The 60,948-nt window shown below is 41.9% G+C and overlaps 1 protein-coding gene across 6 annotated transcripts; it reads right to left on the bottom strand.

The window, feature by feature from the left end:
• Nucleotides 1-599: 599 nt before the first annotated feature.
• arhgef9a (Cdc42 guanine nucleotide exchange factor (GEF) 9a) lies at nucleotides 600-45,316 on the bottom strand. 6 transcript variants are annotated; one of them, XM_085420589.1, is made up of 16 exons: nucleotides 45,010-45,316; nucleotides 41,993-43,674; nucleotides 39,655-39,993; nucleotides 38,735-38,861; nucleotides 38,538-38,647; nucleotides 18,825-19,004; nucleotides 17,817-17,906; nucleotides 16,616-16,816; nucleotides 14,444-14,623; nucleotides 13,968-14,200; nucleotides 12,710-12,839; nucleotides 10,776-10,907; nucleotides 8,638-8,881; nucleotides 6,188-6,256; nucleotides 2,818-2,885; nucleotides 1,756-1,898 (listed from the first exon to the last, which is right to left on the bottom strand). In XM_085420589.1, exons 2-16 carry the CDS (start codon nucleotides 43,598-43,600, stop codon nucleotides 1,893-1,895), a joined length of 3,717 nt encoding a protein of 1,238 aa, XP_085276715.1. In that variant the 5' UTR covers nucleotides 43,601-43,674; nucleotides 45,010-45,316; the 3' UTR covers nucleotides 1,756-1,892. The 6 variants fall into 6 exon arrangements, with proteins under 6 accessions (XP_085276695.1, XP_085276703.1, XP_085276727.1 ...); XM_085420569.1 differs by lacking the exon at nucleotides 2,818-2,885 and having other exon boundaries at nucleotides 600-1,898; XM_085420577.1 differs by lacking the exon at nucleotides 2,818-2,885 and having other exon boundaries at nucleotides 600-1,898; nucleotides 38,538-38,644.
• Between the last annotated feature and the right edge of the window lie 15,632 nt (nucleotides 45,317-60,948).

Below are 60,948 nucleotides of genomic sequence, written 5' to 3'. Positions count from 1 at the left end.
GGATCTCTCGCAGACCACGGCTTCACACACGTTTTTGTTGATTAAACAAAACCAATCTGATCACGCCACAGTCCTTTGGAAATCACTTAAGCAGAGCTGGAGCTAACTGCCAGATCTGGGGGGAGTGGGGCAACGTGAGGAGGGGTGAGGCAGAAAGCAGAGGTTTGGAGCTGGAGTCTATAGAGATGTATGAATGTGTCAGAGGAAACCTGCATGCTACAGATTAAATTCGCCTTTCTACCTCCGTATACGGTATCGACTTGCGCTGCTGCGGTGGACTTTTTTGTTTCCCCAGTTAGTTTTGGTCCACTTCACAAATCATTATCACTTTTTTAGACACCCCCCACCCCCTTGGGCTTCTTACTTATTGGTCACACTGACGTGTTGATATTTGTATCGCTCATACTCAAAACGGGAGTACGTGCTGTGCTTTTTTACAGTGGGAGTGACACAAAATAATCAACCGAAGTCTTTTCTTTGACAGCTGACATGTTATTCTTTTGGCCAATGCATCACAACTTCACTTTTACCGCTCGTTTTCTGGAGGTAGGCTGTGCTTTTTTCTCTCTTTTCCACCCAGGTGCCAGCACAGTGCTACAGGGGTGGTCTCTAGGGAGGGCGGGATGGGAGAGGGGCTGTGGCACAAGGCAGGCGGACCGTTGCCGGCCTATCTCCTGCTCCCAGCTGCTTCATCTAAGCTCACTGCCAAATCCAGCGCGCGCACACACCCCCTCAGCGCGATCGGACATGAATACCCTGTCACGAGTGGTTGGTGAACGGATGTAAATATACTATTGATGTTCCGCCTATTGATTTGTTCCCTGACCCATCATCACATCACGGCCAATGGCAGGTTTACAAAAGAGTGAAACTCTTCCTCTGAGAGCCACTGACTCACAGAGGCAGAGCAGGTGGATGGAGAGATAGAGAGGACGAGTGGGATGTGGAGAAGGAAGGGAACACCTAATGTCAGACTGTGAAAAGAAAGAGAGAGGAGGGGGCTATTATATGCAAGCTGCTACAGAGAAGAGAATGAAGCTCTGAGTGCGAGGAGGAGGTCCAGACGCAGACATCAGCAGCGCAGAGATGGCTGGATGGGTGCATGATCAGTGGCAGGATGGAGCTAACTCAGAGGTGAGGTTGACAGCCGAGCTTGGCAAGTCCTTCACAGGCCGCGGCGATTGGCTGAGGTCGTCGTCTCGCATTCAGAAGAATGCATCAAACAATCTCTCATAGCAGCACAGCAAGATCTCAGCTTTTTTTGTAGTTTTTTGTTTTGGTCACAATCATACTACTGGGAATGACTTGGCTTGGCCTCGTGTTTCTATCCAGAAGATGGATTGAAAATGATCTCATGTAACAATCTCGATGACTTCAGGACATTCAGATGGCGTGATTATCCAGAAAGGGGGGAAGAGTTTGTGACAGTTGACTCAGCCGGAGAAGCATGATAACTAAGAATGTTACTAACATATATGAACTGTAAAGTTGTGTTTATTTTTTTATATGTTTTTTCTTTGTTTTAAATCCAAGTCTTCAGTCCTCTCGCGGCTTCCAATCACACTCTATATTAACATTGGTCCTTAACTTCAAAGTCTCGTGTTTGTGTGTTGTTGTTTTTTTTTTTTTCTTCATCATGGGGGGGGGGAGGGGGGACATGATCATCCAGTGTTTAGTGCTTCTAAGAAAAATAGCTGGTCCATCGGAAGAGTCTGTGTATCTCTATTTCTTAAATGGAGCTAATCTACTAAAATTCTGCCAGAAAGGAGCCTGGCCTCTTTTGGATTGACTGAATTCAAAAACCTCTCCTTGTGCCATGTCCTCCGTTACCTCATACTGCCCCACACTGAGGGGGTCCTGTGGGGGCGGGTATGAAGGGGGCGTGCACCTGTTTACACCTGGGAAGGCAGGCGCCAAAAAAACAAAACAAAAAAAAGAGCAAGAAGGTTTTGTGGGGGAGGGAGAGGGGACAAGGAGGCAGTGCAGGGCACAAAGCAAAAGAGAAAAAAAGAAGAAGGAGGGAGGCAGATAGCAAAGAGGAAACGTTATCAGTACTGCATCTGGAACAGGCACAACAACACAACATCAAGTCATGCTTCCACAAAAACAGGCACATAGACATACAAAATGGGTCTTCACTGTTAACATTCCTGCATATTAATCCCGAAAATATGATGAATATATGATGAAAGCTGAATTGGGAGATTCAGCTCTAGCAATGACACAAGGGAGACTAAGGATGCTATTCAATCAAACTCTGTGGCGGGCAAACAAGAGAAGCAGCAGATTACAACTGATACGCCGATGAAATCGAGCATTTGGACAAAGGGGCGCTGTTCCACCATGTTTGTTAACAGCACGTTTGTTTGAATAGCACCCTCGACACTTGAGAACACAAGAGTGGCGAAAATAGAGCCAACAGAAAGCTGTTAATATGCATTTAACTACAGTCTACAATGTCGTCGAGCTACAGTCTACAAGCATCACAACTATGCTACTGTCATTATTAAATACAATCAATATTTGGAGATGAAATATTCAAAAGTTGCCATGGCATCTTAGGAAAAGAATATGAGAAGATGAGAAACAGTGTCTTTTGTTTTTGGCCAGACACTGTTTTAGCAGTTAGAAGGGTTCGATCTCTTTGTGTTAGTGGAACCTGTTTATCTGTTTATAGACAGCATAATGCTTGTAAACAGATTGGACAGTGACCGCATGCTCCAATGCCAACGTTAGACACAACACCTCCCAATGCTGCTTAGCAGTTGCCATGGCATCTTATTGTGCTAGCTCTAAGGAGAACTCTAATGCATATACCTTTATCATTTTCAAACCATGTCCATACAACATGGCCCTCTTTCTCAAGATGAAATCTATAAATGAATCTGAAATTCAAGAGAGTACTTCACCTTGTGCCAGCCAATGTACATATATAGCACTTAGAAACAGACAACATTTACTTCTGACAGACATCTACTGGGTTCCTAATGTCAGAGAGAACATTCCAGCAGTGGTCATTAGTTCATTAATACCTTAATGGATGGTCATGCTTATTGTGAAACTGGCAAGAACATCAGTAATGGTAAATGTACAAACATCTAGCCTAGCACTAAAATGGCTAAATAGTAAAGGATGATACCGGCAGTTTGGACATGTGGGTGCTTTGTCGCCGATGCTTCGTCGAGAATTATCATTCTGAATAACTTGTTCAACGTCTTCCTTCTTTTACCGAGATAAGTGGCAAGTGTAGGTCTCTATGCAGTTTTTGATACCACACATGTGTCATAGATTTTTAATGTCACATATGTAGCATTAAAACAGAACACTTTCAATCTGTAAATTAGAAGAAAAGGCATAATCTCCCTATTTTATTATAAATCATGACCAACTGTGGAACATGTTACGAGATATCACAGCGTTCAGTGTTCACCAAAACAGCTATTGTTTTGTTTCTGTTTGCACCAAAAGCACCAACAACCACTCTCATGGCCAATTCCCACTGAATGCAGCATTTGTCTTATAAAACAGACAATAATGTCTGATCATTAAAATCAATTGGATGTCACTGTTTGCATTTCAACAATCCTTTCGGTAAATATAGGATGAATCAAAAAAAATCATATGATTTCAAAATGCTTTAGTCGTTCACTATCAAAACACGTACTTTTAGAAGGAGGAGATTCGTGAGTCTCACATGGTTGTCAGTAGAGGCTGCAGTGACTCCACACATGCTAGTATGTAAAGAATGGGATAAGTTTGACTAATTTACACACATATGTATTGTGTCTGGGGAACAAAACACGTTTTGTATGCAAAAACTTTAAATCAAGCCATGTATTTTAAAAATCACTGCAAGCTTGTGTGTCCATTCCTTAAAAAAAGAATTCTGATGATTCTTCTCATTACATTTTGTGAATACTGTGAATACCCAGTCTGTTATTCCAATGCTACACTCTGCAGGCTTTGCATATTTAAGCTATTGTATAACCTCTCGGTCACATGCAGCATCTACTGCAATCAAGTCCCTCTGTGATGATATAAAAGTGTGGATAGGAAGTAGGGAAGCTCACCCTATCAAACAAAAGAAATCAAATAAGCTAAGTTTTGATCATTTTATTAGATTTTCTAATAATACTTTTACTCATACATAAAAATTACGTAATCAGGTTGCCCTTGTAGTTCCAGTATGAGCTTTGGGATCAGCAACATGTGAAGCATCTAGTAGGATTGGTGAGGCACTGTTATATACACTATATTGCCAAAAGTATTCACTCACCCATCCAGATCATTGAACTAAGGTGTTCCAATCACGTTAATGGTCACGGGTGTATAAAATCCAGCACCTAAGCATGCAGACTGCTTCTACAAATATTTGTGAAAGAATGTGTCGCTCTCAGGAGCTTGGTGAATTCCACCGTGGTACCATGATAGGATGCCACCTGTGCAACAAGTCCAATCGTGAAATTTCCCCACTTCTAAATATTCCACAGTTAACTGTTTGTGTTATTATGACAAAGAGGAAGCGAAGTAGTAGGCCACGTAAGATCACAGAGCGGGGTCACTTGATGTTGATGTGGGTAGAAGTCGCCAACTATCTGCAGAGTCAATCGCTACAGACCTCCAAAGTTCATGTAGCCTTCAGATCAAGATCAGTGCGTAGATTGCTTCATGGAATGGGTTTCCATGGTCGAGCAGCTGATGCGTCACATGCAGTGGTGTAAAGCACACCACCACTGGACTCTAGAGAGCTCGATCAGTTCTCTGGAGAGACAAATCACGCTTCTTGGTCTGGCAATCCGATGGACGAGTCTGGGTTTGGTGGTTGCCAGGAGAACAGTGCATGTCTGACTGCATTGTGCCATGTATAAAGTTTGGTGGGCGTGATATTGTGGTGTGGGGTTGTTTTTCAGGAGTTGGGCTTGAACCCGTAGGAACTCTTAACGTAGTCCAACATGACTGTGCACCAGTGAACAGGCATGAGCGAGTTTGGTGTGGAAGAACTTGACTGGCCTGCACAGAGTCCCGATCTCAACTTGAAAGAACATCTTTGGGATGAATTAGGGTGGAGGCCTTTTTATCCAACCACACAAATGAGCTCCTGGAAAAATGGTCAAAAGTTCCTATAAACACTTCTAAACCTTGTGGAAAGCCCTCCCAGCTGTTAAAGCTGCTAACGTTGGACCGGCATTAAACTCCACGGATTAAGAATGGGATGTCACTCATGTTCATATGCGTGTGAAGACAGACGAGTGAATACTTTTGGCAATATAGTCTATATCCTCAATTGTAAAAAACAGGTTTCAGGATTTTTTGTATAGGGGGACTCAAACTGGATCCGGATTAGGATCACTTTTCCTTCAAAGAGGGATCAATCCTGCTGTTCCCGAATAATTGGATAATAATTCACTATACTACAGTGTGTGCTTTGCTATGTTATGAGTCCTGAAGTTCTTATATTCTATACTTAGCAATGCAAATTAACTTATTAGCCCATGCTGTGCTGTGCGACATGGTTCATGCTATGTAGTCCCTATTCGAATAAACAAATAAATAAAAGGTCTGCATTGAATAAAAATAGACAAAACAGTAGTTGGCTCAGAAACCAAGCAGTTTGTTTAAATCTAAAACAGGGTTTTGAGTGTTTCAGCATTAGAATTACAAGTGATAAAACGTTTTTCGGCACCTTCTGCGAAACATGTGCAGTGGGAAGAGGCCTTTCCTCAGTAAGAGAAGAAAAATTCAAGCTCTGTGCGATATTTTAAATCACTTTCAAGGCAAGCGTGACACAGGACCCACATGTCATGAACACCGGCATCCTCCTTTAAACTCAATACTTCATGCAAACAGCCCTCTGTCTTTTCATTGATGCTTAACAGCTGCTTTACAACTCATATCAGGTCATATCTTCAACGTAGTCTCATGTATAGGCTGACAGACATTTAACTTAAAAGGAGATACATCTGAAGTAATATAGCGAGAACGCGTGAATGCTCATGACTTTTCTAGCTTACCTAGACTTACAAGGCTAGTCTAGGTCCATCCATAAACAAAGTATGTGTCAAAAAAGGTGTAGAAAGCAAAAAAACAGAGCAGGTAAAGGGAAGAGTAAACAGCGATGAGAAGACAGAGCACACCAGCGAAGAAAAAAAAAAAAGGGAAATCACCTGATATCTTCTTGTTGCCTCACCTTTCTGTTTGGTCACTTTTCTCACTGTCATGGCTGCCTGTCGCTTCTGGTACTCAGAGATCTCAAAACCTAAAAGACAACAGCGTTATGTGCTGGAGAGAAGTTTCACACAGGGTCTGCAGATTAAAAAAGTTTTATTTAAATAACTTTAAAATACAGTAAAACTTCTTTAATTTGGAATTCACAGAGCTCCTGAGAGCTAATTTTACTGTATGTGGAAACTAGAGGAAGCATCATTCAGTCCCAGCAATAAACAAAATCCTGTCCAGTCTGAAAAACACTTTGTAGTTTATCACCTTCTGCTACATTTTGATCACAGCCCAGCCAGCCGGAGAAAAAGCCCAATTATCACTTTGGTCTTTCAGATTCAAAATCTATAAACCTCAGAGATAAAAAAAGGTGCATCACCCTGCAGACAGCAATGGCCCTGTAACCATCACAAGAGGCTCATGCTTGTGACAAGAAAACAACACTGATGTCTGCATCTGCTGAACTGTAACGTTACCTACAACCACGCTCCTTTTGGTTGGAAAGAACAGGTCGCACATGAAACTGCTGACAACAAGGTTTGTAGACATTGTGGGCTATGCAGGTCATGATTTCTAGGAAGGGGCGCTGCTGCAATGTTTTCAAAAATTGTTTGATTACCTGCATCTCCATTCAATTCAAGTGAAGGCAGATAGTTCTAAAACTTGTATTTTTAAAACTAGACAACTTGCACTGAAACGATCTAAATGGTTAAATGGCCGAGGAAGAAAAAATGTAACTTTTTGGGTGAACTGTCCCTTTGATGTTAGCTCATGTTTTTTGCAGTGAATTCCAGCAAAGTATTTGCCCCTTTCTTATTTTCTTTCTTATTTTTTTGCATATTTGTCACACTTTCATCTTTCAGATAATCAGGGAAATTTTAATATTAGACAAAAATAACCAGAGTAAATACCAAATGCAGTGTTTAAATGAGCATTTCATCTATTAAGGGAAAAAAGAATCGAAAGCCTACTTGGCCCTGTGTGAAAAAGTAGTTCCCCCTAAACCTAATAATTGACCGTGTGACCCTTGGCAGCAAGAACTGTAATAACGTGCTTGCAATAACTGGTAATGACTCTTTCACATCACTGTGGAGGAATTTTGGCCCATTCTTCTTTGCAAAATTGTTTTAATCCAGCCACAGGGGAGGGTTTCAAGCATGAATGGTCATGCCAAAGCATCTCAATCAGGCTGAAGTGATTAGGCCACTCCACAACCTTAATTTTGTGTTTTCAGAAGTGGACCTGCTGGTGTGTTTTTGGATCATTGTCCTGGTGCATAGCTTAAGTGCTATTGAGCTTCAAGGCATGAACTGATGGCCAGACATTCTCCTTCAGGATTTTCTGGTAGAGAGAAGAATTTATGGTTTCATCAATTACGGCAGGTCATTCAGGTCCTGAAGCAGCAAAGGTAAATGGCCTGTATTTGTATAGTGCTTTACTAGTCCCTAAGGACCCCAAAGCGCTTTACACATCCAGTCATCCACCCATTCACACACAGGTGATGGCAGCTACATTGTAGCCACAGCCACCCTGGGGCGCACTGACAGAGGCGAGGCTGCCGGACACTGGCGCCACCGGGCCCTCTGACCATCACCAGTAGGCAACGGGTGAAGTGTCTTGCCCAAGGACACAACAACTTAGACTGTCCGAGCCGGGGCTCGAACCGGCAACCTTCCGATTACAAGGTGAACTCCCAACTCTTGAGCCACGATCGCAAAGCAGCTCCAGACCATCACACTACCACCACCATGTTTGACTGTTGGTACGATGTCCTTGTTAGCTCCTTGCCAGATGCAATGGGGCTCAAACTTTCCAAAAAGTTACGCTTTTGAAGATATTTCCCAGTTTTATGGATCATCAAGATGGTTTCTGGCAAATGCAACAGAAGATTTTGTGATCTTTTTGGTCAGCAGTGGTTTTCGCCTTGAACATTTTGCCGAGCCTCTTTCTTATTGTTGAATCATGAATGCTGACCTTAACTGAGACGAGTGAGGCCTGCAGTTCTTTTTGATGTTGTTCTGGGTTCTGTTGTGACCTCCTGGATGAGCCGCTAATGCATCCATCCTTGGAGTAATTTTGGTAGGGCAGTCACTCCTGGGAAGGTTCACCACTGTCACCGCTTTCTGAATATTAGTTCTCACCATGGTTCGCTGGAGTCCCAAAGCCTTAGAAATGGCTTTGTAATTACTTTTTCACACAGGGCCAGGTAGACTGGCATAGCTTTTTTCCCTTAATGAATGAAATCACCATTTAAAAACTCGGGATTTACTCAGGTTTTCTTAGTAAAATATTAAAATGTGCTTGACGATCTCATCTATGTAAATGTGATAAATATACAAAAGAATAAACTGAAGTTCCAGCATTTTGTGAACAAAACTAATAGTTTTCAAACAGGGAGGTGTAGAGCGGTGTGTGACTAACCAATTTTCTCATCCTCCTGCACCATCTTCCTCTCCTCGGCGAAGGCCCTGAGCCAGCGGATCTTCTCCTCTGGCTTCTTGGCCAGGAAGATGTGGATCTCCTCGCTGTCTTTGTTGCACAATTTAAAGGCATTCTTCACACTAACGTTGAAGTCTTCGTCACGCCCGTCTATAGTGTCCCGCACCTCGTAGCGATCCATGTCAATGCGGCCCTTATAGTACAGGATGTCCCGGCGTATCAGATCCTGGTGAAGAGCAGATAGATTTTTGTCATTGTGTGTGTGCTGAATCTTAGAGGAGCCGACAAACACGGTATCTCGAGAGTCTGCCTTACGTGACACCTTTCACTCACACGCTGCAGAAAACAGCCCTATTTTTCAGTTCTTTGCCTAATATCACAAAAAAGGACGCATGGCACTAGATTATCAGATACACACTAAAACCAGACGAATGACTGTAAAATGACACCGCCATGAATCGAATATTTGTATAGCAGGGGTCTCAAACTCATCTAACATCACAGGGTGCATCCAGTGTAATTTCATATTAAATGGGCCACATCAGTGAAGGTGCCTAATAACGCCTGATAACAGTGCCTAGTAACTTTTTAAAAAATGTCCATTTACTAAGCACATGAAGACGTTCAACTATAAATGTAATTCCTGAGCTATCTTAAGATGAAAAAGCTTAATTTTAGCAATATCTTTGTTTTTTCGCATGAAAAGAAAATTTTATTAAATCAGAAATGTTTCAGGACGGCCCATTGGGTTTACACTGTAAAGGAAATAAAGAAATAAAAGAACCTGAAATTTAAAAAATACATCTCATGTGAATTCATAGAAAATATCATATTTTTTTTTACTGTGTAAAACTGAAAATTCTGTTGTAAATTGTGAAAAGGGCTTTTTTTGGTGTATGTCAGGTCATGGAATATGTCCTTTTTAGTAAGAAGAAATTTCAGTTAAAGGTTCAAAATTTATGTTCTGAAATTTCAACTTTCTATCTATTAATTTCTGAGCAACATGATTTTTGAGTACCTGAGCCCAACACACCAGCAGCTATAAAACACATACTGCAAAAGACACAAACACAACTAATGAATGAGTATTGACTGACATTGTTATTGCTTTGCATTTCAGCTCTCCACGCGCGCACACAGCACAATAACTGTAACCCTTCTAACTTTCATCATTTGCAGGAACAAGATGGCCACGTGAAAAATTCTTCGCCGCGACCCCTCCCTCAGGAGGAAATGAACATCCCGTTACGCTGCGAGGTCGACGAAGGTACAAAGAAAGGATCGGGGCGTCTTTTAATAAGCATGCAGAGGCAAATGTGCATCTTTGTGCTGATAAGGAAGAGATGAGAGGAAAAGAAGGCAGGCAACATGTAATGTGCTCCTCACGCATCCCGAGGGCTCTTAGGAGCCGATACATATGTAGCACTGAGGATGCTGGATAAGCAAGAATAAAAACAAAGACTGGAATTTATAATGTAGAATGACTCGGAGCAGATTTTTGTTAGTGGACCAGAACAGCAGGCACACAGAGAGGTCTGAGGACACACCTGAGTTCATTTCTGGTGCCATAGATGTTCAAATGTGACAAGTCAGGGGAGGGCGTGTGTGTGCGTGGAAAGACAATATAACTCCAAGTCTTTGTTTTTTGTTTTGTGTGTGTGTTTGTCTGTGTAGTGATAAAACTATTGTTCCTCTGCTTCCACACGTGTGTGTTCGTGATGTAGTTTTTCAGCCTCTGTGTGTGTTTGTGTCTAAGTGCCTGCCTGCATTTGTGTCTGTATCTCTGTGCGTGTATTGAGTCAATCCAGGCGTGAACATTCGTCTGACAGGCGAGCACAGCCTTGGTGCATTAGAGCCTAAACTACCAAAGCTCCATTTTGTGAAAGGCACTGAGGATTTGAACGCATCTTCAGCGAGGGCTGGTGCGTCTCATGCAGCATTATATAATCTGTTTTCAGGTTGTAAGAATTCACATTGTCTTCAAGCGTCTCTGTCACCAGCCATGTGATCTTGCAACTTCCAAGAACACGAGTGGAGGCTACATTTTAGCTTCCAAGCATGTTTTCACTCAATAAAGTCTTTAAATAAAGGGAAGACGTTGAAGAGAGACACAGCCTTACCTTCTTACAGAGGACCAGCTGGTGATCAAAGAGGAAGAAGACTCGCTGCTGGCTGCGTCCATACGGCTGATAGATCCATGACAACTCCCCAGTGTAGATGAGCTCTGAGCTCCTGTCCAATATATCATCCCCCTAGACATAAACACAACAGTTAAAGAGTTAACGAATGAAAAGAATACTCCTGCTACAGCAAAAATTTATTTACTCATCACCGTTAGTCGCACTCAGCCTGTGGAAACAGTTACATAATATATTTTGTGGTTCACAAAGAAGTCTTGGAAATTAAACCTGATAATGTCATAATCATGTCATCAGGGATAAATCGGAATTATGGAACGTTTTTTACAGGCTGAAACATCTAAATGTCTCTCCAGGTTAGGAAGGGGGAGTGCTTGAAACCAACCAATCTTGAAACCAACTAGTAAATAAAATAAAATCTTATTACAAGCTGCCCAACTTTGCAAAGTGTAGTAGTAAACTGCTGGATTAATCCTTTGGAAATCAGTCAACACACAGTTACGTCCTGCTCTGAAAATCAAGGTGTCTTTTTCAGTTTTTAAACACTCGCTTTCCTGCTGTGTGTGTTTCAATCCTAGCTCATCTGTTTTTTGGTATGTTAGTAAAAAAGCACTCGTTGGCCTACAGGCATTTAAAAAGAGACTAAGACAGTCACATCATTTAAACATAAGATGGCGGTCCAGAGTGTTCAGCTGGCAAAGCAAGTCAAAACAAACTACCTTATTTATGTTATTTACATTACTGCAGTCATTACTTTGAAGGCCAGCGTGAGAGTCTCTGCCTTATTAGTCTCCTCTGCTTTGTGTTTCACCGTGTCTCGACTATGTGTGTAACAATGAAAAAGGAGCAGAGGAAAGATGTTACTCAACTTCAAGTCAAGCCACTACGTTACTGTAAGTACAACTAAAACTTCCCAACAGGCGATCATCTGTCGACTAAAATGCACCAGGATGCCTTGAAGTAGTTATAAAGACATTATTTTGTTTATTATTTCTTTATTATTTAAAAAATTACCGGCACAAGTAAATGTTTAAATTTAAGATTAAATACAAAGGACACATCTGAAATGCAGCAGGAGACTATAACGTAACCTTTGGATTTTATTTTTTGCGTTTTTGCTCATTTTCTTCTGCTTGTTTATGAAAGAGAGAGCATAAATATATTATGATATATTCTTATTGTTATTATTGTATGTTACTGTTTTTGTTGGTGGTAAAATAAAAAGTATGCTCTGAGTAAGTGTGTGTCGCAGTGTGAATTTCTACCATCAGAGTAAATTAATTATTATCAACGAGCAGCACTGTTGCCCCCAGGAAGGCCTGTGCTTGATTCACAGAGTTTCTTGAAAAGAGTCTGCAGATCAAATCATCTGCATTCATTTGTTTCCCTTTCTCAAACAAACACTTTCTCACACACGTCAGTCTCGAGCACGTTAACGGGCAATTTAACCGCTTTAATCTCTCTGTATCGCTGTTCTTAACATTTTTTCTCCAGTTTGACACCTCATAGTTAACACTAAACGTCTGAAAATGCCGCCAAAATATCTCAGTATTTTAAACTCACTCGACCCGAATCTGCCATGAAAAAATTAGAGAAAAGCCCACAGGGAAAAGCAGTGGCGGGGGAGCTTACTGTAGCATATCACAACCATTCAATGTAATTTACATTGCTACTACGGGCTGCTGGCCATGGCTGGATTTCTTTTATTGCCATTTGTGCAAAGACCCTTTCTGGTGGTAAAATGAAAACAAAGGCATAGGTGTTGCTGATGGACCCTTTTCTTTAGTCTGAGATGCTTTGGGTGTAAATGCTGTCTACGCCCCACATTTTAGGAATTAATGGCACCATTTGAGAAAACATAAAAACATAAACATTAAGCTTTTGTTCAGTACAGTACGGTACATTCATACACATACCTCCCAGTCCAGAACCGAGGCTTGCCACTGGGCGATCTTGTCAATATTCTCCAGCCGTCTCTTCCTCTCGTTGATTTGCTGGGTGACGTTCCGCATTACTGCCAGCGCTGCTGCCACGTATCGATAGTCACTACAGACACAGTGCACACATAATTACTCTTGGGTGTTTAAGAGGGTTGTAGCTCTTGGTGGTTGGCCACTCAAAGGCATGTAATGTTGTAGTAGTTAATGATACAGAGTAGCCTATTAAAGAGCGGGGTTATAAACTCAAGTAACAGTAGTAAATCTGCTGGAACACACTCAAAAAAAGGGAAAAAAGACACTGCTATTTAATTTTAATCAGCCACTTTCTCTATTCACAGTTAACTCCGGCTGCGTCTTTGCTAACTGAGCTGGATTTATCCCTCTGGCTTAGATGTGCTGCAGATCCAATCCTCACTTTGGAAGATAATATGTGTGTGTGTGCTTGTGTGACAGAGAGAGTCCTATATCTGGCAGATTCTCCACTGCTCCTAACAGTCAAACACTGCGATCTGGCAGGCCTCGCTGGCAGAGCTGGCACCTGTCCCTCTCTGGCTGAGAACGCGTGGTTTGTGAATGACCTGGAGCTGGCTGAGACATGCTGAATCACTTACACCATGTTTCCGTGGGTTTGCACGCATGAGTTTGCACATCTGGATGCGCACATATGCGTTTAATGCATGAAAGCTCATCAGCAAATGTTTAGATTACATACTCTGCTTCTGTGCTGCAAAAACATAGATTGTTGTGTGTGTGCCAACACCCGAAGAAAATAATCCTCAATTCATATTTAACCTGTTATCTCTCTCTCTACATATATATATATACACATATATATAGCAAAGTTATTTGATGTATATATATACACACACATATATATATGTGTGTATATATATATATATATATGTGTGTGTGTGGAATGGAATACTGTATATATGAACAGTGGAATTTAGTATTTTCAAGACAACTTAGAGTTCGTAATGAGATGTTTTCTTCAAAAAAAAAAAAAGGAAAAAAAAAAAAAGAGTACAAAACAACATTTGCTCCAGTTCATGCATGGATAATTACCGCTTCAGTGGTTTAAACCCAACACCTGCAACAGCTGCATTGCAACACAATGCATCTGGAACAAAATGATGCATCAGTAATGACTTCACTTTTAGAAGCAAATGCATTTCTATGAAAGGGCAACAAATGAAACAGCTGAAAAGTTATTCGTGGCCTCGGCGTACTGTACCTGTGCTCCTGTGCGGTGTATTTAAGAAGCTCGGCCAACTGGAGTGGATATTTGCAGATTTTCTGGACGGGCGTGAGCAAGAAGCCATCTATGGCGATGTCAATCATTTGCTGGAGGAGGCGACAGGCTTCGAAGAAGTGCTGGTACCTGCCATCCCTCATCAGTTTGCTCAGCTCCATACAGGCATCCAAGTGGTTGTTACAGTATTCTGAATAAATCCAGAAACCGTCTTGCTGTAGTGCAAAGGAGTAGAGATGGACATCGTCAGGATAATTAAAAAGAAAAATCATATAAATAGGGGAGTGATTATGGTTTCTAAAACATTAATTTCTTCTTATCTTAGGATGCTGTTAGCTGGTTAATTAGCTCCACAATTTAGATATTATCTCAAGATAACGAGAAGAGATAAAAGAAAAATCTATTTTCTTCTTCTTCTTCTTTCATTTTTGGTCGAAGTTTGTCTAAAATATACTCACGTGTTCTAAAAAGCACGGCCCGATTTCAGAGAGGTGCGGCTCCTCTGTGTTGTACTGTTTCTCCAAATCTCTGACAAAACCCATCTGAAAGCGGTAGATGTCCTCGATGTTTCCAAAGATGACCTTCAACTGGTCGTCGTTAAACATGTCCACGCGCTTCCTGCACTGGCGCAAGTAGCCCTGCAAACAACACCGGTTACAGCTACAGTGAGGCTTTGACAGAAGATCCTGTTCAGATGAGCACAAACATTTTTCAAAATGAGTATCAGGTCTCGAACTGTGCCATGGCTGCTTGTAGTTAATTAAATGCCCTGAAGCTTTGGCACTTTGGGAACAGATCTGATATAAGATAGCCAGACTTCTCCCTGCTGTCATTGTGAAATATGCATGCTAATCCTTTTTGTTTTGTTTCTTAAAGTCAGGCTCAGTTCAAATATGCATAATCACAACAGGGACTTCACATTATTGTATCTGAGAAATGTGACAATTCAACGATCAAGTCATTTACTGGTGATGAATTAAAACATCTGAGAAACATAAAAAACATTACAGGCATCTAATAAATAATTTTTTAAATAACAAAAAAAAAATATCTTAGCATCATTTTGAATTCAGCAGTGCAAAATTTCTTCTTCTTTGTAACTTTTCTAAAACACCGAAGCAACTTACTTTAATGAACTGACCGGCTTTTTAAATCCAGAATATTCTACATCTGTATTTTTGATTGCTTGGTCTGGTTTTTAGCTCTTCAACTTCAGTTTTTATTATTTAAAAGTGAGCTTGTTCAAATCTGTTCCTCAGCTCAGAAAATCCTTTGCCCGTGCATGTCCTTGAATATTTGGAAGATCAAAGTTGCTTACATTAGCAAGACGTGCAGAGGTAAAATCCACGCTTTATTGCAACTATTCTTAAACAAGATGCTTACCTAGATATGATCTGGAATACAAACATGTATAGAGCAGTTTAGGGAAAGATGATTGGAAAATATGTGATGGAAATCGTCTAAGTTCAAAACTGTTTATTCTAGCATAGAGCACTGCTGTGTGCTGTGCATTACGGCCAAACATCTCCACTTTGGTCTTGTCTGTTCAAAGGACATTGTTGCAGAGGTCTTGTTGTTTTTTCAGATGCTTATCAAAACATAAGCATGTTCTTTTTAAAGAGAAGAGGCTTTCTCCTGGCAAAGGTTGCAAACAAGCCATACCTGTTCAGTCTTTCTTTGATTGCACTGTCATGAACTTTAAACATGCTAACTGAGGGCTGCAGAGTCTGAGATGTAGCGTTGGGGTTTTTACGAGCATCACGCAGTCTGATGATGGAGTGAATATGCTGGGACGTGTACTCCTGGGAAGATTGTGGGATTGTGTGAGCACACACCTGAACAGCAAAGTGCCAAAACGTCTTCCTTTAGGTGCTCACACTTGCTGATGATTAATCAGTCAAGTGCCTTTTATCATTAGTGTGGTGGCCAGTAAATAACAGTGATTGTCACTTAGATTAGTGAGTTAGATACCACTGTTTAAAGACCAGACACATGCCAGGGAAAAGCAGGCTGTATGTAGTGTATGTTGTAAAGACATTTAAATCAAATGATGCAGCATATAGAGGCAAAATTGTACTAGCTCCAAATATTTTAGAAATTAAGTTATTAATATATTCAAATGTTACAATGTGTGCACTTTATAGAGGATACATGCCTGTTTATTATTTATTAGACTGAGATTCCTGGCTTGGGAGCATTTTTAAAGAGCTGCAATTCTAATAATATAAAAATGGCCAGGGTTTTGTTTATTTTTATTAGGTGTGAATTTTAGCTTGTCACTTCAGGATGATTCATAATATAATGACAAATTTGGTCTGGACTGCTGGGACCACTGTGTACAGCTGACATATTGCGGTTTTGCATTTAGCTAAAGAAGCATTATTTTTGGCCTGTTTAGCAAACGAGAAAGAAAAAAAATGCCTGGAATAAAAGTGTGAATGTGGGAGTGTTACGAATTTATGCAAGATACTAGATGCGTAGCATCAAAAAGACTGCTGCTTTTTAATTAATTCAGCTTCATACCATATAGTTTATAACCTGCCCTGCTCTTACTTGACATATTAAAGCAAAGCCGGGAACAGCAGTGTATATAGATGTGTGATTTATGAATGTGTGCCGGTGTTTAGTACCTCACAGATGTCCTTGAGGTGTTTGATATAATGTCTCTCTGTGCTCATAATCTCATTTATAACGTTAGCCCTCATCTGGTCTCGGTTTTGGAGGGGTGAGCCCAGACATAAGCAGTCATTGGTTGGATCCAGGTGCCCGTTCTGTACCTCGCTAGTTCCTTCAGCTGGCTCTGCTCCACCGTCTTCCTGGTTCACCCACAGCTGAGGACAAATACATTCATGCACACACAAGAGCCACATGCATTCGAATGAGTAAAGAGCTTTCTTAAAGGTTGGGTGGGGGAAAAAAGGATTAGACAACATATTTATATATAATGATTATTGTTAGTATTAACAAGTAATATTAGCTCTCCTAATGTGTTACCAGTCACACATGAAAGCATACACACCCAAACATCCCACACATAAACACAGCGCTTCATTAAGAGGTCCTCTGGTAGTTTAGACAGTGAGTCGCTCTCCAGCATGGCAAAAAACACACTGCCAAACACTCCAGAGTATAAAAAAGCCTCTCTCAGAGACCGAGCACATATTCTGAGGGCATTTAATATGTGACTCAAAATCTGCCCCCTACACATATGCATGCATGCGCTCAAATACCACCTCGTGATTTCACCGACACTCACGCACACACATAGAGATCCACATACATCGTGTATTCCACTCTCGCTCGTAGAAAGGGCCAAGTGAGCGTGTTTTCAGATGCCCAGCAGCCAACACCTGATGACACACAGTTTGCCAAGAGAACATCAAAGAACCGACGGGTAGAATGTCAAACACAAGATGAGGAATGTAGCGCCACAGACAAGCAGAGTGACGGGTGGTAGAGCACTGACTGCAGACGAGAACTAGTAGCACAGCATTAAGACTGAGAAATAGTCAGAGTCAATAGTAAATAGAGTACTGAAGAGAATGATCCATAATTGAACTATAAAAAAAAAACATGAGTAATTTTTCCCAAATCCATCTAATTCTACGTGAATACATCTGTACAATTTTTTTTAGAATGGCCCTTTAAGGAGACATTTCACATTAGCTTTACTTTTGACTCATCAGTTCTGCCTCTCTATCGAGCCCGTTGAGGAATGATGTGATAACGTTAATGTTTGGTAATGTCGAGGGCACGTTGCGTGGACAGACTGGAGCGGGCGGGTGGGCGGGCAGGCTGGATGGGTAGATGAAGCTGGGAAAAAAAACGCACCTTTGACGTGGTGTTTTGGAACCGTGGAGTTGCTATGGGGTTGATATAGAAAACCTGTTTTGTTTGGGGCTGAGGAGGGTGGGGTTCCACCTTGGAAAGAGAGAATGACAGAACAGAAAGATACTTTTTGGTTGACAGTCAGTCAGCCTGTCTGCCCTGCCCTCTCAGGAGTGAATATGGAAGGGTGGACAGGTGGGAATGACCATGGAAAGTGTCTGGGTGGGTGCTCTGCTGTGGGATCCCTTCAACTGCAGCAAAGATGCTAATTCTTCCTTCCTTCATAAAGACACTAAACCATATCAGGAATGTTCAACGATATATTCTACTTTGCATCATAAATTGTGTCTAATTAAAATATTTTTTATTATTATATGCCTTGGACTAAGACTTTAGGCGAGAAGCCTTCTGCTTTCATCCAAAGAAATTTCAAAAACATATCGCAGAGTTAAACTATGAATATACATCTTCCTGTACAGTCACGCTTCACCATTCCAAGAGAAGTGCAATTACAGAAAGCAGAAGTAAAAGTAGTAGGGAAAGGCATTCAGCGGCAGCGTGCAGTTTTTGGATTCAGCTGAACTAAGACATGGGTGCTATTACATAATCATGATGTAATGCGAGGATGTTGTAAATTTAATTGGATTTCAAGGATAGAAGTTGAAGGTGATGCTACGCTAAAAAAAAAAGAAAAGGGGGCTCATCAGCATCTTTGTTTTCTTGTCCCTGAACATCCGATAAAGGCACCTAGCTAGCTGTTTTCTCCTCTCTTCAGTGTTATGTATTATTAAAATAAAGCAGCACTTAACAGTGGAACTGTGGAAGAAGCATATTAATGTGTGTGCTTTGTGAAAGTGTGTTTGTGTAAGGCGGAATAATTGTGCATGTGTACCTTCCAGTATGTTTATTTATCAGCTCGGGTGCATATGTTCATGTGCCTCCATTTGTGTACGTGTGTGGGTGTCTGTTGTGTCTGTGGTCGCTGGCCAGCCATGGCTGCAGCTAACTCACCCGTACAAAGCTGGCAGGGAACCATCCTTCCTCCTCATCAATCTGGCCCCACCACCAGTCCTTGTTGGAGGCGTCCAGCACCTTGATGACGTCACCGGCCTTAAACGCCAACTCCCGGTCCGCCATGGTCACATGGTCCCATACCGCCTCAGCGTTGACGATTGAACCTCCACTTATCAACTGTAGGAATTGGAAGGAGAGACAAGAAATACCTTATGTATTATTCTGATCACGTGAAGCTGTGAAGCAGGAGTAAACACTAAACATTGATCAACAGAACACAATCCAACGTGATCCAAAACGGTAAATGAATCAAATCTGAAACTGAATGCAGTACAGTAATATGCCAGATTTTGGCTCCAGTATGTGTGAGTCCTTGTTGTTAAACCCACTCAGATTTCTAATGGAGTTAAACATAGGCCCTCAAAGCCAGGGCCCGCTAGCAGCTCGGGGACTGCACAGCAAATAGAACGGCACAATAGCCAACACAGATCATAGAACAACACAACAATAAAACAACGATACAAAAAAGGCAGAGCCGTTAGTGGGGAAAACATTCTGTGTTCAGTGGCACAGCACCAGTCTCCACACAGGGACGGTAATTGGCCCATTATGCCTTTAGAATAATTACATGTGTTAATGTAATATAAATGCTAAGGAGCAAACAAATGTGAAGGGATAATCTCCTTTCCTTCATGCTGTCACTGGGGCTTGTTATTTTATCTGCAGCAGTCTTCTACCAAACATGAAAGGATGACTCATACAATCTTTTCTATTGACTTTAAAATCATGAATAAATAATGTGGACATTATGCGACACTAAAAATAAAGATTGAATTTGTGCAACGTACATGAGCAAAGTTATTTGATGTGCATCAATTAGAGATTGTAAGGTGATCAGTAGTCTTTAAGGGGAACCGGAGAAGCTAAAGGTTGTTCTCATTAAAAGACATGTTCTTTAGTGCCTGAAATCATCAATCTAAAGCGTCACCATCTGTCACACTGATCACTTAGCTCTGTTACCTTGTGAAGCACAACCCCATGCATGCGTGCAGCCCCACGTTTTTACTCTGTATGCATGAAACCTGTGTATGCATCCGTGGAACAAATCCAACTGTTTGTCCCAATTGTTCTCTCCACAGTAGTGTTCATCAGCATTCTCCAGTCCGGAGCTTAACCACGCATCCAGTCCCTGGGGCTGTGGGCAGAGCAGCCAGCGCTAACCAACCCTGACAAGGGATGCTGTGGCTCTAGGTAAGGACTTATCAAAGGCCTGCAGAAATAGCTGTCACAGGGATGGCTACAAAATTAGTTCCTTACTTCTCTTAAGGCCTTTGCATAATCCTATTGAGCTACTTTCATTTTATACGTTTAGCTAATTGTTTTTTTTCTCTTTAATTATCTAAGATTATTTTGTCTATTGTAAAAGACAAAAATGACCCTCCTACCTCTACCTCAGTCTAGCACAAAATTGCTTTTCTACCTTCCTGCCGATGCAGTGAGTTTGCAGTGTGTCTATAAGAAACAACACAGTGTGTGCATGTGTCAAACTCAGAAGCTACATGGGCCCTCCAACCTGTAGACAAGACCACCACCCTGATGGATTACTGAGACAGCTACAGGGGCTATAAGCCAATCAGGGCAGAGAAGTGAATACAGGGAGGGACGGACTTCCATGCCTGGAAGTGAAAGAACAGCCGTCGTCATGGTGACAGATGAGGATGCTTCACTGATATTGACAAGATGATGGGATGAGGCAAGGACATTTCAGGGTGCACCACAATATTTCCACATTTAGGCGCGTGTGCGCGTGTGAGAGAGTAGTCACACACAAAGAGTGACCACCGAATAACTGCAGTGTCACTCAGCTATTAAATATTAAAATCAATCACAAACTGCAATTTCAAATTAAATCTAAAAATGCAAAGGAAAACAGCACGGGCCTCTGCAGACAGTTCGGAGATCAAAGATGTTTAGCCAGGCATCACTTTGGACAGGTAGCTGGGGTAACAATAGCTGTAGCCTATATCTCAAAGCACTCCACTTCAGGAAGAGAGGAGGGTTACCGCAAAAACATGTGTCACGCTGCCATGGAAACAGGATCAATAAGTAGTGCTCAAAAACATTAAAAAATCATTGCTGGTTCAGGAAAGGGAATTTAAATGATCTATTAGGGAAAAAACACCTGAAGGAATAACTAGTGGAAGCCAAATCAGCTCCACTTGACTTACACCATAAAAAGAAGCCCATAGAAGAGATGAGCCTTGGCACTGAGGTCAGCCTTGCTTCTTGCCCTCCCACCCCCTCGTCGTCCCTCCAGCACCACTCCATTTTCAGCCCCATTCACTACAAGTGCAATCTCTCTTGTCCCCATCAATCTGCTGTAATACGGGCAACAGACAGAAAGAGCAAAGGAAAGAGGGATGGAGATCCATTCACAGTGTTCCTCCCTCCTCAGTTCTTTCCGTTTATCCCTCCATCTCTCTAATGAGATCAGTACTGCCCTCTCCAATATATTGCATCCTTTTTTCCCTCTACATGTCTGAATAAATTAAAAGCATTACATAATCAATCTTCCCCCGTTCCCGCCTAAGCACGGCCCCATACCTAGCTGGATAATACAGTAAACACACAGAGCCAAGCACAGAGAGGGCTTGCTCATCATACTCATCATTACATGTGTGTCTATCAGCTGTCATGACCTATGTCATCATTATGGGCACACTGCAGTTCCTACATGAAAGATCAGAGGGCTAAGCAGATATCTCTGAACTGCAAAACCCGTATTTGGGTCAATGCAAATGAATGCAGAGGAATCTTTCCCTTTATATAGGCGTTTGTGACAGGGCTTTCTGTTACATGTCAGAGCACAGACATGGAGCCTGACACGGAAATGTGTATGAATAGAAAGCAGATTCACTTGCTTATATCATCTTTGCAGCGCAACACATCAGCATTCACTGCACTGGCAAAGCCACTGCATTCCAACATCCTCCTCTGTATCCAACCTTAGCACAGCTGCACCAAAGTACCAATAGCATCCCTGAACAAGCACGCATACACACACACACACATACGCCTTTAGCCAACCTTACCATGTTTGTGGCATGTAACTGTTCGGAGAGTGTATGCATGGAGAAGTCCGGTTCATACGATCATGATAATCGAACTCCTGTTTTGGAATAGGTGACGGTCCTCCGCGAGAGCCTGAGCCGTAAAGTAACAAGGTAGTGTATTCCAATGCACCGAGTGAGTCTCGCGGTCCGTCCTCCCTGTGTCTGCCAACCCTGTTATGTAATACACTTATACCCCGAGTCTGGGAGCCAATCAAAGATGCTCTGCTTAAAACCGGTGAGAAATGCACACACATCCTCACACACGCTGCTGTCCCACTCGCGCACACCATCTGCACATTGACACTTCTGACTGCACAGCATTTAACAGAACTCTATTAGAAGGCACCTGCCCTGGTGGAATTACAAACGTGTGAATGCTCGGGATGTGCGCAGGATGCAGACTGAAAAGGCACAGCACATAACACCCACTCGAGACTACCTCTCACCCACATCACTTAACATGCTCGCATACTTACATGTGAGCAACACATCTGTAATTAGCACTCCGTTTGTTGGCCATGTGACCCATAACCACTGCGGTGCACGTTACGATCTTGTGACGTTGCGACGATTTGCATGCTTACAGTCCTGCGAGGGTCTCCGAAAGGGGGATGCTGTTTATGCGTTTGTACCAGCCACAGAGATGAAAACACCAGCCCTCATGCAACAGCATGTGATGGAGGTATCTGTGTTCATAATACACATCTCACAGCACCTGCAGTCCAACATTTATCACTTAACTGCACACGCACAGAAAACACACAGCACTTAGCAGTGAGTGTGAGGAAGCACATACAGTATCTTCAGAAAACCTGGTGAGTCTAACATCCCTATTAATAGGACTGTCATGGACAGCTCTGGGATAGGGCTTTCAGAATATCTATTTCAGACGTTCATTCAACATTCATGACACCTGCCTCCAATCCTTTATTAGACTATGGCGATGCACTTGGAAGGGAATGGAAGGAAAAATACTTTTTTTTTTGTCATCTCCAGCTGACAAGCCTTTTCACTTGGACTGCATTGCATCTGAAAGAAATATATAATGATGCATTTTTTATTAGTCACCATTTAGTGCCTGGGTGACATAACGTGTGGGCTTCAGAAACAGGTGCTACAAGTGCAAGAGAGAAAACAGGGCACAATATGGGGGGGGGGCTGTGAAATGGGAGCTCAGTTTAGCTGAATCTAAAATGGGGGAAACCTGGAGTGATGAGGCCCTGCTTTATTAGGCCTACCCTGCCATGCTGTTGGTTACTGTTCAGCTGAGACTACAATGATGCTCTAGAGTGTGTGATCAGCAGCACAAACCTCTCACTTGCACCGCTATTTGCTACAAATATCACACTGACTTGTGGGGAGATATCACAGCACAGCTATTAGCTGCCATATTGTGGATGAGGCTACAGTGGATCACAAAAGGGAGGAAAAAAAACAAGTCCTTATGCAGCAGTAGGACGTTGTTAGAATAATTTTTAAAAAACACCGTCACATTCATTTCCCATCTAAAAGTCATATTATTATAGAATAAAATTCATCAATGCGCATAATCCACAATATTCAACATGGAGGAGAGGCGAAGATCGACGTGGGGTTGGGGAAGGTGGGTTGGAGAGGAGATGTTTATACTATTATGCGTGGAAAATGAATTTCCAGTCACCACAGAAAAAGGTAAGCGCATCACAGATCTGTATCCGCACAACTACGACCACCACCAGACAACACTAGCTATCACAAACGGGGGGGAGGAGGACACAAAACATAACGAAGGATTGGAAGGAGGGAGAGGGTGGGGGGTGGTGGTAGGGTGGTGGGAAGAAACAGAAATACATTATGTTGTACCAACGTCATTCATTTCAACGCGTAGCCGTGATGGAGCGCCGGGTGTCCCCGCTCTCGACCAACGCGCACTGCTGTTCTCTCCTCTCCTGTGTGAAAGTGCGCTGCGCTGCGAACCGGGCCCCAAGCGCAGATCCATTTAACGAGTACCGAGGATGAACATCAACAGCACGTTCACAAGCACCAGAACCGCGATCACCGTAAACACCGCGCAAGTCTGGACGTCCAAGGCCATGGCGCAGCGCTGCGGGCCGATGCTGAGCTGTGCTCTCAGTTACGGGCGGTATTCAGCTCTCCACACTTAGACACGCAGCCTCAAAGCAACCAGAAATCCTCCATTACAGTTAGGCAAGAAATGACGAAAAGATGCCCCTACTTCTCTCCACACAGCGCGATGCGATTCATAAAGATAACGGGAAGAGATGCATCATCCTCACCATCATCATCGTCATCAGTCTGCACCGCGATTTCTCCCCGCTAGTCAACACCTGCCGGTGTTTCGCCTCTTCCCTCAACCCGACCGTCTCTCAGGCCAATAGATTCTCAGAGCACACAAGAGGGAGGCTGTGCGCAGGCTGTTCGCAGCTGCTGAGCTGCCTTCCGGTGAGTGGGGGACCAGGGAGAACGGCTGTGAGCCTGAGAGGCGGTCCTGTGTTAATAGTGATCAGCTCTCTGCCGCTAGACTACCGGCGTCAGCCATCACCTACAGCCGGGGGAGGGGCACAGCCAGCCCCTCGCTGACTACATCGACCACTGAGACCAGAATCATAACCTCATTCATCTCCCACCCCATCTAAAAATATCGTGGTGGTGCCGTGGTGATTTATCATTTACCATTAACAACCCCGGCATGAAGGAGAATAAATGTCAGAGTAATGGATGCATGTTCCTCAAAGTGATCACCATCTTATAATTTTATTGGCATAATGTCTGCCAATTTATCAGTGGCAGCAGATTCATCGACAGGAGCTGGTTTGATATTCAAATACATGCACTTTCTGCATTACCACTGGTGCACCGGGCGCACCTCACTGATGCAAGAAGACCGTTTAAAGGTGCCATCTCTCGGACATGCAACGGTTTCTCGGGGATCAAAGGTGTCCAATTCAGTCCTGCTGGAGTGGATGAACCTCAAGAGATGAACCTCAAGTTTTAAGTTCTAAGTTCGTGTGAAGACCGGTCCAGCGTGCACTTAACTGGAGAACTTGGACTAGATGTACTCTGTGGAGCTAACCTTAAAAGTTATTTCTTTCATTTGCAGTGCAACCTTTTTTGCATATGCAGTTCAAAGTCCAAGCCACATCTATGCTACAATAATTCTGCCTGATGCAGACTTACCTTTGCTCTAGTATCTAATAAAGTGCTCCAAAAACAAAGGAAGTGCATCCATAAAGAAAGAGTTCCTTACATAAAAGGACACTGACACTACTCTCTATAGAGGGCAGAGATAAAATTAAGACCACCATTTCCTTGCAATTATTTTTTTTTTTTCAATTTCTGTACAGTTTTAATATTACCTGTTGCTGTTGTTGCTTTTTTAAAATGGAAGATGCCTCCACAAATGTAGTATTAATCAATTAAGTTGCAACAAAGTAAATTTTTTTCCACTAAACTAGATTTTTTCTGAATGACTTTATTGTTACATCATACACATTTAACCATGTACAAGTCTTCAGTAGTCTCACTATTTCTATGGGGTTTGTCACGTCTCTTGGGTGGACCCTTGCACTCCTCACTGGTGGCAAATTTCTCACAGGATATCTGCCCCCATGAACAGGATATCTGTTCATGGGGGCCCAGGATTTAGAGTGGGTTGCATAGTTTTCAGAAGATTGGTGAGTCAATCCCCAGCTCCTGGATCTATATGCTGAAGTGACCGTGGGCAAGAAACCGAACCCCAAGAATCCCCTGATGTGTGTTAGCATTGAAAATGTATCTGTGGATGCAGCCTGCAGTGTAAAAAGTGCTTTGAGGGGAAAAAAGGGGAAAACTGGTACTACATGAACGTTAATGAACATGCTGTATGTGTCATTGCCATCATTTTATTTTACTTGAAAAGAAGAAGCTCTTAGGTGCTTAGGTTTCTAAGTTATAAATTTGACTTCATAGAAATTTTAAATCAAGAGAAATACCTGTGAAATGTATCCAGTGGTTGAAATTGTGTAATAAATCAGTTTCCTTAGATAGAAGTGATGGGTCAGTTGGAAAACTTTGAAACTTCAAGCAGCTAATGGGATTTATAAAACTAATGGCTCCAGAGGGACAAACGTGTAAATTTCAGCACTGGTATCCACTTTTGAAAAATTATTTCAGTTGCCTGCTGCAATAAAAAGGCTGAAACTGATCTCACGGAGGAAATGTCAGTTCCAAGCGGTGCCTAATTAAAAGAAATCACCCATTGGACGTTTTTACATTTTAATATCTTAGACATCAAATGATTGGGTATTTGATGTGCTCTGTTTGACAATGATCTATGCAAACATGGATTTATGGACATGATATGTCAAACCTGACAGTGCTGGTAGACCTCAGACCCCCAGCTAGAGTTGCGAAAAACTAAACAATATACATCACTTGTAAAAGAACCAGATCATAGTAACTGTTTCCCAAAAATAAAGGATATTTTAAAAAACAACAACTGTAATTATACCCCAAAGTGTATTTTAAAGGCCATAATGGGCCATGTGACATCATCATAGTCTTAAATTATGTTTCTGTAGTAGTAATAACTGAAGGTGCAGGCACTAGAAAGGGAGATCACAAATCTCCCGCCCACACTGGCTCAGCGGCTCCCTGTAAATCACTTCTCCTTCGATCCCCTCCCCTCGACACCAAATGTGCTTAGATGCCACAACTGCATGTCGTTTCTCTGTCTTCTCTCTCCTCTTGTTTGCGTGTTGTCCTGTTTGTTACTTGTGATCTCTGTGCTTTTCTTTTTGCCCCCCCAACCGCTCGTGGCAGATGGCCTCCCTCCCTGATCCTGGTTCTGCTGGAGTTATTTCTCTCCACTGTTGCCAAATGCCTGCTCATTTCTCGTTTCTGTCATTTTTGTAGCTTACACTGTAAAGTACCTTGAGATGATTACTGTTGTGATTCGGTGAAGCATAAGTTACAAAACTCAAGAACAACTTTCTGACTCTACGGTCACTGGGAAATGAGGAGGATTTCAACAGCAGCCCACTGTAGAAATAAAGTATTTAAAAGTCAGTAGCAATATATTCTAAACTGTCACATTTGCAACAGAAATATGTGAAACACAGACTGCTGTTACTGCTAGCTTAGTTAGCGTTTTACACCCATGGCCAACATAAACAAGTGCAGCTGTGGTTTGATATCTTTTAGTGTGACTGGAGCATTTTGAGCATATTGATTGAATGGTTGAAAAGGAGGCTGTGCTTGTGGGGTTGTTCTGTTAAGTTTCTGCGGATCAAAATCAACTCTAACTGCTAGAAGTTTGTGCAGGAAACAGGTGAAGTCCTCTGAAAAAGAGAGAGGAACAACTACTACAACTACAGAGCAGCCTTTCAGACCTAAAGGAGACTAGTGTCTGGTGTGCAGTGCAATGTTTTTCAGTGTTGAGTTGTTTTAAGTTTATCGAAAGTGACAGGACAAAATGGCCCAAGCTCCGATCTGATGCACGTGTTTGCCATTGGCATGCACATAATTTTGGCCTTCATGTTCACAGTGATACCTTAGATGAACATGAGCACATCCCAGCCTGCGGGATTGTTGGCAGATTATGAGTGGAGCACATCGTGATTGTGAATAAATTAACATAGGAGAATCACTTCAGTTCCATCTCCCTAGTCAACCATCCTACACACGGATACACACTCCCTTTCCAAACTACACTCTAACTTCACATTGAGCTGTGAGCTTTGGAATGAATCAAAAGACCTCAGAATAATTTTAAGAGAATAACACCAAAGGAGTGCAATATATCAGTATTTTTAAAGCCATAAATAATTTCCAGGGCACTTTCTGCACATACATGCTGATAAAAGCAATGGCTCCTGAAAGCTTGGCTTTCAGAGAACCATACAAGGCATCACAGCTGAGATATGACAACCGTCCTCAAACAAGCTTTTTCCCCCCCTTCTCTCTGCTTGTGTGTGTGTGCAACACAGAGTGAGGAGATTACATAAGCCTACCCTACCTCTGTGGGCTCCCTCTCCAATCTCCCTGACATTTAGACAACAAAGGTCACATCTGAAAGTCTAAATCTGCACAGACACCAATGCTAATATACTCATACATATACAGAAGAAAAAAAAAGATGGTATAAACGGCAGAATATTTCCCACTGGCAGAGAATTACGTTAAATGAGTCTGAAATTACACTTAGTGAATGTGCATTACTTAGGGAACGAGCACAGACGCAGCTCAGTCGTATGACTTGCACCAATTTCAGGACTGTCAACCACTAAACCAAACTGACAGTCAATTTAGTGACATCACTCTTCATCCTCTCATGTGAAAATGACCCTGAACCGCTTTCACAGAAGCAGCTGCTGGCTCCCCACTTCACTGGGACATGTTTTACCCATGAGAGAACAGCTCACACAAACAAAGGTCTATTTTACTAATCTACAAATAACTGCCTTTCATATTTACCCGAGTAACAATTAGGAAGTTCTGGGATTCTGCCTACAGACATTAAAAACCAAACCAGATCAGTATTTATCCGATCCTACTCCGAAGGTGATCTTATCGTGCACCTCTGGACTTTCTCCAGGACTGCTGCTATATTTAGATCCCATCACGACTACCTGCACTGCACGGTTTGCAATTTTACAGTGAACCTCAAATTTGCATCTAAGGTTAGAAGCAAAACCAGGACCATGGTTATAGTTTTTATGAAGTATTCACAGGGTTGTACAGTATTAATTCGTTCTAGAGGGTCAGACTGCAGCATCTGAGGGAGACAATAGTCTTTCTGTGCACTGAAAACATAGGTTACTTAAGCCACACTAACACAATTCAGGGTTCAAATTCAAGTTGAAATGTTGCTGTTTTCACATACTCGGGAAGATCCACTGTGCATACCAATGACACAAGTGCAAGGGGACAGAGCAGAGTGATCTAAAAATAGCATCTATGTGGAAAGCAGTCCAAAGGGCAATCAGAAGATGACCTTGAAGGAGAGATGAGTGAAATTTATAAAAGGTAAATTGTGGGAATTCTTTTTTTTAATGGGTGAAATCCAGCCTCAGTAGGTCTGAATATAACTACTGATTCATTTGTATATCGAGTTGTGAAAAAGAAAGTGCACCCTTTTTCTATTCTATGGGTTTATTGACAAGAAAAAAAAACCATTGTCTAGACCTCAGCAGATCTTAATATGAGATCAATAATAATGTTTAATATTTAGTATTTACAGTTATATTCCCATATATCATCGTGATGTTGTTTACTCTATTGCTCTCGTTTTCTTCTGCTTGTTTTCTTTTTTCATTCTCAACAGGTGAAATTAAAAAAGTATCTACTGTTATCTATTGTTAGCTAGTTTATTGTGATGGTGTTGTTTTTATTATGTTGCTCTTTGTTGTTTGTTTTTGTTTTCCTTCTGGTTTTTTTTATCTCCATACGGTTGATCCAGGTGTTTTGTTTGTTTTTTTTCTTTTTTTTTTCTTCCCCCCTTTCTCACCATCTCTTCTCCCCTCTATTTTTCTTTCTCTCCCTCTCTTTCTTTCATTCTTTCTCCCTGTCCTATCCCCCAGTCATGTCTGTCCTGTCTTTAAAAAACGAAAATAAAATAAATACACAATTATAATAAAGGTCAATCAAATGGACCAATATGGCAAGGCCATGATGATCCACTTGGCAAAGTAAATCCACTTGGCATCTTTCTTGGCCTTCAGACAACAATTCTGATGGCTAAAGATCCAAACGGGACAGGCAAAAAAAAAAAAAAAAAAAAAAAAAAAATGAGTTCAATACAACCTTATAACATGATGTTCATGTTCACAGTGACTTTGTACTCTCTGAAGATATTATTACTGTAAAATGTTTTTTCTGCTTACTGTGTTTTAATAAAAAAAAAAAAAAAATTAAAAGTCAAAACTAAGCACCAAAGGAAGAAGATTCCAATGGTGACAAGTTTTTGTAAAATATTGTGTTATGTTGCTAACGAGTCCCAAACTATGTCCATGACACACTGTTGACAATCCATTTGCATGCAAGTGATCAAGTTGTAACAGCATGTAGAAAGCGTCATTCACACAGACTCATTTACTGTGTAAGTTCCCAGAAGTTAGTAGACAGCAGCCTTGATAAAAACACAGTGAGTCACATGACTTTTCAGTCAACTGTTGCTGTCATTACACACCCAAAGACTTGACAAACAACTCAATGCAATTAAGGAGCATTTTTACATTTCCTAAGCATCTTTACAAATTTCCTGTGAATTGCTTCTTCTTCCTTCGGCTGATCCCTTTAGGGATTCCCGCAGCAGATCATCTGCCTTCATCTAACCCTAACCCTACCGTCCTCCTCTGTCACACCAACCCTCTGCAGGTCATTCTTCAACTACATCCACAAATCTTCTTTGAGGTCTTCCTCTTTTCCTTCTGCCTGCCAACTCCATCTTTAACATCCTTTGTGCAGTATATCCACTATCCCTCCTCTGCACATGTCTAAACCATCTCAGCCTTTTCTCTTTAACTTTGTCTCAAAGCCACTCAACCTTAGCCGTCTCTCTAATATTCTTGTCCGTTTACTCCTAATGAAAATCTTAACATATTCAGATCTGCCACCTCTCTTTTTATCAGTGCAACCATCTCCAAACCATACATCACAGCAGGTCTCAATACCATCTTGTAAATCATCCCTTTCACTTTTGCTGCTGTTCTTCTGTCACAGTGTAAATTGCTAACACGTGTAATGCTTATTAAATCTAATACTAAACATGTGCTGTTTGAGATAAACTGCTTAAAATAGGTAGACAGACTTTTTTCCTACAGGTCTGAATACATTAGGGGATACTGATGCCCCTGAACAATATGGTAGCTGTGTAAACGCGTCGGTCCAACCCATATGGAAAAGATATATATAAATCTTATAAAGTTTGTATCTGTCTTGTGTGAAACTTGTATGAAAAGCATATAAGAGTGAAAACAGATATAAGATCCCTTGAAAAATTATATAATGAAACTTGTATGTTTTGGATACTTACTAAAACAATGTATGAAAGTAATGCGAAAGTGGCCACTTTCATGAGTAAATCATGTAAGCCTTATATGATTTACTCATGAAAGTGGCCACTTTCATGAGTAATCACATATAAGTTTTTACTATTTCTTTTCCGTATGGGAATGAACAGCAGCTAATGCAGTGCGTGTTTATATATCAACTTGGTGGTTAAATAATATTAGAATAAAGCTAAGTAAAAACTGCCGTCCTTGAACAAGGCTTGCACAATGTGGAAAAAACACCCTGCATATGACAGAACATTAACCAGTAATTTATGCCCCAGGGTAAAAGCTGGATTCTACATGATATCAGTTTAAGACAAGTGCTGCTCATTTGCTGGTCTGGGATCAGCTCTTTTGAGACTTACTTTAATTCTTACTTTTCATTTTTGGATTAGTTAAAAGCCGCCACTATCTTATGACCTCTCTCTGAAAAAGACTGCTAAGTTTCAGTGCTAGCAAATGAATCTGTTTGTGGTCAGTAGGTATTTAGTTAATAGGAGGCAAAGCCCACCACACCCATTTCCCTTCTGTCTGCTCCAATTCTTTTCTTCTCCTCCCATCCCCACGGCAACCACACTGACTTCCTGCTTCCTCCCAGGCCTTTCAGCCACAAAAGCGCCCTAAAAATAAAGTGCTGGACTTTTCCTGAACGCAGTTTTGTCACCATTGTTCAGGCATCAGCTGTTTATTCGTTCAGCTCAATTTGGCTTTTAGTGTAAAGTCGAGTCAGTGGGTCAGCGCACGGAGATTTGAGAAATAGAGTAAGATAGATGCCAAGTAGGGCAGACAAAATCACGGATACATATTTCAAAAGTGATATCAAAACACTCCAGGGCCTAATAGCTTCAAGAGAAATAGTCCTGCTCATGCATGATACAGTCACGAGAATGAATTGCTATTTAATCACAAATCAATACAGTATCTGTGTGTTCTTGAGACTGCAAAACAAACTGAATCTGTCCAGCGACTGTGGTCTTTGGGTCAGTCCCTGGTGAGACTGCATAGCATTGTGCAGCACTAGCAGAACTAAAGACGGAAAGTCTTTGAATAAACACAGGCTGAACTTAGGGAATGCCACATCAAGTCTCTCTGTGGAATGAAAGCAAGCCTTTGAAGATTTTTGAAACATATAAAATTAGAAACTCATTTGATGCACGCCTCACCTGTTTTCCGCACTTCTGTGACAGAAGCTTACCACGCTACTGTCATAACCGTATAACACAGAGTAATTTAATTGTGCATTGATAGCTTCAAAAATGCAATAAACAAATGAATCTCAGCATTATCCTCCCGCACCTCTATTAAGAAAAAATCCTAATGAGATTGAAAGCACTTGTTCAAGCTGTCACTGTTTGCTGTAAGCCACACAGCTGCTGGCTGTAGCTTCACATTTATGTGAGTTGTAACGATAGTTTCATCTCTCTTCTTTGAGAAATACGTGTAATTTCCCAAACAGAAAAAATGTTTCTTTAAAGACGATTAACGAAGATAACAGAAGTGACTATTTCATTAAATGATGCCATTAAATTATCATCTTGATATCCCTTTCACTCATTAAGCTGCCTCCCTGAATCATCTCAGTGATAAAACATGCATTTAAATGACCGCTTTCAAATGTCTTCTAATATAGGGGAGAACTCTGTTTCTGTTAAAATATTTACTTAACATAACAAAGTATGTAATGGTGAGGCAGCTTTTGAGACATTGCAACCAATACGAAGCACTGTTGTAACTGCAGTTTCTTAGTTATGGTTCTGTTCAGCGTGAGAGTCAGTGTGTGGTTTCATGAAGCCCACAGACTCGTCGCTGGAGAGACCCCAGCTAAGGTGTGAGGGATAAAGTCAAGTGGCATTTGCTAGGTTGGTTGTAAAAACTGGCATTGCTTGACTACACTCAACTGTGCTGGCTGTGTGTGTAGTAAGCATGTGTTATTGTCACCATTCATCAGAGCCACTGGGTGCCACCTGCAGCCCAGACCCCCCCGGAAGCATGTAGAGAGAAGTGCCTTCCTGTTCTTCCTGACTTTTCCAACTCAGGATGATTTGCATGCGATGCTTGTTGGGCACGGCTTTTCAGGAGTAAAAAAAACGTCCATGTTTAGATTTTTCCTGTAAAACATTTCTCACATAGTCTGTGGGACAGCAGTTAGCAGTGATGAGTCCATGCTTTCACTCTAATCTACTATCACACAGTGCATGCCATAGATGTGCGACTAGCTACAAACTGCAGGGATGGTTAGAAACCTCTACCTGTCCTCTGAGCGAAAACGATTTTACATTCTCACTGCTTCCACGCCACAAGAGTTCAAAAGCAGAACAGCAGATTGAAATGCAAAACTCTGCAGTGAAACCATATTTGGGTGAAAGCTTGTTTGGCTTGTTTTCTGTTGCTGAGCACCTTATTTCTTTTTTTTGTTTTGTTAGGGTAGCTCTTGCCATCAAAGACTTAATAGGCTGTCTGATAACCATCTTCCATTGAAAAGCTAAAATATACGACTGCACACAGCCATGGATGCGCACTAAAACTTTGTGCTCTTGTGCTCACACACAAGCTTTCACATCCACACAACAGGCCACAGGAAGCAGGTGTTTTCACATGCCTGGAGGGAGGAATAGAGGAAGAGGGGGGAGAAGGTAAGCAAGCACAGAAAGAAGTGGGGGGGAAGAAAACTTGATGTGAACAGAGGAGAAAACAGAGATGGACGTGATGGAGGAAGGGATGACGAGCGCTGAGGTCATGAAGAAAGGGAGGCGGATCGAGACGGGGGGGGGGGGGGTGAAGAAGAAGAACTACAAGGAGCAAGGAGATTGCATAATACGTGGATGTGATGGAGGGTTTTCTCTGATGCCGCATGTGGCGTAGCTGGGAGTCAGGGAGGTCAAAGGCAGAAAGTTAAGCTAAATAATGTACACAAGAAGTGGCAGCTGCCAGAAAAATACACCCCATCTTTCACAGAGGCCTGCAGGATACATTCTAACTAGGAGAACACTGTATAGACAGTTAGCTTCTGTCTCATTATTTTAATGCAGGATAAAGTGACCAGGGCCGGAGCTATTTCTTTATTCAGACTCCAAACACTCAGCAGAGTAAGTTAGTTATAGTAATTCAAATCAGAGAGACTGTCTCTAAATGTGCACAGAGAGAGTAAAGAATCACAGATAACATAGGGGTTTCAAAGAGCTGACCATCAATATTAACTGAATACATCCAGGGTTAGCTCTTTTAATAAATTGTTAAATATAATAAATATATTTTACACATATTCCTTATGAATATGCGTCATATTGAAAGTTAGCTACTTTTTATTTATTGACATTTGTATTTTCTAACCTATTTCTGTATAGGCGATTCAAATTACAGCTTTCTCTGCTAAACCTGGCATCATTACAAGTCTCTCTCACAAACTTAGTTTAATTGGTTTTATATATTATACAGGACAATGCAGTGCACCTTCAAGGTGCTACAGTAGCACTAGCAGTGGATAGTGATGGCTGTGGGTAAAATCAGCCAGGGAAGACTTGTACACATGGAACTACAACTGGTGCTGGATAACAAGCCCTAAGTCCTTTAGGTCTGAAACGGTCTCATAGGTGAAATGACTGCATGTTGTGATATTGCTGAAATCATCCACCAGTATTTCTCCATTGTCCCACACTGTCAACAACATATCACAGTTTGAGAGATAGAACGGTGGAGTGTTTTTCAAGAAAGCATGAACGCAAATCAGTACTTGCACAGGCATGCATGCTCTGACAAAATACAGAGTGTAATGCGGAGCTACTGTAAAACAGGATACACCAGTGACTCAGAGAATTAATACGCAGGCACTGTTCTTCCAGTCCCAGGGAACGTGCAGCCATCTGAAAAGTGGAAATGGGTTTTGTAGACAGTGAAGGCAACGCTCTCCTCAGTTATATAAGAGAAAGGCCCTTAGCCTCTCTGCCTCACTCGCTGACACGCAGAAACACACACCCATACATGTAAGCACAGTCACATGGGCATTTATGCGCCATTAACAACAACATGCACACACCTGACAGGCAGAAAATCATTCTTAAGAAGAAACAGCCTGGGGAGGCTCTAACACAACCATCTACTCGGGTTTAGTCAGTGGCACTGCTATTTATCAGATTCTACAGCGTCCTACAAAACAGCATTAGCTGGTGGCTGCGGTAAGTTACAGCACCTTGACTGAGGAACAATGCTGAATGAACACTGATAAAGGATTCTAGGTCGCCACTGGCTCTGAGTGCAAACTGTACAAACGTGCAGTTATTTTGAGGTGGAGCTATTCCCATGGTTTCTCTCTCGGGACTCTAAAAGAAAGCCCAGGGTGAAACAAACGCTACACATTCATAGTGTGGTTGACAGAAATATCACTAGCTGGTGCTGTTCATTCCACACCAAATAATGAAGTTGTCAATGCAATGACTCATACATCCTGACAGATGAATACTGAATACATCAGAAGAGCATGTGAAGTGTGTGTGTGCATCAGAGGGTTGCAAAGAGGGTGTATCACATGGGGGCCAAAGACCCAGGATGCAAATACAAACGAAATCTGCGAGTGTGTCCGATTAAATTAGTGAACAGAAATTTTGTGCACTGTTACTCCCCGCGTGTGTTTAAGTGTGTGCATAAGGACGTTGTCCTTTTTTATCATTGCTCCATTTCTTGCCCAGCTAACCACTGCCTGCTGAGTCATGCGTTCATAATAAATAGATAGCATTGCATAATATGATTATGTCCAGACAGACCTAGGTTCGCCCAAACTTAATCATAGAAGATTTCTGTTGAAACTCTTAATCTGCATGAAGCTGTTAATAAGACAGTCCCCTTCACTGACAAGCTGACAGCAGAGCTTCAGGCACAGCATTAGTAACACACAGGAAACTGTCCTCTCATCTGCATAGGAATTAAAGACGCCTATTGCCAGAGTTTGTCAGAGGAGAGGAAAGGAGAGGAGAAGAGAGGAGAGACGAGGAGAGGAGGTTGACTGGGGGAGAAATCCATTTAAATGAAAGGGAGAAGAGAGGCGTCAGCATTAGCAGTTAATCCACTGCAGTGAGAATGCTTTCTCTGTGCCTGCGGCCTCCGGCCTCTACCAGTCATCCAAACAGGAAGACTATAATATACACTACGCTGTATCACAAACAAGAGCTTTTTAACAATGAAGACCTGGAGAGATCCATCCATCAATCATCTATATACTATCAGGTTAAGTCACCATGCGCCCCTTTGCTTTTTAAGGAGTCATATGAAATTTTGTTAAACAGTAACTATAATGACAATAAAGCTATCGTTACTGATTTTATTTGGATCCCAGCGTTTGAGCCTGCTCCAAATAAACTTTTCTCACCACTCAACCGCACACATAAGACACTGCCAGTGTTATGTGTCCATGTTCCCTACCCCAGGGGAGGACCACGACAAAGGGAGCATCTCTCTTCTTTTCTCTCCCACCCCTTTTTCTCTGCCTCTCTCTCTCTCACCCACACACTTTCTCTATTTAGCTCACGCTTAAAAAGGCTGCCTAAAGATAGAAGCAAGAAGATGAACTGGAGCCAGTGAGTGTCATGGCAACAGTGCGCAGTGTTTCACAAACACTATTTAGATCAGCAGGAGAAAAAAGTTATAATCAAAGCCTATAAATGCAGTAGTGTCACTTCTTCAAAGGCACAGCTTACAAAATTTCAATGGGAAGACATGCCAGGACCGAAAGCCCGGGGATCATAATTCAGCAGCTGAGCAGACAGCATTACTGCTATGAGAAGAGACTCCTTAATGTAATTCATATATTGTAGTCAGTCCTCATTGACTGCTTGTAAATAACTGGAAATTTGAGACTGATGTGGAAAATGCAACTTGTAGCAATATACCTTTGCAACTAAAAGCATTGAATTATGTGATTTCTGAGTAAAATAAAAAAATACTTTTCTGATACTACAAATAAATAATATTCGTTGAAGTTTCCATATTTACCCCAAAGCAGGCTGGTAAGCTGACTTTTAAACATGTAGCTCCATTCTGATATAATGTAAGAAAAATCTTTAAAACAAAGAGACTGTCACAGTGTGGTCTAACCGGTTTTACACCGCAGGAAATGCAGATTCTACATTCAAATTTTGGCCCTCTAAAGCAATGAAAAGGCTTAAGAGCTGTCTCATCCAAACTGTGATGTTAAAGAACTGAAGGATACATCTGATCTGAAAAGAAGCCTTTTTTTTATTTTGAGCTTTTTAAAAACACAAACATAATTCACTCACTACACTTGTCGAAATAATGATGACAAAAGACTGTTTCTGGGGAAAAAATATCTTTTACGAGTTTATATCGAGTCCTTTAGAGACCTAGAAAAACTGAACACACATGGAACAAAGACTTGGAACCTGAAATCTCAGCGGAGGATTGGAAATTAGCTACTCAGATGCGCTTCAGATTAAAGCACTTTAATTATTACAATAAATGAATGATGCACAGAGGTGAAAGGAACAGTGAGTTTGGGAGTGCAGAGAGATTAAAACATTCTGGAAAAAGTAATGTGAGCAAATTATTAAAAGTTTCATTAGACCCAAAGTCATTTCTACTTGGATTGTACCCACAAAAGCACAGTTATATTAAAAAAGGAACAAACATCAGTGAACCTAATTTTTTCCTTTTTTGTGTCAAAAAGCTAAAAGCATAATTTTAGTGGTAGAAAAAACCCTAAAATGTTGCTCAAAGTTAGACAAATCATGGCAAGTTTGGGGGTAGAAAGAATAACATAAAGAAGACAACCAGACAACGTATGAAAAGGTTTGCAGACCCTTTTTGGGCACTGTTTGCTATATTGGGTCACGTGTATCAAAAAGAGGAGTGGTTTCCTGACACTTTATTTTTAGTCTTAATATTTTTCAAAACAAAAAACAGTGTTTGTCTTGTGCATTATAGTTCTGTAAGTAGAGCTGCTGGACCCAGCACTAGAAATGTGTGCCACTACCCTGTCAGGATGTATCAGAAGACTCTGTATCTCCTTTCACTAGAATCCTCTAGAGGCCACTTCCACTTCAAAGCATCGATTCCGAAATGCCTGGTTTCACCTCCCGAGCAGCGTTATTCCAGCATACTCTACAGCCAATTTTACACAACTGACACTCTAGACAGTTTTAAGAGAATCCAGCATGCAAAGAGTATTATTTAGAATTTACTGCTATTTCTCTATCTGCTGTGAAAATTAACAATTTGGTCTGAGTGAATTGCACTCGACACATTAAACAACACATCTGAAATGTTGGGTGTGCAACTCAGGATGAGTAATGGCCAAAGAGTACTGCGTGACATTAATCCACGTGGCCACCATCTTCACGGATCAGTCCCTTCATTATCTGATGAAACACTGAGCAACGCCTTGTAAACTCCAATATTAACGGTATCAGAGAGAAGCTATCAGTCATCATACCGTCCACTGTGTGCAGTGTTTTTTTTTTTAAATAAATCTGTCCAAAGGCCTGAAAAGTCTAAAAGGAAATAAAAGAAATAAAATTACGCAATGCCATTATTTGCAAGCGTGTGTATATTATACTCACTATGTTGACCTGTAGCGGTTCTGACCCAGGTCTTAACAGCCTCCTCCTCCTGCAGCTACCAGAACCTCCAGACCGCAGGCGCACTGAAGATGAGGACTGCCCCATGTCTGCTGGATAGAGACAAGAAGACATGCAGAACTGAGCATACATCAATTAACAATCTGCATATTTAAACGAATAAAAATATGGAACAATACCTGACTGTGGCAGGAGCAGGGCCAATGCAGTGAGAGTGCTGGGGGGGAGAGGCAGGGAGCGACACCGCTGGAGAGACGCCCTGTGTGGGGGCTCTAACGGTGACACACCCGGGGGGCGAGACAAGGCCTGGAGAACACTGACTAGTCAGGACACCTCAAATATTCCATACACGGTTACTCAGATGCACGCACACACACACAAGGCTGAATGCACACTCTCTCCTGCCCTTCACATTACTGCCTTGTCCCCCTTTTTTTTCTTTTTTTGTGCAGAGAATTAAAGTATTTCACATCCAGCAAGTCTATTCTGGTGCATTGGTCAGTGTGCATGCCCTGCAGCAAACCATGAGAGACTATACATCATGCCAACCAGGCAGTCTCTCAGGTTAAAATGAACTGACTCTGAGTTAGGGCAATGAGAGGTAGAGCTTATGGAAGCGATGAGGCAGAAAATTGGCCACAGAAAAAGAATGAGAGTGAAGGAGAGAGAAAGGGGAACCACAAGGGAGGACAGAAGAAAGTAAAAAGAAAGAAAGAGAGAGAGAAAGGCAGAAAGGGAGTATGAGAGCTAGGGATAAAAGCTGCATCCAAAAATGCAGGCAGAGGCTGAGCATTGTTGCAGCTAAACAGTGAGTGGTATATAAATACTGGGTTAGTACTGGGATGCCCTTCATAGTCTGTGGTGTGTCTTTGATTCATTATGGGCTTGTGCTATATTTGTCAGTGAGTTGGTGGAGACTACTAGTGAGACTTGGCCTACCTATTTTCCCTTTTTCAGTGTAAAAATGAGATATATTTATGTGTAATAGACACACCTACATAGACTTTATATAGCTGCATGTGTTGGTATATATATGGGACTACTTGTCGTGTCTATGTTCATATTTATATGTTTGCTTTTAGTGAGTTTAACATCTTACTCTGTGATGCAGTTCCGTGGACTGCGTCTCCCTAGTAACACTGGTTTCTATGACAGAGCAAGGCCTGGCGCGGGAAGTCATCCCTCTCTGCCCCAGAGAGTGTTGCACTGTGGTAGCAGGCCTGCGTCTCCTTCGGGAAAGTGAGCCGACCTCACTGTAATGGCTGTCGAGATCTCGGTCCGGGTTGGGTCTCCAAAGGTCCAGGACAGCTGATGCCGGGCGAGGACGAGGGCGCAAGCGCTTCTGAGGTACAGAGGTCTTCTCTGTGCTCGAGTGGGGCAAGGCCGGGCCAGGCTGTCTTACACTGCAGCCTGTCTGGCTGGCAATCTGCTCACACAGCTGCGATTGGCACAGATACTCAGCAGTTTGGCCCAGATAAAGGTGCAACAATACATTTCTTGTGTAGGGAATTGAGAAAAATGTCTCTGCAGGTTCAACAAAATATACCTCAAATTTTTTTTATTTTAAAAGTTTCTACCCAGTAGCTTAATTGCAGTGGATCAGTAGGTAACTGAATGACAAGACTGTTGGCAAATCAAGGGAAACATCAGCACAACAGACATGTGGATTTCATTTTTAAATAATTTGTGATTACTGAGAAGGATTTTCTTGTCACACGCCATCACGTCCCCTAAACAGGGCTTTGCAGTGTAAATGTGACAAATTATTTTGGCACAACTTTGAGCTGTAACGCTCTTTTTAGCAAAGCTCGGTGTACACAGCTTCACAGTTTTTGCTGTCCATGTGCAATGCTCTTGCCAAACTTGTGTTAATTCAATAACTTATCTTGATGACAGGCCAAAACACATTTGTGCTGCTGTCAGGTTTGTATCACCTTGACAGCAGGTGATACAAACCTGATAGCAGCAAAAACTTTGTAACTACCAGCCTCTCACGTTCAAAATCATGAGTGCACGGCTGAATTAAATAGATCAATTTCACTTAATGAGGTACCACAATACTTGAAGCAAGGCTTTAAGTATTATGGTACTTGTATTAGTAGGGAAACAAGTTCCCCCAAAGCCAGTGGGTTGCAGTTAAGTCAGTGTGTGAATACATAATCAGTGTTTGCAGTTTCTCTTCTACTGCTGATCTGTGTACACATTTGGCACAAACAGTTCTGCAAAAAAATGAAGTTGTGTTTTATTCCATTTTCATGCCACAGCTACTTGGCTTGTGAACCTTAATTAGGCTGACATTTATCACCCTACAGATTTCAGCTAGCTCTTTTAAGGCTTACTTGTTTAGTTTTTCACTGACTTCAAAAAGCAGAACTCTCAACACACGCAGGTTTACTAAGCCCTTTAAAAAGATTTGGGTTAAATAAGTGAAATTCTGCCCTTCTTAAGGCTCAAAACATTTTCCATCTTGAAATTCTTCAGTAGGCTTCAAGTTAAGTTACATCTTGTAATACTGTTAAACATGAATTATTTTTATCTGCTAATTCCTCCTTCTGCCCCTATTATCTTTTCCATTTAAGAGTGGTATCAGCGTAGAACCCTGCTAATTTACAGTGGGACCAAACATTAGCACCCTTCCCAAAACACATGCTCCCAAAGCCCTTGCCTTTGCATAATAAGCCCCTATGAAAGTGTGCTGAGTACTGAGATGTCATATCTGATTTTGTCATTAGGAGCTGGGGCCAACATGTCCTGACTCGTTGCTGTGACTAGAAGGGAGATGACTAATTCTGCCACTGGAGTGAGAAGGGAAGGGTGCTGTCATGATGCGCGGATGTCACAGAACTCTGGGCTGCCGCAGTCCCACACACACACGCCTGGCTCTGTGGGAAACGTGGGGTTTTGTTGCAGGCTACAAAAGGCCGACTAAGCAAGAAAAGGCCAAATTCCTCCACTATGATGTTGTGCACCTTTACAGTTACTATTTCCTCTTTTCTCCAACAGATGGGGCAAAAGGACAACTGCAAAGCAGGTGCCCAAATCATGTCATAGTCTAGCTCTTTGAATGATTTTTGTTTTTTCCTGACACGTATGCTACCTGCATGCAACCAAATCACCCCTGGTCCCTTTTAGCTTCTATGTTTGTTGTTTTTTCAGAAGCAAAAGAATGACCATGATTAAAGCAGTTACATAAATGATATTTCCAGCATTTATGAAGTAATGACATGACGCATGCTTCTGGCAGTGTTAATATTGTGAATAAAAGCCTGCAATGGAATGTAGTTATGGCATAAAAACGTGACCCTTTACACATGAAAATGCCTTTGTCTAAAAAATAACAGAAAACCAAAGGTGGTTTAACAACACAAAGTACACACTTGTTTACTGAATGCATTCATTTGAATTCGGTGGCTCATTAGCTATTTAAAGTTACCTACCTTAAATATTTCCTCTGTGGAATCTGATGCTGGTACGCTATTGGTTGTGCTCTCTTTATCACCTTGTTGTGATTGGACATTCACTTCCTGTATCTGGTGGGAGTCAAGCGGAGCATCTTGGGAATCCTGCTCATTTCCTGTCTGTCCCGCTACATTTTCCTCTTGACAAAGAGAATCTGATTGGTCCCTTTCAACTTCTGCTTCACTTTCAGCCTCCGTGTTTAAGCCTAAATGAGGGACATGATTTTCTACTATGGCCTTGGACCGGAGGTTTGTCTCTCTGTCAGCAGGTTTGTCTGTAACTTCAAAACTCTGAAGGCCATTGACAGCCTGAGGTCCTGAGCAGGGCCTAAAGGCTTTAAGGACCACTGGAGGTGATCGTCCACCTGTCACAGGTGCTGGAGTGTCACCATTAAAGCTATTGGAGTGTAAGAATTTACTAGTCACTGGTGATGAAGGGGTAGGCTGGGATGTTGGAAGTCCTTCATTGTGAAGTGTCAGAGACACACTGTGAACATTGTCCACTGCGCGCTGTGGGGCCCGTGGGGAGCTCATCGGAGTCTTCTCCCCCTCCGGAGGAGAGAAGGAGCGTGATGTTGTTCGCCATCGTCTAGCTGTCTCTGCAAAGTTGTTGAAAAATTTGAAGAGACCACCAAAGTGCCCCTTGGTGTCCGACTGTTTTGGGGGAGGTGGCTGAAAGTCTCTGACACTCTCAAAGTCCACAGAGCCATAGTCTGAGTCTATTGTTTTGTCCAGTGAGGGAAGCTCAGAGTCAAAGCTCCTCTCTGAATACACAGGATTGGTCTTCCCCAAAAGGGAAATCCTCCTCAGGTAACTCCACACATCTTTGTGCCTCCTTCCTCCACTCCGGTGGGTCCTCGGGCTATCTCTAGTGCTTAGTTCTTCACAAGCTGCAGCAGTTTTGTTGCAGTTGGCTGAATTGTTGTGGCTTCTTTTAGTATAAGAAACTTTTTCAGATGGTTTGCAGCCATTCTGAGTCACAGCCTCGCCCGTTATAGTGGATTGATGGCCATCCATAGAAGTTGAGAGGTCAATGTCTTCAAACAAACAGTCAAACTGTGCTGTATAGCCAGCATATGAATGCCTCTGGCCACGCTGTCTAAGCGTGCCACCACTGGGCTGCTGAGGTGTGCCAATATCGCGGCAGAAAGACTCCTCATCCACCAAAGAGCTGGTAAACTTTGCAGTGGACAATTTCCCTGCCTTCCCTCTGAATACAGCCGGGGATTTAAGCTTCTTGAAGGATCGAACTTTGTCAGCGAATGAGAGTTTCGGGATGGAAGCCTCCCCAGGCAAAATCATGGAGTGGGGTCTCCTCTCCAGCTCTGAGACAGCTCGCTTTCGGTTCAGGATCCTCCAGATGCCCCCTGTGGCACGAGGCCTCCTGTTGACCTCCTGTCTGTCCTTGACAGGGGTCTGAGAAGAGGCAGCCTGGGTCTCTCCCTGCCCCTCTGCAGGCCCTGTTCCAGTCTCCTGAATATAAACACTGCTGGTCTCATTCTCCACATCCAGAGAAACATTAAACACTCGGTTGACAAACCCATTAGGGTTGTTGCTCTCAAGGGCAGGGTTGCCTGTCTGCTCCATCCTCTCTCATTCTACGGTGTCAGCTATCAGTTCCAATGGACATCATGTTTCAGGCCCTTCCCTTTCTCAATCACCTAGAGGAACAAAACCACATTTTTATTCAGGAGTTTGACATTAAACTGACTGCCTTGTCATTTTATATCATCCTTACTCCAATGTAACTCGCTCAGAATGCCTGCCTGTAGATGGGCACCACAAATTTGGGAAATATCAGCGGAGGATATTAAATAAACTGAATTTTATTCGCAGGTCAAACATTCAAGAATAACCAATACAATGAGCTTAAATACTGAAACGCCATGACAGTATTCAAAGTCTTATTCTGTGATTGCGAGAGGCAGACGTCTGTGCAACAAGTCAACACCCAGCTCCCCACTTTCCCAGTATTTTGCCCATATTATTCAAAGTAATTATTTACGACACAGTTGCCATCCACCATTTAAACCGAGAGGATGTGTTGTCATGGAAACACCCACTACAGAGATGTGTGGTTATTTCAGGACCGCTCCAGCTGTGACATCATCAGAGCTCAGATAAGCTCCCTCTGAGGAAGAAGATGCTCGGTGACACAGCGAACCCACCACATGCTAATAGCACCCTCTTCTACTGTAATCCCTTTAAATGTATGGAAGCATTTTGTGTAATTGGAGGCCCCCCAGCACAAATCTTTGTTGTTCCCTCAGATCACAACGAAAGATGCGTTTCAATTAAGCTGGCCTCTCAGCACAATTTTACAATTCAATTTACTGATAAGCCTTTCAGAGGGCTATTTAAATAAACAGTAGCTGCGCAAAAAGTTTAAAAAAAAATTAGAAAAAGAAGAAATGACAGTTTTACAAGCGCTGTCTAATTACACACATTAGCTAGTATTTATTTTAGCATTTAAACAGAAAAGTTCATGTACTTTTTTTAAATGGCTTTAAAAGACTGTTATTCTCTGATAGCAGCATTATGAGTTTTGCTCAGTGTTATACACCCTGCTTGGTAGTTATACTGTAATGAGATATACACTAAGTTTCACTAAGTTTTGGCTTTCAGTATTTATTGTGTCACAAAAGTTTTAAGGGCACCAGCAGCTCGCTCTACCCCGCTGTCAGTGAACGACAGACGGCTGCCGCACTGGGCGTTTAAGTCATTTTAAAAAAAATGGCGTCAATAAAATTAACGTTTGCCTAACGCTAGGCTGAAGTGTAAAACGGTCTTTTAAGTTTTTAACCACCTCAAAAGTGTTTTAAAAAGTGAAAACAAGGAGTCGAAATAGCGCAAAAGTCAGCCGATGTGGGCTTCGCTGTGAAATTCACGAACTTCATAAACTTGCTTGTCAAGTAACACCCGCGAAAAACGAACTGTCTTTTTCTCCCTTACAAGTCCTCCTGAAGAGAAGTTAGCTGTTGGAGCTCACAACTTACCTGAAAGCAGAAAGCTTCCCCCCTCCGTGTCAAACAGGCATCGTCGCTGCTGTCGTCAAAGTCAATAACAGCAGTCGCTATTAACGTCAGCCAGACTTATCCGCCGTCCTCTGCGGGCTTAACTTCTATCCATGAGTTAAGTCGTGGACTGCAGCGACTCCTTTGCCGATCACGTGTGTTTTGGGGCTTTTTTGTTGCCTGTGAAGTCCGTCCGCTATCCTCAAGACTCCGAGAACGAGTTGGACAAACCGGTGAACTCTTGCCCTGTAAGCTTCTACAGACGCCGACACTCTGATTTGTGATAAAGCTCTCACGCAGACAGAGAAACACACACACACACACACACCTAGACACACATTCCTGCACACCAGCAGAGCAGCTGTAATTATTTGAGTTAAACAGGCTCATAACAACGCGTTTAGAGCTAAATTATGCTGGAAACATTTCATTTTATAAATAATATTTATCACATTTTTAATCCCATTTTAAGTCTTCAGTTCATTAAAAACCCCTCATCTGTTTTCCACTCGCTTTTTAAGCACATATTTATGTATGTTTTGGTTTTTTCTCTTCTCTTCTATTTGTTGGGTGGATTTATGAGAAAGCACTTATAATTTCTAAAGGAACATCAGTGAAAACAAGTGATTGACTGAACTCTGGTCTCACTAGCTGATCCTCCTTTGGGATTTGCTCTGAATGTGAAAATCCTTCTATTGAAATGACACAATGGGGAGAGGGAGCTCTGGAGAGGCAGGGTGGTGGGGGGGCTGAAGGAATTCACAAAACTAAACAGCTCCAGAGCTCCATAGCTGTGAAAGAGGAGATGGTGGAAGAAGGGGCCTAAATTTAAACATTTCCTCTTTGTCCTGTTTTTGGGCCCATTGTCATCACATAGCGTTCTCCCTTCTGCACAGGAAGGAGTGGATCTGACATCAACGCTCTCGGGCTGACAATGCCAGGAAGTCTGTCTGACTGTATGTAAATATCTCTGCGTGTCCATGCTTCCCTTGCTTGCCCATGGAGCCGTACTCCTCTCCTCTGCTGTCCCTGGAGTGCTCCAGGGTGTAGCGGTTGTAGTAGCAGCAAGACGGTGATTTACATGCTACACTTCCCCAGATAACTCATAAGCAGCTGTCACTGCGAATTAAAGCCACCTCATCTTCATATGACCCCCTCGTATGATGGAGCATCTTAGGTCACGTCTTCATTTGCCGAGCTAATGGCTTGCCCCCCCCCCCCCCCCCTTTTTTTTATACTATACATATAGAAAGCTACATTTGACTGATTTAAATTAATGCCTTCTGTCATTTCTTATGTGTTCTGTTCATCTTTTCTCATAAAGTTAACTTATGTCTTTGTTCCTCTCCTTTGCCTCCAGTCCCTCACTCCTTTCCTCCCTTCCCTTACTCACACTTCCTCAGAACCCCAAGCAGTCTTCCTGCTGTCCCCGGGCCATCACAAAAGACATCCTGGCTGAAACGGGACAAATGTTTCAGCTCAGATCTGGTTTGTACAGACAGAAAAAGCAGCCTCTGATCTTTGGAAAATAAACTCATTAAAGCAGCATCTTGTATGAGGGAATAGAAAGCGGGGAAATGGGCGATGAATGGAGATGGGCTTCTGCCTGAAATGATAAGTTCTGTTGGTGTCTGGCGAGCCGCGTGCATTACAGCGAGTTTATTTTGTTGCCCATTTACCCCGAGTGTTGAACACTCGGAACAGAGCTCTTTGAAATGATGTCACTGGCTTCTCGTTTTCAGAACAATCAGCCTCTTCCTCCTCTTCCTATGACACGGTCCGCACTCATTGGTTTTTGGTGGAGATTACTGGAGACAAACCCAGTTTAGGCCCAGCTGTAATTATTTCGCCAGTCTTTGTCAAAGCCGCTGAGTGAAAACAGGCTGCCGTGAAAAAGCCAGACAGACAGGGAAGGGAAGGAGGGAGGGAGGGGTTGGCCGATATGTTGTGATATCAAATGAAAGGCTTACTAAAAGCCTGGGAACTGGATTCGGGAGGTGTAGGTCATGTGAGAACAGCTGGGAAGTCGGGGAAATCTTGTTTTTCGGTGCAGGTGTTTGGAAAACACTGTGGAACTTTAGCACATGTCCCTAGATGGCGCCGATTGCTGTCACGACCGTGTATAAGACTCCTTATGCATGACCATGCTCTGATGTAAAGTCACACACACACCCATATTTGCCCACTTTTGGTGTAAAAACTATTTCCAGGTAGCACTCGCCTCCGGTGGCAGACAAGAGTTTGAATTACACTGACATTCCTGACATTCCCTCTGCACTGACCTGCATATTTCCTTGGCTTGGGTGCACATGGCACAATCCCCAAATCTCACTCACACACACACACATCTGAGCTCATCCTACAAGCTAACGCTTTGACATTTGACTCTTTGAACCTTCCAATCACTTGGGTTAATCAATCATGAGCCCTTTTTTTTTTTTGCACACTTACACACACACATAAATACCACCTCAGTCGGCACACGCATACGGACAGCTGGAATGTGCTGAAAGGTCTGAATGTTGCTGGTGATTGGAAGGTCTCACAAAAATGACTTATCTAGCAGTGATCTGAGAGACAGCAAGAGGGAGAAAGAGGCGCAGGGAGGGAGGGGAAAAAAAGGAATGAGGGGGATTTGACAGTGTGTGTGTGTGTGTGTGAGAGAGAGAGAGGCTTTCAGCTGGGGACTTTCAGCCATTATCAGGATGAATCTGAAAACAGGAAGGCGGGTTCCAATAAACAAGACGAGCGGAAGGCAAGCACAGTTCTACTTCCTGTTTTAGAGCAAGGGAGGAAACAGCAGATTTTTTAGGAATTTAAGTCATAAGTGCACTCTGGATGGACTTTCTTCATAAAACATTAAATGTTCTAGTTTTTTGGCATTTTCGGCATTTTTAGCATTCAGCATTTGTCCGGCCTAGTTTCGCATGTAGCTCAGTAGTTTCCTGCATGTCCTCTGTGTTTTGTGGCTGTCAAAAATCTAAACTTCGATGATGCAGATATTCACCCCAGTTCTTTATCAGTGCGTTGTTTATTTGTATCTTTCTATACGGGCCCTCGGGGTGAACTGAACTTGGCTGTGTTTTTGGGTCAGTAAAAGTGACAGAAAAGCACCCTGGCACCATTTCCACTCATCTGGGTGCTTCCAGATTCTTCAGAGAGCAGTGTTTCTGACTGGGAAAACCCAGGGGACTTTGGAAAAGAAGGGTGGGATTATAGTCAGCAGAGGAGGGCTGAGGAGAACAAAAGGATATAAAAACTTTGAAGATCATTCTGCATCTTCTCAGCACAATGTGTCAGTACAGCTGAGCTGAGTCAAGGTCTGAGATCTTAGGCGAGATCTCTTACACGATCAGTAGCATGATTGATAGTAAACCGGCATTCCTCGCACTGAGTCGTCACTGGAAAAGTCCTTTTAGAGTTGTCTGTTTTATCTCCGTGATGAATGTTGACCTCTGACCACGTCATTGTTTCTGGTCAGTGTCCGCTGTGCTGGTTTAGCTGTTGAAATCAAGTTTAACCAACTGTGTTTTTAACAGATACGAAACAATAGCTCTATAATGAGGCCTATCATTTATCTCCCTTTCTTCTCCCTGTGTCCTCTCAGCTTTCTGTGAACTGTCTCCTGGCAAAGGGAAATACATGGAAGTGCTCTTCCAATCATCAGATACTCTGTATAAAGGAAGGTGGTAAAAGGATGCCTCTATAAGTAGCATAACAAAATTATTCTTTTATAATCCCACAAAACTCATCCAAAAGCAAATGCTGCTTATCTGGTAGTCACTTACTAAGTATTGTCTGGAATTCTAACACAAGCCTCATTTCTTTAAACTAAAAATTGTATTTTTATTCACTTAGTTGCAGTTTTTATGTCTATGGGCCAACCCAGCTCTGTGTGCTATTTCTATAGCCACAGCAGACCCTTAGATTACAATAGCAGAACATGGTTCAGCTCTTGGCGCTGAGAAGAGTGCATAAATGTGCAAATGCCAACATACCAGTATTTACAATATATGGAAAATGGACAGACATTGTATATTCTGGACTTTGCATGTACTTGTGTACACTCAGTGCCATCTGAACAACTGTCCCCCCCTAGATCCTCACTGTTTGGGATTGTGTGATTTCCCAAATATGCAAATACAATTGGGTAAAGAGAGACATCTGGAGGAACCAACTGAAACTGTCCTCTTTTTACACCAGGGACATGAGGGATGTTTTTTTCTTCTACTAAATCAAGTCTCTAAACAGAAAATACACAATAAGTTTCAAAAAACAATAACTTAGGTCACTGAAATATGCTGTCACTCCTGTAAATACTTTTAATAGTGTAACAGTTTATATAATGCAGTCCACACAGCACCCTGCAGTTAAATATGTCCTCCACATGATGGCACTCTGGTTCTTTTAAAGCGTGCCGCTTCATCTCGCAAGTTGCTTTGGATTACAAGACAATCCTTTATTATTAAAAATCAGATATACAATGCATTTGAGAATATTGTCTATTTCACACAGGCAAATCCAGTTTTCAGGGGAATCAGAATGATAAAGTGAAACTGGAGGAATGGATCTAAAATGATGAAATGAAATGAACCAAATTTCCAATGAGGATTTTAATTAACTACCAGAGTTCCAAGGTTTATTTCACTCTCTCATCGGATTATTGGCAATTGTTGGAGGTTCAATAAGAAACTGCTACCAAACCTGATAAAGGGGTTGTGATTGTGTTCAGCACTAGTCTGCACCTGAATCCAGGCTCGCTATAAATGAAAAAAAGTTGTCGTAAGGCTTTGGGCACCGTACTCTGTAATAAATATCTCGTTACATGTGCAGTAATTCCACAGAAACAGGCAGGATTCCTGCTACTGCATGTGCTTTACGAGGAATCCTCTCCAGTGGGATTCAGCCTTTAGCCGTGTGTCAATCAATGGATCATGGCCGTACTGTTCAAGCTGTGACCACAGATACATTTTTTTTTTCAGAAAATGTGCCCTGGGCTAAAAAGTAATTTGATGTGAAAGTAAAGCATTAGACCTCGGAGATGTGGCTAGCATTAAACTTAGATGTGATTAAAGCCACAGGCATCAATTGGATCTCTGTTACAAGGTACCGAGCCTCGGGATGTTCTTCAAAACAGCGGAATCCCTCCATTCAATATCATGATTTTCCCATGTAACACTGTGAAATCATTTTATTTGCTTTGCACATTTGCAAAAATGTTGAGAAAAATAACAGTAACATGATCTGCCACTTTTTTCCTGGCCAGTTCCATAGAATCCAAGGATGCCTAATTGATGCAAGTTAGGTTATGGCTTGGTTTAAATTAAAAACTACAAGTCAAGTGGAACTTTCTCGTTTATAATTCAGTGAAGCACATCGTCCTTGCTTAAAGGCTTTAAGAAGCAAGATAAGAGGCTTTTTAATCTGTATATGGGGAGACATACCTCTGTTTCAGCTCTCAGTTCCAATCAGCCAAGACGGAGCAAAACCAGTAGAGATGGTTCTCACATGTGTGTTTGTGTGTCCTGTATGTATTACCTGAGTTCCACATTCATCTTTTCATGCATTCCTATTGAGGTTATGTGAGAGGAAAGAGATATCCTGGTTATTAGGGGAAAACTGTTGAAGAGGTTATAGAGCCCAGCACTCCAAACTGAAGCCACTTTTGCTTTCATGTTAGCAGCTGTCCAAGTCCAAAATGGCCACTTACCATCATTTTTTGCTGCTGGTGGTAATGTTAGTGAGATTCAGAGAGAGAGAGAGAGAGAGAGAGAGAGAGAGAGAGAGAGAGAGAGAGAGAGAGAGAGGCAGAGACGGGTGTGAGATGCTGTCGGAACAGGGAGCAGATGAGGTAGAGGCAGTCGAGATAAGCCGGGAAATAAAACCATATTTCCACCAGCATGGAAATGTGACAACATCCACCATGACAGAAGGTGAATCCATCATCTGCAAAGGAAATAGATTCGATTAGATAGGTCCCTCTGGTGTGTGAATATACACAGAGATTGTTTTTATGGTAATAATGAAGGTAATTGCAATGTTTCTATATATTGATATACACGTGCATGCGTGTGTGTGTGTGTGTGTGTAAGAGACCCTAAAAGAAGAAAGAAAGTGATATCTTTGCATTCTCGACTCTGTAACCATGGATGTTATTATCATTGGGAGCAGGAGGGAGACTTACTTTTCCCCAGAGACTCCTCCACTGATCTGTGTCTCAGGCTCTCAGCCTGATCTTTGCTTGAAGGTAAATGCTGCTAAAGCTCGCGTGTGCATTATTTCATATGGGTAATATATGATATTCACTTAGAAAGGGCATTATGTTTTAATCAGTCCTTCTCACAGTGTGCTCAGCCCAAGCCAATCAAAGGTATGTAGCATGAATTTAAAAAAGAAGCAAATACCACTTGATCATTTTCAACTCTGTTAATTTGAATAATCCCTCAAGGAAACACATATCTTTTCAGCGGACGATCAGTAAACAGAAATGACAAACAAACTTCAGCACAGGCAAGGTCCCGCTGAAAGAGATGACATTTCCCAGGTGAGATGAAAGATTGCCTCGTGTCTTTTCATCAGGATTGATAATGCAGCGCACAGTATTACATGTGGGTGGCTTTGGTTGCTACTGAAAAGGAATACAGAGTCTGTCTTCTGACCTTTCATTCGACTGGCTAGACCTTACCAATGGACTGACATCAATATGAGACGGACTTGTCTGACAGAAATAAAAGAGCGAGAGAAAAAAACAACTCGCACCCTTTTTGTGACACAGTAGGATTGTGGAATTAAAGCAAACAGTGGCAGAGCTCTAAAAAAAACAGGAGAAAGGAGGAAAGAGTCAATTAGTCATTAGTAATTTAATTTATAACATTACTTGCATTAAATAATCTGGGGTGATTTATATAATCTATAGGGTTGAATGGTTTTACACACACCTGTTTAAATCTTGTGAATGTTTAATGTTACCATTACAGGCGTCTCTGCTTTGACAAACAGGTAGCAGTTTTCTAGCTTTCATCTAGGCTCACTGAATGAACTGAAATGGACCTCTTCACCATGTTTGTGTTGCTAGTGATGATGCATCATTTTTAAGGCGATAATCAAGCAAGTAATATGGCTCGTTTGGTTAATTAACACCCCATCTAATAAGCCTGCTCCACCGTTTATGAGTCAAATTCTAGTATCTCAATAATATATTATTTAGCGGTAATTAGAAGATCTCTTGCTGTGTGATACATCCTTGCAGTCTGTGAATGTGTCATGCTAGCTTAACTGCAACTTTGTATCCACCCTCTCATCCAAATCTCCTTTTTCTTTCGGCTCTTTCGGCATCTCACCCTATCTCTGGCATCCTCTTCTGTCACACCAACCCTATGCATGTCCTCCTTCATCACATCCATGTGTCTGCCCTGGGGTCTTCCTGGCAGCTCTATCATCAACATCCATGTCAGAGCCATCCCCACTTTGCCTCTCTAAGGGTCTCCAAAACGCTCAACGTGATGTCTCCCTTTGATATTCTCATCCACAATCAACCATCACCTGCCCGTCTGCATTTTTCTCCTTAACTCCACACCTACCCAACACCTCATCATCTCTGGTCCCTTTACCTACACATCCATTGACGTCCACTCCAATCATCACTGTCTCTTCTAACTGACATCCAACCTGTGGGGGCATACACACGGATAACACTCAACACTTCAAGCTCATGATCCTGTCTGATTCTCACTTAAACTCCACAAAACTGTTACTGTTACATACTTTTTCTTCAGGATTGCCCCTTCTAGCTACACCATGGTAGAACAGCTTGAATCCACACCCAGTACTCCTGGCCTTGCTTCCCTTCCACAAGGTCTCCTGAGCACGCAATATATCTATTTTCCTTCTTTCTCTCTGTCTTATCAGGCAGCTCTCTCCCTTTACTAGTCAAAGCACTTCTTCCTTTCCTTCTTTCTTGCTGCCTCTGGACATGCCTTCCCCCTGTCCTCCTCCTTTGTCTTCAGCCAACAGTCTCCACTGCCACCCTGTTGGCCAACAGCACCGGAGGCAGTCGTTGTTAACCCAGGCCCTAACCGATCTGGTATGGAAATCTCATTCTTGATGATCCGCATGTTTGATTTGGCAAAGGTTTTATGCCGGATGCGCTTTTTGAACACAACCCTGCCCATTTATCTGGTGGTTTGGGCACTAGAAGGACTGGCTTGTGGCCCCTCCATGGCTGAGTTCTCCCTCTCATCCAAATACATCCCTTATTCTGGCTCCAAAATACCAAGGTGGTGACAGCTGTACAGGCTATCTTGTATTGACACATAAGGTCAAATATACAGCAGTAGCAAAAAAAACCTATTAATTGTGAATACTCTACTCTCTCTGCATCTTAACTGTAATAACTTTGATCTTTTAATTCTCATTTTAGGTCCTTGCATGATAAGTAATGAAGCCCTCCTCATGCTGAGTTTCTTTTTGTTTAATTAATTCTAATGCAGCTTTGCCCAGTCTGTGATAACAATGAGGGTTGTATGTCTCACTGCCTCCATCTGTCCTACTAGAACATGTCTGGGAACACAACATCACCAGAACAACAGAACGGTTAATCTGCCTTATTTACTTCGCCCAATATGGCTGCTTTGTCACACACATCATTTGTCCTCCAGGATAAATATTTCTCCAGCGTTGCTGCACACTAAATGTTGATTTATCCTCAGCCTGTTAAACTGGCCAATCTGCATATGGTGTGTTTGTGTTTTGTCAGGATGCATCCACTGTGACAATATATACTATAATTATCATCTAAGTGTGGCAGCAGAGCTGGAGTCCATTCCCTGGTCTGCAGAGACCTGAGTTTGTGTGAACTTGGTTTTCATTTTGTGAATTATGTACTGAAAATATCTTGTCTGATAAAGGGCTGATTTAATAGGCGAACAATTTAATGTTGTCTGATTTGATTGTAACGAACAAGATTTTGACTCATTTTGTTCTCCTCAAAGGGAGCTAAAGTGGGGAGTGGGAGAGAGAGAATGAGAAAAAGATGAAGATCTGATTTGTCGTCGAGCTATTTATGTTGCTGAAACAAAGAGAATTTGGAGCAGGCCATTTAACTTAATGCTCTCTCGTCTTTGCTAACGGTCTGATGATAATTAGTATTACTAATCAAGACACTTGTGTCTTCTCTCCCCTGTTGTGTCACCATCCTCCTGGGCCATTGTAAACTGTCTATTGTTATGAAGGGCACTCAGTTGTTCCTTTTATGTTTCCATTGGATATACATGAGCACAATCTAATGTATTTCCCATCTGCACTGTCTGTTGACGCGGCATTAATGGTCTTATTTTTTTGTTTCGTGTCAGCTGACAAATAGCAACTGAAACACCTAAATCATCACTTCATTTTCCTTGTTTGAACACTGCAAACAAACTTAATTTGCTGGATGTGAGTTGGATAGAATCGAGTGTTTCATGAAAACCAGGTGTTCTTGTGAGTGATGAGCTGCCGCTAGTTCAGTAACTCGCTGAATAAATAATGGGTGAATAAATAAGTTAAATCAGACGATTGTTCAGAATTTAAATACTTAAGTGAAATACAGAAGATTCATTGATTGTCTGTATGCCGTCTTCCCTTGAGTAGCTAGTGAAAAATGAATAACTATTTTCAATTGATGGGTGAAACGTCTGTTAATTGACTGATTATTTAGAGAATTTCTGCCAGTCTCATATGTGATGAAATTGATTTTATATTGCAGTCCACAATGAAGCTGCTTCATGTCTTGTTTGGTCCACAAAACACTGTCCCTGAGGAGAGTCTCACAATTTTAGAAGCTTGGACATTTTTCAGTAATTTCCAATAAAGCTAAAAGTTTGAGGCTCGGTAACCTTGCCTGAAAATTAGAGACTGGGCTCGGCCACCAAATGCTTACCTCCTGGAGCAGGTAAGCATTTGGTGGCCTGTGGCAGATGCATTAGCGCATTAGCGCCCTGTGGAGCCACTAACCACAGGGAGGTGTTGGGAGGGAGCCACAGATTAATTATGACTAATGGAGACAAACTTCAAGCAAATAGATTGAAGTGACTACGAGTGCATGATTGATGCAGGATACTGTTGATTGAGCCTGGAACTAGCTTTAGTTTAGCATGCTAGCATGCTAATTTAGCTAATTTATCTGTAGCAGATTTCACAGCAATCCTTCAAATAGAAGTCTGAACTCAGAGAAAACTACAACAAAAAATCACCATGTGAATTAGAACAGGGGTGTTGTTATTGAGAGGCAACACTGATATCCCCTGAGCCACTGAAGAAAAAGCAAAAATATACACAACGCAGCAAAGCTATATACATAAAAGATGAGCAACATTCAACAAGATGAATTACCAAGCACATTTAACTGAAGAGGGCAGGAAGCCGACTGTATATTTGCTGGTTTCTTTGTTGTAGCACGGTTTCCCTGTAGATTATACTTTACTCAAGGTGTGGATATTGGCAGAGTGGAGAAGAATCACTGTGTGTGACTTCATCTCAATAAAATACAGCCTGTCATGGATTACAGATTAATTAGTTTGTCTTTACCTGAGAGCAGTGAGTGGAATCCAGCGAAGAAAAGACCAATTTTACACATCTCTGATTAAATAGTGTAAAATTACTTTTTAGAAATATGAGCCAAAAGGAAATTGTGGATTTTTACTTACTGGGGTGCATCATGAAGTCTGACTTGGAAAGCAGTTCTGTGTAATTTGAATTAATAACATGAATTAGACTTAAAATGAAAGGAAAATACCATTTGTGCTGACAAACTTTTCTTCCGAGATATGCCACTGGTGGGAGAAACTTGTCTTCAAGGCTTCCTGCCAGAAAGCCTTCAGGAAGTCAGATGAGCTAGTAGAAAAAGTGTACCAGAGGCAGAAGGGCCGCAGAGGCAGCAGGCTGCACAGGATGACTGGGTTAAACACAGGATTTACACCCAGGAGATATGGATTCTAGTTCAGAAGTGATTATGAAGTTATTATTATTATGAACATATAAAGTTTCTTTTAATTATGGTCAATTTAGACAACAAAACAAAATGGTTCGATTTTGATTGGGCGGAAAATGCTTTTGATTAAAACACACCCTGCAGCAACTTTTAATGTGCTCTAGACCCCTCTCGGCAGAAAGCCCTCGTGACCAAATACATGAATGCGGGAAAATGTGTAGCATACATAACAAGAATCCTTTCAATATGTTTGGATGCAGTCTGCCTCCTGCCTGATTGTGACTGCAGTGCCAAGAATGAAGCCATATAAAGGTTTCTTTTACTGAGAAACTGCAGTAGAAGTAGTGCACGTACCTCTGCCACAATATAAGTCATTGACAAATCAATGGCTTTATAGGAAGAGATATGCCATTTAAAAAACACCCAGGACAAGCCATGAGCGTTTGTCTCTTTCGACATTACAAATCCCATACACTATACTTTCTGAACTCTTAGTCAGCACATAAAGTCAGCAGGCAAAATGCCCCCTGCCAGAACAACCCCTGGGGATGCTACAATGTAGCTGAAGTTTGTTTCAATATTTCTGACAAATGCATATTATAAATATTGCTTATGTTGGGGAATGGAACATCCTGAGAGCTTTTATTATATTTATATAGTTATTTAAAAAGGATGAACTCGGAGATTCAATTTGGATGTCATGAGTGGATTTGATACTGAATTTGGAATTTATGAAATGCCGTCAAACCCCAACCCACAGTGCATTCATCCAATTTTCAGCCAGTGGTTTTTAGCCTCTATATTGTTATTGTTGTGGTATGAACACACATTACCATATTCTTTAGTGTCTCCCGCAAGCCTTGTGTCAGGCGGTATTTCATCAACTCTTATATATCTTTTCTGATTTGCGGTTCTCTGTTGTTTTTCAGTAAGATGTAGCTGCTAGCTAGGACAATCATTTTGCACTCAAGAGCTAAAAACTAATCAGGGTCACAGAAATCAGTCATTCGCTGATAATGACAACAAAAACACCACAAGACAATTCAATGCTGTGCAAAAGTTTCGAGTCAGTCAGGAAAAGGTGCAATGATTTACTGAAATGTGTGCAAACATACATGGAAATACAGAATATCAAGTTCAAGTTCAAAGTTTATTCGCCACATTTTTGTTCGGCTCCAGCCTTGGGCCCGTGCAGCTGGTGCCGTGGTGTCCACATGTTGATGTCGTTGATTTTTCTTTTATGCGAGCAGCTCAGGAGAATTTCGAAGCTGTTCTTTAACACTCCGACACTGGTCTCTCAATCTCCCGTTGGAGAGCCGCGAGCCTCCCCATGATGGTATCAAACTTCTGTTCCGTGGTGTTGTCATTCTTTTGATTCTGAGACCCCACAACTGCAGTGAGCCTTTCTGCGATGTGATCCAACTTTCGCTCAAGGGTCTCATTTTGAGCAGGCCTCTCTTTGATGTATCCCATCATACGCTCAATGGTGTTATTTTGAGTATTCGTGGCAGCTGTAAGCGTCTCCAAGGTGTTAACCATGCTGCGTTCGTTGTGAGAGGTCGTGCCTCGTCCCATCGCTTCGATTCCAGCGGGCAGCCTTGGGGGGGGGGTTTGAACAGCCGGTTCAGCTCTCTTAATTCTCCGATAAGCCAGGGCCAAGCCAGCTCCGATCAGCAAGAACCCTGTTATCATGGTTCCAAATAGGTAGATATCTTCAGCGTCCACGATCGACAGTCCCGCCAGGCACATGACCTGCATTGTGTGTTTTTCTATCTAGGTATGCTTTTACTGCATTGGCAGTGTGTTTGGGACCATTGTCATGCTGAAAAGTTAAGTCATTACCAGCCAGTTTTTAGATTGCATGGTGGATCAAAATCTGATGGTAAATTTCTGCATTCACAATTCCATCAAGGTTTGACAAGATCTCCAACATAGGTCTTTGCCCCAGCAAAAGACATCTGGTCTTTGCTGGATTTTTTCTTAAGAACAAGACTTTCGGATACTCTTCACCTGCTAAAGGTAATTTTTCACGCCTGCCACTTGTTCTTTTGTCTTCCACTTGTCCAGTTTCCTCAGCTCTTTTAAGAATATGTTGCACACATACCAAGCTTTATGCCAAGCTTTCAGCTGATAGATCTTATGCTACGTGCCGGGTTATGGATGAAATCCAGTAGAATGACGCTCCCACGGTAATACACCTTCCACCCATTTATTCCAGCCCAAACCATAACCTTATCCCTAACCTTAACCAGCACTTTAATGACGTTAGAGTTACTGTTTTCCAAAGGAATTTAAGTAAATGAATGTACATGTGTAGATTCATTGCAAATGGTTCTCATGTTTCCTCATTTTTTCGATCTTGTAATACAGGGACGTGTTGGGTGCCCGGAAGCGTAATATACAGATGATTTGTCAACTAGCGTAAAATGTTACGCTTTGGGAGTGAGAACGTATTGGTTATCTTGGCATTTCTCGTAGATCCCTTGAGCTAGGCTACATCCACACTAGCCCGGATAGATTTGAAAACGGCATTTTCATCTGAAAACGCTCCGCGTCCACACTATCGTTTTCAGTCGTTTTCACAGAGTTGTGCGTCCACATTGAAACGGCCAAAAACGCTTACATTCCAGTCCTGCGCATGCATGAAACGTAAGACGATTCAACCTGCCTCATTTCTGTCTGCAGTTTATTTATTTTCCAGCTCTTTGAAACGTCGCAACAAAACGTGGAGGAAAAGCACCGAGTTTTTTAAATGGACTATTAATGAGGTGGAGTTGTTGCTGCGAGTAACACAAAAGTACAAAGTTGCAAAAGCAAGTGAGAATTAAAGAATTTGAAGAACAGCTGTTTGGAGCATGTACAGACTGATATTAATCTTTAATCTCACAATTGAGAGCAAACAAAACAACTGCTGTATAACGCCCTCCGCTATCTTAGTTTAATTGGTCACTTGACTGCATCACATGACTAAAATGTGTCATCGTTTTTAAAAAGTCTCAGTTTTCGCCGTTCACATTGCGACGCGAAAGCACCGTTTTCAAATATATGCGTTTTCGAGAGCGTTTTCAAAACGCTGCGTTTTCCTCGAGAGAAAACGCCATCTCAGTGTGGACTGGAGGCCAAAACGGAGAGAAAACGATGCGTTTTCAAACAAAAATGCATTAGTGTGGACGTAGACTTAGGTGCCCTTTTTTATACTGGAATAAGTCATAGAAAAATATAAAAATGTTCGTCAGAAAATGGTCAAGCGCAAGGACTGGAATTAAACTGAGTGGAAAAACAGCCAGTGTCCAAAGACAAACTTTCACCGTGTGAATACTTTCTGTGCTTACAATTTGTTGTGTGCATTCCAGAGTGGCTGGAAATCATTTCAAAAGCAACAGCTGTTTCCTTTCTGGCAATTTGCTGAAAAAATTGGAGACGTGTCAATGCTGTATTTATTCAGAGTGTTGTTATTGACATCATGCCAAAGAATTAATTTACCTCACTTGAAAACATATCATTATTCATGAGTCACCTTTAACAGCAAAAATCAGCGATCGTCCAAAAAGCTAAGCCTGGATCAAAACACAACAAGACAGTGAGAATGAGTGCGATTTACCATCCCTGGAGACAACACAACCTTGATGGGCTTCAGAAACTGCTTGTGTCTGACAGGGTTGTTTGGTCTCTCCCTAGTGACCTTATTCATGAAACTGTCCTTAAAAAAAACAAAAAAGCAAGTAAAATCAGTGCTCTGTGTGCTTGATAATAGAACATTTAAAAAGAAAACAAGTTTGCTGTTTATTCTCAGATACATGCACAGTACGTGACAGCTGAAGAGCCAGCATGGATGTTATTTGAAATGGAGAAGGGGGGGGGGGCGCTAATTTGAAATCTCATGCATATTCACATGTTAAGGTAGGGCAGCCTGACTCTTGAAGATGTTTCAAAGTGTTCCAGCTTTACTCATCTGTCACACACTTTGTACTGTGCAAAGCTCTACTGGGAGAAGGTTCGTATGTTTTGCAAAAGACTCCTTTCAACATGTGCTTTTGGCAAGCCATCAGCCCCCTAGCCAGCTCGGCTGTGATATGCGTGTTCGAACTAGTGCATAATAAGAAAGTAGTCTTAAGCCTGAAAAAATACCATTATTTCTCATTTAGCTGTTCTAAACTCATCAGTGCAAGCTCTACCACTGAGGATAGGGTGCTCGTGCAGCTGCAGCTGTGATAATGTGCAATATGCACTCATTGTGTGTGACTGTGTATGAATTATTCAGCTGCACGTGTGTTTCTGTGCTTACATTTGTATGGGCACCGTGTGGGTGTGTGTCCCTCTGAGACAGGATTAAGTGTAGATAGAGTTTTCAGAGTAGAACCGATCTCTCTGAGACACGGGGGTCTCTGGGCTCTCTGTGCTGAGCCCCAGTTCTCCTCCTCTGCATTTCCCTCCCACTCCTTTTAGCACCATGCTTAAACACTGTTGGGCCTTGGGATGAAACCTGGATACAGTACTGTAGGCTCAAGGTTATGGTTTCCATTTGAAATCAGCCTGAATCTTTGTCTTTTTATATTTTTTTTTTTTTTCTAAGAGCAGTGAAGGGGAGAGGAGTCTGCTAATGGATAGCTAGAAGCATAGATAATATGTGCTCCCCACTCTTTCTGATCACCAGCTCTGTGGGTGTCAGGCTTTAGAAAAAAGAAAAGAAAAGAAAAAAGCAAAGTAAAACTCAAGTTTTGTGCACTGCAACCTCCGAGTATGCGAAGGATGAACAGAAAGAAGGTCGCTGTCATATTTGAGGCCAAGAAGCAACAGTGAATACCCACAGTGTTTGTGTTTTTCATCACCCGATGTCTGTGGGAGAATGAAGGAAGATTTTTTTTTACCTTTTGCGCACAGAGCAAAATTGAAGAGACAAGCGGACATTACCTTGCAAAGTCAAGACCCAACATTTGCAATGTGTATTGACATAT

Source organism: Rhamphochromis longiceps, linkage group LG2 (assembly GCF_057381845.1).
Source record: "Rhamphochromis longiceps isolate RC_006_pf linkage group LG2, R_longiceps_female_GT1.1, whole genome shotgun sequence".
Classification (NCBI taxonomy): Eukaryota; Metazoa; Chordata; class Actinopteri; order Cichliformes; family Cichlidae; genus Rhamphochromis; species Rhamphochromis longiceps.
This window is presented reverse-complemented; position numbering and strand designations above follow the sequence as displayed.

Excerpts from the sequence above, each read along its gene's own strand:
- arhgef9a (XM_085420569.1), bottom strand. The coding sequence starts at position 43,600 with ATGGAGCAGACAGGCAACCCTGCCCTTGAGAGCAACAACCCTAATGGG. Across the intron at positions 38,648-38,734 it reads CCTGCTCCTGCCACAGTCAG|CAGACATGGGGCAGTCCTCA; the intron begins GTATTGTTCCAT and ends GTCTCTATCCAG. Across the intron at positions 10,908-12,709 it reads CCTCGGTTCTGGACTGGGAG|GGGGATGATATATTGGACAG; the intron begins GTATGTGTATGA and ends GTTTATGTCTAG.